Below are 72,089 nucleotides of genomic sequence, written 5' to 3' on the forward strand. Positions count from 1 at the left end.
CACCAAGATGCGTGGGCCTGCAGCCCAAAAGTGACACCACGCAAATGCACAGCGGCACCCAAACCACCATCTTGGAAAATCTCTCTTTGCTTGGGGGATACACCAGAAGAGATGGTATTCCTGATACCTGAGGAGGACCAATGGCAACCGTAGGTACCATAGCAGGGAGCAACCACCCACATGATCAACCTCAATGGGGGCAGAAGCCCCCCATGTTGGAAAGGGGTACCAAAGGAACAGATGGAAAGAAGGAAGGGCAGCGACCCCCCACAATGCCCAGCAGGTATGGTGCCTCCATATGGAGGGTGAAACCCCCCCAAAAGGATTACACCCCACGTGTCCGTCTGGCCACCCACCTGTTGGGGAAGAGTCAGTCAAGAGCAAGGCTCCACCAACTACAGTGTACCCAGACACTTCAAGGAGGTCCATGAGCAATCCACCCAAGGTCTTATGCCCCGTACACACGGTCGGATTTTCCGATGGAAAATGTCCCATCGGAGCGTGTTGTCGGAAATTCCGACCGTGTGTGGGCTCCATCGGACATTTTCCATCGGATTTTCCGACACACAAAGTTGGAGAGCAGGAGATAAAATTTTCCGACAACAAAATCCGTTGTCGGAAATTCCGATCATGTGTACACAAATCCGACGGACAAAGTGCCACGCATGCTCAGAATAAATAAAGAGATGAAAGCTATTGGCCACTGCCCCGTTTATAGTCCCGACGTACATGTTTTACGTCACCGCGTTTAAAACGATCAGATTTTCTGACAACTTTGTGTGACCGTGTGTATGCAAGACAAGTTTGAGCCAACATCTGTCAGAAAAAATCCTAGGATTTTGTTGTCGGAATGTCTGAACAAAGTCCGACCGTGTGTACGGGGCATTAGAGTGTGGGTTCTAGAAAGTATTCCATCGAATTGTACCAATTCAATAGGCTCTGCAAAACACGTGAAACATTCTGTATTTCTACCCTGAATTCTCTGAGCTCCCATGGCCTCAATTAAAAATTAGAACTAAATATAACAATGTAACACTCCACTGGCATTTCACTCCATCCCAATCTCATTTAAATTTTACCATTTCTCTATGGGTTGCTTCTGACAGCCTTACATACCACATACAAGTAAATAAACCGTAAACAATCTCTCCATTACCATTATGTAAAATAGCATCTCCACCTAGCATCTCCATCTCCAGCTTCTCCACCTTATTTTACATGAAAATTCCCATTGTGCTACAATCTGACAAGAAATCGATACCCCCATATGATTTTTTTGTTTCTGTACTGGACTGTTTCGCACACCATATAAGCATTCCCACTATTTCCATTGTAGTTTACATACAGATTACCATTGTTCTGCAATTCAATAAAATTATATAGCCTTATGTGTCCCCTTGTACTTTCCTTTCCATGCATTGTCTAGCAATAGTTTGGTTAAACAAGAGTTAATAGTACTGGCCTCCTACTCCGCCCCTACCTCTCCTTACATTATATAAAGACTTGTCCTTTGGACAATCTCCTTCCTATGGTTTGATAAAGGGGCGCTCTTGTCTGCCCTGAAACATGTAGCCACATCGCCTTCACTTCCTGTCATCACCTACCCGAGAGTGGTGCTGTTTGGAGCTGCAGCCATCTTGCTACTTCTGGAAGCTGCTGTTGCTTATGTTCCAGCCTGAAGTCTGATAGCTGTACTTCAATCAATAACCCTGCTTCAGCCAGCCACATGCCTGCAGAGCTCTGCAGCCTCACAATGATCCTATGGAGGTCTACATGGGTTTATGACAAGCCTTGATCCACTTTTAACTAGTGAGTGCTTCTTATTGTCTTTTATTCTTTTTAATAAATCGCTACACCTAGATGGAGGCGCCTTCTTGAGGTTGTTTTTAATATGTGCATTAGGATCTCAAGACCTAATCTGAGAGGGGCTGCATCCACTTCACTTGGTGTTCTCTACTACTCTCCCTGGCCTCTTATGTACCCCGTTAAAAAAATGACAATGATATTTTCACTCAAAATATTTTTTAACAGTGCTGTAGTTAAAAATAACTATAACAGCTGTGTTCAATAATACAGTACTAAAAAAAAAAGTACAGTAATATACAGTATCTCACAAAAGTGAGTACACCCCTCACATTTTTGTAAATATTTTATTATATCTTTTCATGTGACAACACTGAAGAAATGACACTTTGCTACAATGTAAAGTAGTGAGTGTACAGCTTGTATAACAGTGTAAATTTACTGTCCCCTCAAAATAACTCCCACAGCAATTAATGTTGAAACTGCTGGCAACAAATAGTACACCCCTAAGTGAAAATGTCCAAATTGGGCCCAATTAGCCATTTTTCCTTCCTGGTGTCATGTGACTCCTTAGTGTTACACGGTCTCAGGTGTGAATGAGGTGCAGGTGTGTTAAATTTGGTGTTATCGCTCTCACTCTCTCATACTGGTCACTAGAAGTTCAACATGGCACCTCATGGTAAAGAGCTCTCTGAGGATCTGAAAAAAAGAATTGTTGCTCTACATAAAGATGGCCTAGGCTATAAGAAGATTGCCAAGACCCTGAAACTGAGCTGCTTAAGACAATGTTGTTAGAAACCCAGTTCTCCATCTTGCTTGGGGTAGTTTCTAGCTGTCTCCTCAAGGTCATTCTTATTCATTTCTTTGGTCTGGCTCTAGTTCACCCAAAGGAAGTTTCCATCTTTTGGTTGGATGTGGTCAGGATGGAAAGTGAATCTCTCAACCTTTACTTTCATCATGTTTTTCAAGATGGACCTGGTACTGATGTGTCGATTTATACGTAGCTTCATCATGTCAAGTCGATTCAGCAGACCATCAACCAACTCCATGGTCTAGGGTTCAGGTCCCATCCTATCCTGACAAAATACATTCTACTAAATCTATGAGTGCGTTCTGAGCTTTTGGCTGCCGACTACTGTTTCTCAGATTGGCAAGGCAGCGACCTATCCTCACTTCCCCTGTGTTCTACCAGGGGTTTGAGGTGATTGTAGCCAGATTAGTGCACTTGCTTGGAAGCATTTGGATGCTGTCCATTGTCCTTTTTCCATCTGCGCTAGCATTTTTGGTATGGGCTTATAAGGCAGGCCCCTTAAGGGGGGTTTCCTCTGGGGGCCTGTCCTGAGGATTTGGATGTTGGTGCAGATGGGGAGGGTATTGCGGTTGGTGCTCAATTGTTTTTCTACCGGGTGGACATTCGGCCTGATCTGAAGCCAGCTTATGATATAAGAATTCTTGGAGAGGCTTATTGAGCTGCAGGGAGGTCACAGCTTTGCTGTTATGGCATCAAGGGCCTGTGGGCATTTGTTTGCCTATCCCATAGTGGGATTGGGATTGACCGACTTTAGGTGAAGTACTCCTTCAATAAATCCAGATCAATGATAGCACACTTGCAAACAGTCAATAGCAAGTCATAACAGCTATACCTAGTTCCTTAAAGAATGATTTTAGGGACTTTAGGGATTTTAGGGAGCTAAATTGAGGAAAAGGACCTCCAAGGTAGTATTCTCAGGAATACTACCGGTACATTGAGCCTCACCAGAAAGGCAGACGGAGATTAGGGAAGTAATCAAGTGGCTGGGGAGCTGGTATAGTAAGGAGGGGTTTGGGTTCCTAGAGGACTGGGCCGACTTCTCAGTCGGTCAGCAGTACTATAGAAGGGACGGACTGCACCTAAATGAGGAGGGTGCAGATCTGCTGGTAGTAAAGATGTCCAAAAAGTTAGAGGGGTTTTTAAACTAGGCGACGGGGGGGTCAAGATGTAGAGATAGTCAGCGCAGAACATAGTCCAGAGGGTAGTATTGGGGGCATTAGTGGTATGTTGACTAAAGCACATAAACCCAAGGTAAGTATAGTAACAAGTCCTAGTTGCAATCTCGGAACACCCAATAAGAGAACAGTATGCGACCAATCTAAACTACGTGGCATGTTCACCAATGCCAGGAGCCTGCCAGACAAGATGGGTGAACTAGAGATACTGTTGTACGAGGAGGATTTGAATTTTGTGGGAATTTCAGAGACTTGGTTCAACAGCTCTCATGATTGGCTGGCAACCATTCAAGGGTATACCCTTTATCGCAGGGATAGAGAGGGTAAAAAAGGGGGAGGGGTATACCTATATATCAAGAATAATGTACAAGTGAATGTGAGAGATTACATCACTAAGGGAGCTGGGGAGGAGGTGGAATCCTTATGGGTAGAGCTCCAAAGGGATGAAGCTAAGGGTAAAATAATACTGGGAGTATGCTATAGGCCCCCTAACCTAAGGGAGGAGGGGGAGGCGGACCTCCTATCACAATTTGGATTAGCAGCAAGGATGGGAAGTCTTATCATAATGGGGGATTTTAATTATCCAGACATAGACTGGGCGGAGGGAACCGTGCATTTATCTAAGGCTCGCCAGTTCCTAAATGTCTTGCAGGACAGTTTCATGGGTCAGATGGTAGACGCACCAACTTGAAATAAAGCGCTAGATCTACTGATTACCAACAATACAGACCTGATCACGGATGTGGAAATACGGGCCAATTTAGGAAACAGCGATCACAGGTCAATTGGCTTCAATATAAATCACACAAATAGGAAACATAAGGGAAATACAAAGACACTGAATTTCAAAAGAGCCAACTTCCCTAAACTACGAACCTTGCTAAAAGCTATAAATTGGGATAAAATCTTAAGAACAGAGAACACAGAGGAGAGATGGGTTCGCTTTAAGAGCATATTAAATAAGGGCATTAGCAAGTGCATCCCATTGGGTAAAAAATTTAAAAGAGCGAACAAAAGTCCTGGATGGCTTAACTCCAATGTAAAAATGCATATAAAAGCAAAAGAGAAGGCCTTCAAAAAATACAAGGTTGAGGGATCATCATCAGCATTCAAACTTTATAAAGAATGCAACAAGAATTGTAAGGGTGCGAAGATAGAACATAATAGACACATAACGGAGAAGAGCAAAAATCCCAAGAAATTCTTTACGTATGTAAACAGTAAAAAAGGGAGGACAGACCATATTGGCCCCATAAAGAATGAGGAAGGACATCTGGTTACAAAGGATGGGGAGATGGCGAAGGTATTGAATTTATTCTTTTCCTGAGTCTTTACAAGGGAATCGGGGGGCTTCAGTAACCAAAACTGTAGTGTTTATCCTCGTGACACATCACAGGAACCACCCTCATGGCTAACAGAGGACAGAATTAGATTTGGGAAACTTAACATTAATAAATCACTGGGACCAGATGGCTTGCACCCAAGGGTACTTAGGGAACTCAGTTAAGTGATTGCTCCTAAATTTTACTGACAGTCTACTGACTGGAATGGTACCAGCAGATTGGAGAAAAGCCAATGTAGCACCAATATTTAAAAAGGGTCTAAAATACATCCCTGGGAATTACAGACCAGTTAGATTAACATCAATAGTATGCAAGCTCTTGGAGGGGACAAGGGACTACATACAAGATTTTAGTAATGAAAACTGTATCATTAGCGAAATCAGCATGGATTCATGAAGAATCGTTCTTGCCAAACCAATCTATTAACCTTCTATTAGAAGGTGAGTTGCTATCTAGATAAAGGAAGGCCCGTAGACGTGGTGTATCTGAATTTTGAAAAAGCATTTGACACAGTTCCCATAAACGTTTACTGTACAAAATAAGGTCCGTTGGCATGTATCATAGGGTGAGTACATGGATTGAAAACTGGCTACAAGGGCAAGTTCAGAGGGTGGTGATAAATGGGGAATACTCAGAATGGTCAGGGGTGGGAGGTGGGGTTACACAGGGTTCTGTGCTGGGACCGATCCTCTTTAATTTGTTCATAAATTACCTGGAGGATGGGGTAAACAGTTCAATCTCTGTATTTGCAGACGATACTAAGCTAAGCAGGGCAATAACTTCTTCGCAGGATGTGGAAACCTTGCAAGAAGATCTTAAAAAATTAATGGAGTTGACAACTACATGGCAAATGAGGTTTAATGTAGAAAATTGTAAAATAATGCACTTGGGTGGCAAAAATATGAATGCAATCTCTACACTAGGGGGAGAACCTCTGGGGGATTCTAGGATGGAAAAGAACTTGGGGGTCCTAGTAGATGATAGGCTCAGCAATGGCATGCAATGCAAAGCTGCTGATAACAAAGCAGACATAATATTGGAATGCATTAAAAAAAGGATTAACTCCAGGGATAAAGCAATAATTCTCCCATTCTACAAGACTCTGGTACGGCCGCACCTGGAGTATGCTGTCCAGTTCTGGGCACCAGTCCTCAGGAAGGATGTACTGGAAATGGAGCGAGTACAAAGAAGGGCAACAAAGCTAATAAAGGGTCTGGAGGACATTAGTTATGAAAAAAGGTTGTGAGCACTGAACTTTTTCTCTTTGGAGAAGAGACGCTTGCGAGAGGATATGATTTCAATTTACAAATACCATACTGGTCACCCCACAATAGGGATAAAACTTTTTTGCGGAAGGGAGCTTAGCAAGACATGTTGCCACTCATTAAAATTAGAAGAAAAGAGGTTTAACCTTAAACTACGTAGAGGGTTATTTACTGTAATGCCGCGTACACACGATCGGAATTTCCGACAACAAATGTTCGATGGGAGCTTGTTGTCGGAAATTCCGACCGTGTGTAGGCTCCATAGGACATATTTTGTCGGAATTTCCGACAACAAAAATTTGGGAGCTGGTTCTCAAATTTTCCGACAACAAAATCCCTTGTCGGAAATTCTGATCGTGTGTACACAATTCCGACGCACAAAATTCCACGCATGCTCGGAATCAAGCAGAAGAGCCGCACTGGCTATTGAATTTTATTTTTCTCGGCTCGCCGTACGTGTTGTATGTCACCGCGTTCTTGACGTTCGGAATTTCTGACAACATTTGTGTGACCATGTGTATGCAAGACAAGTTTGAGCCAACATCCGTCGGAAATAAATCCAGGATTTTGTTGTCGGAATGTCGGATCGTGTGTACGCGGCATAAGAGCGGCAAGGATGTGGAATTCCCTTCCACAGGCGGTGGTCTCAGCGGTTGCTTACCAGTGAGCCGGTTGCTTACTCACTTTTTATATGCTAGGATTTGCTGAGGTTTCCCACCTTGGTAGCTAGCCATTGATCTATCACATGTATGCTGCTATGGAGGAACCAGGAAAGCAGAAAATTGTATCATACTTAGCGTAATATTTCTTTCCTGATGCCTATCCATGGCAGCTTAATGAACCCACCCAGTTCGTTCCTAGCGATGTACAGGGAATGGGCTATTGTGTGGGTGTTAACTCTATAGCTATACACTGGTCCTGTGAGTGGAAGTAGGCGGGGCAACTACCACATGTGTGCTGCCATGGATAGGCACCAGGAAAGGAAAGTTACAGTATGATACAATTTTCTATTTTCTGCATTTTGGCTAGAGTAAGGGAGGGTTATAACTCCTGACAGTTTTTATCCCTTTCATGACTAAGCCTATTTTTGAAATTTGGTGTTTACAAGTTAAAATCCGTATTTTTTGCTAGAAAATTACTTAGAGTTCCCAAACATTATATATATTTTTTTAGCAGAGAATCTAGAGAATAAAATGGCGATTGTCGCAATATTTTTTATCACACGGTATTTGTGCAGCGGTGTTTTAAACGCAAATTTTTGGAAAAGTGACACTTTCATGAATTTTAAAAAATCCAAACAGTAAAGTTACTTTTGTATAATGTGAAAGATGATGTTACGCCGAGTAAATAGATACCAAACATGTCACCCTTTATAATTGCACGCACTCATGGAATGGCGACAAACTACGGTACCTATGAATTTCCATAGGCGACGCTTTAAACATTTTTTACGGTTACCAGGTTTGAGTTACAGAGGAGGTCTAGAGCTAGAATTATTGCTCTCGCTCTGACGATCGCGGCGATACCTCACATGTGTGGTTTGAACACCGTTTACATATGCGGGCGCCACTTCCGTATGCGTTTTCTTCGCTGCGCGAGCTCACGGGGACAGGGGCACTTTAAAAAAAATTTTTTTTTTAAATTTATTTTATTTATTTTTTTACTTTATAAATTGTGTTTAAAAATTTTTTATTTTTTTTTTTACTTTTATTGCTGTCACAAGGAATGTAAACATCCCTTGTGACAGTAATAGGTGGTGACAGGTACTCTTTATGGAGGGATGGGGGGTCTAAAAGACCCCCCATCCCTCCTTTACACTTCAAAGTATTCAGATCGCCGAAAACGGCGATTCTGAATACTGTGTACTTTTTTAAATTCGGCGCCATTGGCAGCCGAGTAAACAGGAAGTGACATCTTACAACGAGAAGGCTGGAACGAAGCCGCTCACAGCTTCGTTCCAGCCCGCCCCCAGCCGCTGAAGGCAGTCGAATGGACACTGGGCCTCCCGATCGCACCGGAGGCCCGGTAACATCGGCGGGAGGCGGCGGGAGGGGGGGGATGTACCCTCCCGCTCCTCCGGTATAACAACCGAGCGGCTTTTAGCCGCATCGGTTGTTATACACGGGTAGCCGATCGCCCGCTGTAAACAACGGTACCGGGATGATGCCTGTAGCTGCGGGCATCATCCCGGTATAATCCCGGAAAGCCGAGTACGCATATCTGCGTACGGTCGGCGGGAAGGGGTTAAGCCACCTGTGTCCCATTGGGAATATTCCCTTCACTTCCTGTCCCTTAGCCAAAACAGGAAGTGATAGGAAATCTCTCTAAAGTGAAGAAATCCCTGGTTGTCACCAGGATCACCAGGACTAGCATCCCCATTTGAATATTTCCCCTTGATTACTGTTCTGTGACACTCCACAATGTGGGATTTTCTTTTACTTTGGAAAATAGAGAGTTTGAATCTCCCTAAAGGGGCATAGACAGCAGTTAAAACTGCCAGATATTTTAATCCCTCTCAGTCTCCGCTCTTTTCAAAACTAAAGAAAAAGCAAGTTTTGCTTTTAGTTATACTTTAAGTGTTTTTTTATCATGTGTGAACTATTTAAAAAGTTACCAATAGTCTAAAATACTTTTGCAGGGTAGGATAAAATGTGGTGTTTGGTGCACCACCCACTACAGCATGTTCTGATTGGACTGTGACAAATGTAATGAATGAGGCACTTTTTGACCTAAGTAAGGTGAGTGCTGATCTGTGAATGGTTACCAGTATGTGGGATTCCTACAAAAAGAATGGGACGAATTCCAAGAATTACCTCCAACTAGAAAAGTATTGCTGTGCAGTATCCATAAATACAAAGAGATAATGATAATTAAGCCCAGAATGCAGAGCAAGAGATGTGCTATTGTACAGCATTCTTAAATGCAAAATGAGAAAAGATACTGAGAATTACACTTGGCATACAGAACATGAGAAACATTACTGTGCAGTATCTATATATACAGATCAAGAACAGATACACAATTACACTGACTATAGCATACAGAACATACATATTGTACAGAACTAACTCTTTTTGTATCAAATTGTATTGTGAAGAAGGAGAAAGAGTATCCATATATACAGATAAGCACAGGCACATAGGCACATAAGGGTGCATTTATCAAAACTGCAACATCCACAATCTGGAGCAGCTGTGCATATCAACCAATCAGCTTCTACCTTCAGCTTGTTCAGTTAGGCTTGGTAAATAAAAAGCAAGAAGCAGATTGGTTGCCATGCACAGCTGCTCCAGATTCTGTCTGCTTCAGTTTTGATTAAAGGGGTTGTAAAGGTGCATTAAGGTGAAAAATCTTCTGTAGTGCAGCAGCCCCCCCAGAGCCCCCCTTTTACTTACCTGAACCCGATCGTATCGTCGATGGGGACGAGCACAGCAGCTCCTGCTGCTATCAATCAAATCCAATGAAACAGGAGCCGGGGGCGGGGACGAGTCCGGCTGTCTGTGTCAATGGATGCAGCAGCAGGACTCAGGAGTGTGCCCACACGAGTGCCCCCCATGGAAAGCGCTTCTCTGTGGGGGCACTCGAGAAGAGGAGGAGCCAGGAGCACCGCTGGGAGACCCCAGAAGATGAGGATCGGGGCTGCTTTGTGCAAAATCCTTGCACAGAGGAGGTAAGTTTGACATGTTTGTTATAAAAAAAACAAAAAAAACGAACCTTTACAACCCCTTTAATCCTCCTCACAAAATTACACTATAGCATAAAGACCAAGAGAAGCACTACTGTGCAGCATGCCTATATAAAGAATAAGAATAGGTAACCAGAATTACACGCAGGATACAGAATATGGGAACAGGTACTGTGCAAAGTCCATACATCTAAATCTGGAGCAGCTGTTTGCAATACTCAGTCAGCCTATATCTTCAGCTTGTTCAGGTAAAGTGGAACTACATGCATAGCTTCCAACTGTCCCTGATTTTGAGGGACTGTCCCTGATTCCTCCTCATTTGTCCCTTATTTTGGTCTGATCTATATAGATGTATATAAAATGCACTTTTTATCTATCAAAAAGTGTTTTCCAGCGCTAAACCTTTCATCTGATTTCCAAATTGCTGCATTTGTAAATTCCAAAAGCCAACATAAAGGAATAGTAGTGGCAAAAAAAGCACTTGTGGGTTTACCCAATCTTGTTTTTTTGTATAATTCTCCTTTAACCACTTAAGGACCAGCCTCGTTTTGGATTTTAGGTGTTTACATGTTTAAAACAGGTTTTTCTGCTAGAAAATTACTTAGAACCCCCAAATATTATATATGGTTTTTCTTCTAACACCCTAGAGAATAAAATGGCGGTCATTGCAATACTTTTTTTGCACCGTATTTGCGCAGCGGTCCTAAAAGCGCACTTTTTTTGGAAAAAATTCACTTTTTTGAATAAAAAAATAAGACAACAGTAGCCCAATTTTTTTTTATATTGTGAAATATAATGTTACGCCAAGTAAATTGATACCCAACATGTCACGCTTGAAAATTGCGCCCGCTCGTGGAATGGCGTCAAACTTTTATCCTCAAAAATCTCCATAGGCGATGTTTAAAAAATTCTACAGGTTGCATATTTTGCGGTATAGAGGAGGTCTAGGGCTAGAATTATTGCTCTCGCTCTACCGGTCGCGGCGATACCTCACATGTGTGGTTTGACCACCATTTTCATATGCGGGCGCTACTCGCGTATGCGTTCGCTTCTGCGCGCGAGCTAGTCGGGACAGGGGGGTTTTAAAAAAATTTTTTTTTATTTTTATTATTTATTTTACAATATTTTATTTATTTTTACACTGTTTAAAAAAATAAAATGGTGTCACTTTTATTCCTATTACAAGGAATGTAAACAACATAGAAAAAAGCATGGCAGGACCTCTTAAATATGAGATCTGGGGTCAAAAAGACCTCAGATCTCATATTTACACTAAAATGCAATAAAAAAAGAAAAAGTCATTTAGAAAAATGACATTTGAAAAAATATGCCTTTAAGAGGCGTGGACGGAAGTGACATTTTGACGTTGCTTCTGCCCAGCAGTGTCATGGAGACGAGTGGGCGCCATCTTAGCCTCACTCGTCTCCAGACACACCACGGAGGAGGACGCGAACGCCTCCGCTGCTACCGACGGCTCCGGTAAGCGGCGGAGGGCACCGGATCGCGGCGGGGGGGGGCCCTCTCCCGCCACCGATAAAAGTGATCTCGCGGCGAATCCGCCGCAGGGACCACTTTTATCGGAAAGCCGGCCGCCGCACAAAAACAGGGATACCGGGGTTATGGCAGCTAGCTGCTGCCATAACAACGATATCCCCGTTCAAAGTTTGGACGTACATCGTCGTGCGGCGGTCTTGAAGTGGTTAAAGGGGCTTAACACGGGGTGTGTCCTATGCCTGCATACTTTTGACAATAGGTGTCCCTCATTCCCATCTCAAAAAGTTGGGAGGTATGCTACATGGCATCTGAGCACCACAAACTCTCTAAACTCTACTTTATTCCTTTTTAATAATCAAAACAAACTCACTCATCCATTCAGGTCCCCATGCTTTATTTTGCTGAGAAATCACTTTGAAAAACACCCCTCTAGCTTTTATGGCCATCTTGAGTAAAGGCATATGATTCATGTAGCATTTACTTCCTGGAATCCATCTGTCCTTAGCTCAGGCATGCAGGCAGGAGGGTGTGGTTAGCTAAGAAAAGTGACAGAGTGGGAGAGTGAAATTCCACTTTAAGTGTTAAAAATGAAAGCTAGAAGCTGATTGGTTGCAATGCACAGCTGCTCCAGACTTGGTAAATTCCCCTCAAGGTGAGTCCAAAATAGAATGACAGCTTTGTGAACAAGAGCAGAAGTATTGTGCGGTATCCACACATAAGATAGATAAGAAGTAATACTGAGATCTAAACCCCGCCTGTGAAATGGTAACATGTCATGACTATGTGCAATGCCTATATGTAACTGTCAACAACAACCAACTGCTGAAAATTTGACCACTAGAAAGGATTCATGTTACTCCAGAGTTCCGCAATCCATTCGAGTAGACCATTTCATTATAAACAACATTTTTAGCTTGCCTGGTTCTCTACTCCCTGAGCAGATGATGCTCCTGCACTTTCTCAGTGGACTGTCCCTTGATGTCATTATATCCAAAGCAGGGCTATGAACCTATGAACCCTGCATTAGTGTTGATGACATCAGGACCTTAGACCACCTGAGCTCAGGGGAGAACATGCTGCAGGGACTGATCTAGCAGCACGGAGGAGTAAAGGATCAGGTAAGAGCAGATCTTCTTTTCTATGTCCCCTAGACCTAAATGTGCGAGTAACCCTTGCAGTGGGGGCGCCCACTCCCTCATATACTTACAGACCTCAGATACACTGCGGCTCACTGCGGGGGGGTATGACCCTCCTCCTGTCTCCTCCTCCTGTTATACATGATACATGTCAGAGCCAAGAAGGGGCCTAGGGGAAGCTTCCCTTTGCTCTGACATGTACCATTGAGATAGGCAGCTGGTGGGGAGAGATCCCAGCTGCCAAAGAGTGGGTGATTGCAAATATTGGGACCTTAAGCAACTTAGAGGAGATTCAGGGTAGGTTCCCTGGAAGCCTGCCTGGTGCTAGCGCACCCCTGGAATGATGTAACTAAATAGAACAAAGTGTCAAAATTCGTTACAACAGTGGGTACCCGAATTCACCTAGAGCCACAGAACACCAGAATTTAGTTGAAATCCTGGGACAGTATTACGGAATCTGGGATGGAGATAGGAGGTATGCCCACCCACTGCCTCCTGGGATTGCTATGTCACAGCTATCCCTGGAGGCAGTGTGCTATTAAGCTGCAACATTGTGGTGCATCTGTGCACATACAGCTGATTTTCATACATGGAAACATGCTACCAGATGCTAAAGTGCCCATTTAGTAGAAGCTGGTGGAACTTGTGCACATGAGCAGACACCACCGCAAGTGCACAGATGTGCTGCCAGTCCCAGCCAGCTCCCAAATACCTGAAGGAGACCAGCAGCATGATTAAGTTCTGCTTTAAAGCAGAACTCAATCTCAAACCAGGCCTATACCGCCCAGTCCTGTAGTTACGAGCAGGCTGCAGTACAAGGAGTCTGCTTGATCCACTCATTTGGCCATCCATGGTCCATGGTTCAGCTCTGTTGTTCTAATTATATTGGGAGAACACCGGATCATCGTGGATATCGGTGTCTGTTCCAATCTCCTTGCTGGATACTACAGGATTCCTTTGGATCGCTCCTGTTACACTGAGACGTCCGTTATCCATGCCTGTTTGACCTGGTGCCGCTGACATCCAGGTCCACTGGTTCCGGTAAGAGTACCCATTTACTTTCTTCTGTGGTATTTGCCGATAATGACATACCTGGTGTTCCTGACTCCTTAAAAGAAGAAAATCCCAATTTGTGGTGCCCTTGACTCCCTCCATGAACATTCCTTCACTTGTGGTGTACCCATTACCCTTTGGGATTGACCTATTTTTGATTCAATATTGATCTGTGTTTATTATTGGGACTTATTTACACTTATATAGCATTATATATACAGTCAGGTCCATAAATATTGGGACATCGACACAATTCTAATCTTTTTGGCTCTATAGACCACCACAATGGATTTGAAATGAAACGAACAAGATGTGCTTTAACTGCAGACTTTAAGCTTTAATTTGAGGGTATTTACATCCAAATCAGGTGAACAGTGTAGGAATTACAACAGTTTGTATGTGTGCCTCCCACTTTTTAAGGGGCCAAAAGTAATGGGACAGATTAACAATCATCCATCAAACTTTCACTTTTTAATACTTGGTTGCAAATCCTTTGCAGTCAATTACAGCCTGAAATCTGCTGCATAGACATCACCAGACGCTGTGTTTCATCCCTGGTGATGCTCTGCCAGGCCTCTGCTGCAACTGTCTTCAGTTCCTGCTTTTTCTTGGGGCATTTTCCCTTCAGTTTTGTCTTCAGCAAGTGAAATGCATGCTCAATCGGATTCAGGACAGGTGATTGACTTGGCCATTGCATAACATTCCACTTCTTTCCCTTAAAAAACTCTTTGGTTGCTCTGGCAGTATGCTTCGGGTCATTGTCCATCTGCACTGTGAAGCGCCGTCCAATGAGTTCTGAAGCATTTTGCTGAATATGAGCAGATAATATTTCCTGAAACACTTCAGAATTCATCCTTCTGCTTTTGTCAGCAGTTACATCATTAATAAATACAAGAGAACCAGTTCCATTGGCAGCCATACATGCCCACGCCATGACACTACCACCACCATGCTTCACTGATGAGGTGGTATGCTTTGGATCATAAGCAGTTCCTTTCCTTCTCCATACTCTTCTCTTCCCATCACTCTGGTACAATTTGATCTTAATTTCATCTGTCCATAGGATGTTGTTCCAGAACTGTGAAGAGTTTTTTAGATGTTTGGCAATCTCTAATCTGGCCTTCCTGTTTGAGGCTCACCAATGGTTTACATCTTGTGGTGAACCCTCTGTATTCACTCTGGTGAAGTCTTCTCTTGATTGTTGACTTTGACACACATACACCTACCTCCTGGAGAGTGTTCTTGATCTGGCCAACTGTTGTGAACGGTGTTTTCTTCACCAGGGAAAGAATTCTTCGGTCATCCACCACAGTTGTTTTCCGTGGTCTTCCGGGTCTTTTGATGTCGCTGAGCTCACTGGTGCATTCTTTCTTTTTAAGGATGTTCCAAACAGTTGATTTGGCCACACCTAATGTTTTTGCTATCTCTCTGATGGGTTTATTTTGTTATTTCAGCCTAATGATGGCTTGCTTCACTGATAGTGACAGCTCTTTGGATCTCATATTGAAAGTTGACAGCAACAGATTCCAAATGCAAATAGCACACTTGAAATGAACTCTGGACCTTTTATCTGCTCATTGTAAATGGGATAATGAGGGAATAACACACACCTGGCCATGGAACAGCTGAGCAGCCAATTGTCCCATTACTTTTGGTCCCTTAAAAAGTGAGAGGCATATATACAAACTGTTGTAATTCCTACACCGTTCAGCTGATTTGGATGTAAATACCCTCAAATTAAAGCTGAAAATCTGCAGTTAAAGCTCTTGTTCATTTCATTTCAAATCTATTGTGGTGGTGTATAGAGCCAAAAAGATTAGAATTGTGTCGATGTCCCAATATTTATGGACCTGACTGTATGTACTTCACATGTCTGCACAGCTTTATAACATTATTTGTTCGTCAGCGCTACATTTTTACCCACTTCCATTTATGAATTTTTGTCACATTTGTATGTAGCTGCTTTTTTGTTCTTTGATAGTGCAGTAATTTTTTATTTTATCCATTTAGAACTCAATCTCAGATAACCTAGCTGAGTGCAGGCAGGCTCTTTATTGCAGAAGAGAAATGCAATGTCTTTTTGCAGTAAAATAAGCCTACCCTCCTGCTCACTGTCTTCTCTAGAATGTAAACTGAGCTGTGCATGAATGCCGTTATCCCACGCCATTTAACCACTTCAACCCCAGAAGGATTTACCCCCTTCCTGACCAGAGCACTTTTTGCGATTCAGCACTGTGTCGCTTTAACTGACAATTGTGCGAACTTGCACTTAAACAAAATTGACGTCCTTTTTTCCCCACAAATAGAGCTTTCTTTTGGTGGTATTTGATCACCTCTGCGTTTTTTATTTTTTGCGCTATAAACAAAAAAACAGCGACGATTTTGAAAAAAAGCAATATTTTTTACTTTTTGCTATAATAAATATCCCCCATAAATAAATAAAAAAACTAATTTCTTCCACAGTTTAGGCCGATATGTATTCTTCTACATATTTTTGGTAAAAAAAAAATCGCAATAAGAGTATATTGATTGGTTTGCGCAAAAGTTATAGCGTCTACAAAATAGGGGATAGTTTTATGGCATTTTTATTATTATTATATTTTTTTTATTAGTAATGGCGGTGATCTGTGATTTTTATTCTGACTGCGACATTATAGCGGACACATCGGACACATCGGACACTTTTGACACTATTTTGGGACCATTGTCATTTATACAGCGATCAGTGCTATAAAAATGCACTGATTACTGTGTAACTGACACTGGCAGGGTGCAGTGATGTCTGTTGTATCACTAGGCAGAACGGGGAAATGCCTTGTTTACAAAGGCATCTCCCCGTTCTTCCGCTCCATGACACGATTGCGGGCACCTGGTGGACATCGATTCTGCGGGACCCGCGGTCACGGCCACGGAGCACGCCCATTTGCCCAGGTGTGCCATTGTGCCGACGTATATCGTCGTGCGCTGGTCGGCATGTGGTTAATGAAGATGGCTGCAGCCTGTACCCAGAAGAAGAAAGTAGAAGATGCTGGCAAGAGACTTCAAACTGTTGAAGGAAAGGTAGGCACTGCAGGCTTTAGTTCCGCTTTAATAGTCACAATAGCCCTTTATTAACCACCTGACAACTGGGCACTTAAACCCCCTTCGTGACCAGACCAATTTTCAGCTTTCAGCGCTCTCACACTTTGAATGACAATTACTCAGTCATGTAATACTGTACCCAAATGAATTTTGTGTCCTTTTTTTCATACAAATAGAGCTTTCTTTTGGTGGTATTTGATCACCTCTGGGCTTTTTATTTTTTGCGCTATAAATGAAAAAAGACCAAAAATTTAGAAAAAAAACGCATTTTTCTTCGTTTCTGTGATAAAATTTTGCAAATTATTAATTTTTCTTCATAAATTTTGGCCACAATTTATACTGCTACATATCTTTGGTAAAAATAACCAAAATTAGTGGATATTATTTGGTCTGTGTGAAAGTTATAGAGTCTACAAATTGTGGTGCAAAACATAAAAAATTGATCACACCTGATGTACTGGTGGCCTATCTCATTTCTTGTGACCCGAACAAGTCAGGACAGTACAAATACCCCCCAAATGACCCCTTTTTTGAAAGTAGACATTCCAAGGTATTCAGTAAGATGCATGGTGAGGTTTTTGATGTTGTCATTTTTTCCCACAATTCTTTGCAAAATGAAGATTTTTTTTTTTTTTTTTTTCCTCCCATAAAATTGTCATTGTAATTGGTTATTTCTCTCACATGGCATGTGTATACCACAAATGACGCCCCAAAATACATTCTGCTACTCCTTCTAAGTATGGCAATACCACATGTGTGGGACTTTTTCACAGCCTAGCCACATAGAGAGGCCCAACATGCAGGGAGCACCATCAAGTGTTCTATGAGCATAAATGACACATCTAACTTGTTAACTACCTATTACATTTTTGAAGGCCCTGGAGCACCAGGACAATGGAAACGCCCACAAAATGACCCCATTTTGGAAAGCTAACACCCCAACGTATAATCTATGAGGCATAGTGAGTTTTTTGAACGGTTCATTTTTTTCCAGAAGTTTTTGGAAAATGTGGAAAAAAATGAAAACGCATTTTTTTTTACACAAAGTTGTCCATTTATAAGCTATTTCCAACACATAGCATGTACATAGCAAAAATGACACCTCAAAATACATTCTGCTACTCCTCCTGAGTATAGCGATACCACATGTGTAAGACTTTTACACAGCCTGGCCACATACAGGGGCACAATACTGAAATAGCACCTTCAAGGGTTTTAGGAGCATAAATTACACATCTCATTTCTCACCCACCTATTACACTTTTGAAGGCCCTGGAGCACCAGGACAATGGAAACGCCCACAAAATGACCCCATTTTGGAAAGCTAACACCCCAACGTATAATCTATGAGGCATAATGAGTCTTTTGAACGGTTCATTTTTTTCCAGAAGTTTTTGGAAAATGTGGAAAAAAATGAAAACGCATTTTTTTTTTACACAAAGTTGTCCATTTATAAGCTATTTCCAACACATAGCATGTACATAGCAAAAATAACACCTCAAAATACATTCTGCTACTCCTCCTGAGTATAGCGATACCACATGTGTAAGACTTTTACACAGCCTGGCCACATACAGGGGCACAATACTGAAATAGCACCTTCAAGGGTTTTAGGAGCATAAATTACACATCTCATTTCTCACCCACCTATTACACTTTTGAAGGCCCTGGAGCACCAGGACAATGGAAACGCCCACAAAATGACCCCATTTTGGAAAGCTAACACCCCAACGTATAATCTATGAGGCATAATGAGTCTTTTGAACGGTTCATTTTTTTCCAGAAGTTTTTGGAAAATGTGGAAAAAAATGAAAACGCATTTTTTTTTACACAAAGTTGTCAATTTATAAGCTATTTCCAACACATAGCATGTACATAGCAAAAATGACACCTCAAAATACATTCTGCTACTCCTCCTGAGTATAGCGATACCACATGTGTAAGACTTTTACACAGCCTGGCCACATACAAGGAACACCGTCAGGTGTTCTAGGGACACATAGCATGCACATACCAAGAATTACACCCTAAAAATACATTCTGCTGAGCAAAGAGTAAAAAAAAAAGATTACCTGTGGTTTTAGTAGCACAGTTGTCCACAGGAGGATAGCACTGGTCCAGGCAGCAGGCAGGGACTTGGTCAGCAAAAGCGAACGCAATTGATCCAGGCAACAGACAGGAACACTGTCCATAGTCAGTACAGGCAGCAGGCAGGGATACTGTCCATATACAGTCCAGGGTCAGTGCAGGCAGAGATTGTCAGCAGTGCCAAAATATTGATCCTGGTAGTAGGCAGGAACATGGTCCATCCATGTGGTGTGGTCAGTTCATGCAACAGGCAGAGGCATGATGGCATAGGTCCTACAGGCAGCAGGCAGAAGTAGGGCCTCATTCAGGACAGAATGGGGACAGGGGTAGAGGCTTCTCCCACCCAAATCTCTTTGAAGCCTCCGAGTCTCCAGACCCTAATCTAGGAATGAGAAAACAAAAAAAACGTTTTCTTCATCCAGAAAAACAATTCTGGAGCCCCTCACATATGTGAGACCCCTGTGTTATGAATCCCACTAGTCCAGTAGCAGGGTACAAGATCAGTCCAAGAGGCAGGCAAAAAGGATGGTCAAACAGTCCAGGGTCAGTTCCAGATCAGGCAGAGGTATGAACAGAATCGGTAGGCAGAAGCGTGGTCGAAAAACAAGCCAGGGTCAGTTCCAGATCAGGCAGAGATATAAACAGAATCGGTAGGCAGAAGCGTGGTCGAAAAACAAGCCAGGGTCAGTTCCAGATCAGGCAGAGATATAAACAGAATCGGTAGGCAGAAGCGTGGTCAAAAAACAAGCCAGGGTCAGTTACAGAGCAAGCAGAGGCATAAGGGGTGTGAAGGTAAATGGCAGGAAGTGAGGGTTATGTTTACCATACTTCACTAATAATTTAGTGAAGTATGGTAACGGCGGAAACAGTTAACTATACAGAGGCCTGGTTGGGAAGGACATTCGGGACAATAAAAAGTAGTGTCTCTTCTCACTCCTCCTTTGGAGCACACCCGGCATTTTTTCTGCCGTTTTTGGCCTGTTGGTCTGGGGGGGATTTTTTCGGGAAAGTGGCGTTCGGACAGTCTACTAATCACATCGGATCGAATGGTTTCTGGTGGGCCGTTGGGGTATATAAGGGCAGTGATGATTTCCTCCTGGTATCCAAGGAAGGATTTGGGGCTTGCAGTGGATTTATGATAAATAACATAGCTGTTATATATGGCCAAATTGAACAAATATATTGAAACTTTTTTATACCACTGGTATGTTCTTCTCGTGGCAAGATAGGGTTCGAGCATCTGGTCGTTGAAGTCGACACCCCCCATATACTTGTTGTATTCAAAGATGCATGTGGGCTTTTGGATTACCCCATTCCTCCTGGTTATCTCCACGACGGTGTTATTGTGGATTGATGAAAGCACGTAGACGTCCCTTCTGTCCCTCCACTTCACAGCCAGAATTTCCTCATTCCTCAAGCTCGCCATTTCCCCTCTTCTTAGCTTTTTGTTCACGAGGCTTTGAGGAAAGCCCTTCCGGTTCTTCCTTATGGTGCCACATGCTGGAGTCTTCTGTCTGTGAAGATTTCGGAACAGGGGCAGACTAGAATAAAAATTGTCCACATATAGATGGTAGCCTTTTTCCAGGAGTGGGTTTATGAGTTCCCACACGACTTTCCCACTCGATCCGATATATTCTGGGCAATTAGGGGGATGTAGCTGGGTGTCCTTCCCTTCGTATACCATGAAGGCATAGGTATATCCTGTAGCTCGGTCGCATAATTTATACATTTTCACCCCATAGCGGGCCCTTTTGGTGGGAATAAATTGTTTTATGCCCAATCTGCCACTAAATTTGACCAGGGACTCATCCACACATATGTGCTGGTCTGGGGTAAATAACTGGGGGAAGATATCAGAAAAATATTTTAGTAGTGGGCGAATTTTATATAGCTTGTCAAAATGTGGGTCATTTCGGGGAGGGCACTGGGTATTGTCATTGAAGTGTAGGAATCTCATAATCATGAGATACCTGGTTCTGGGCATTACAGAGGAAAAGATGGGCATGTGGTGGATGGGGAGGGTAGACCAATAGGAACGTAATACATTTTTTTTGGTTAGTCCCATACAGAATGTGAGGCCCAAAAAAATTCTAAACTCCTCCACTGTTAGGGCTCTCCATTCGTAGGGACGGGCATAATAGGACGTTGGGTTACTTGCTATGTATTGTTGGGCATATAGATTGCACTGGGCCACAATCGATGCAAGCATGTCCTCAGTAAATATAAGGTTGAAAAAATCTAATGGTGAAAAATTTTCCGTATCCACCTGGACTCCTGGCTGGGCAGTAAAAGGGGGAATGATAGCTTCTCCTGAATTGGGTGTCAGCCATAAGGAGTTCTCAAGGGAGTAGGGAAGGCTGGCATGGGACCTAACCCTTTGGGCCTGAGGTGACACCCCACTGGTACGTGGACTTTGTCGAGGTACTACGGTGCTGGTGGATGGCACTGCGGTGCTGGTGGATGGCATTGCGGTGATAGTGGATGGCATTGTGGTGATAGTGGATGGCATTGCGGTGCTGGTGGATGGCACTGCATCCTCACCAGTACGTCTTCGTCTGGCGGGCGGACTCTCATCCTCCTCTGAGGCTGTCAGTGTACCACTGCTGAGGATAGGCTCGTAGTCCACGTCAGACTCAGAATCTGAATAGGAATCTGAAGCGGAGAGCTCCCCGTTGCTCTCGTCGGCCGCAAGAATATTATATGCCTCCTCGGCTGAATATACTCTTTGTGACATAGTGATGAAAAATGGCAGATATGTGGCACTGATGACACGTGACACTGGCAGATTGCACTGGTGATAGATGGCACTGATACGTGACACTGATGTGGTAGGTGACACTGATGACACTGATGTGGCAGGTGACAGACAGGTGGCACTGACGACAGATGGCACTGACAGATTGCACTGATACGTGGCAGGTGGCACTGATGTGGCAGGTGGCACTGATGTGGCAGGTGGCACTGATGTGGCAGGTGGCACTAATGTGGCAGGTGACACTGACAGGTGACACTGATGTGGCAGGTGACACTGACAGGTGACACTGATGTGGCAGGTGACACTGACAGGTGGCACTGATGTGGCAGGTGACACTGGTGACACTGATGACACTGATGTGGCAGGTGACAGACAGGTGGCACTGACGACAGATGGCGCTGACAGATTGCACTGATACGTGGCACTGATACGTGGCAGGTGACACTGACAGGTGACACTGATGTGGCAGGTGACACTGATGTGGCAGGTGACACTGACAGGTGACACTGATGTGGCAGGTGACACTGACAGGTGACACTGATGTGGCAGGTGACACTGACAGGTGGCACTGATGTGGCAGGTGACACTGACAGGTGGCACTGATGTGGCAGGTGACACTGACAGGTGGCACTAACGTGGCAGGTGACACTGACAGGTGGCACTAACGACAGATGGCACTGACAGATGGCACTGATGACAGATGGAAGCACTGTGGCACTGATGTGGCACTGTATGGGCACTGTAGGGTGTTTCACTAAATGCTTGGCACTCACAGTTATCACAGATCGCTCTCTCTCCTCACACACGGTCTCTGTGTGAGGAGAGAAAGCCGGCAATGAGAGATGATCTCATATGTTTACATTTGAGATCATCTGTCATTGGAAGCTCGGATCGCGCTGTAAACGGCCGCTGTGATTGGCCGTTTACGGCGATCCGTGACTGGCTGTGTCCAAGGGACACGGCCAGAGCAGAATTTCCCCGATGCGCGCTCCCGGGAGCGCGCATTGCGGAAGTGAACAGGAGGACGTCCAGGGACGCCCTCCCGGCAATTGGAGTCCGCGCTGTAGCCGTCTTTCGGCTATAGCGCGGACGCCTAGTGGTTAAAATATAATTCATTTTAAAAACAAATGGGTGATGGGGGGTGACAATCCCATGGTCCACTTTTCTAGTTTTTCTTTTGTGGCCTTAACACTCATCATTAAAGAAGTCCAGCCTGAGCTTGTTTGGATGGGCTTCTCCTATGGGTCACAGGAGTGCAATTCATTTTGCACTCCTGTGACCCATTTTCAGCAGAGTGTGGACTGAAGTCCGCTCTCTGTTTACGTCAGGAGCTGCTGACTGACAGGCAGCAGCTCTCCATTTGGGGAGCTGTGAGAACCGAGCCATCGGCGGTGTTTGGTGGCTCGGTTCTCAGTGCAGAGACGGCGCGGGACAGATGCAGCATCGGACTGATGCTGCATCGACCTAGGTAAGTATAAACCTGCAGAAAAAAAAAACAACATACTTCTCTTTTAAGGGCTTGTTGACACTTTGTGCATGGTAGCCATTGTCTTACACAGCACACAGAATGAAGTTGTAGTGCTAACCAGGAAAATGAATATTTCTGCACAGCAACTCACCCAAAGAACGTATTCTAGTGTAAACAAAACAACTGCACTGGACTGCACCAAAAACGCACTGGGACGCATCAAAAACGCAACAAAAATCTGCATGCAGAAAAGCATCTGGAACGCATCCAGACTGCATTTCTATGGTGTGAACTGGCCCTTAAAGAGGTTGTAAACCTCCATTTTCAAGTTGTACCTATGAGTACAATAAATATCTCCTAAACGTGTGCCGTTTAGGAGATATTTACTTTATACTGTGCCGTTTCTTCACTAGTGAGTGCCGGAACTGGCGGCTCCCATGCACATGCGCAGAAGTGACGTCACGCAGCTTCGGCCAGTCAGAGTCGGACTCTGCGGCGCCGGAAGAGGGGTGATCATGGATGCGGCCTCCAGCAGGGACAGCGTGGGCTTCGTTTGCAGGTAAGTGTCACACAATGGGCTAGTATGCAATGCATGCTAGGCCCATTATGCTTTTATTTTGCAGGGAACAAAAAAGGAAGTAAAACCCATCAGGGTTTACTTCCTCTTTGAGCCTATTATCAATGCGTTTTTGATGTAGAAAAAAAAACGCACTGGGCTGCACGTGGTGTGAACTGGCCGTAACTATGTAACTATGTATTCAAAGTGCAAAAGCCAATAAAAATTGGCCTGGGCTGGAAGGGGGTGAAAGTGCCCAGTAGGTAAGTGGTTAAAGTAGATTAAAGACAGAGAGTAAATAATTGCACAGTGGTGTTTTGGACTGTTTCACCATTTTATGGAATGTATCCATATAATTCTATAATTGCATTATTCACTAATTTTGGTTTATTTTACTATTATTTTACTATTTTACATTTTACTAAAAGTGTGTCAATAAATAAGAAAATTTGTCTGGCAGTAAGTGGGTTAAATGAGATCAATGTGTCATATAAGCTCATAGTAAGCCATTGGAGGTCCTTTAGTAGTAGTACAGGAATGAACTTGTCTGCAGCCCACTAACATGATGTAAGAATTCAGCGACACAAACAGCCTGTGATCTGTTCGGCTCTGCACAGATTCACACAGACGGAGCATTGCTGGAAAATAACAGGAAGAGCTGGGCTTCAACAAAATGGCTGCCGTAGTGCTGTAACATAATGTCTTCACGCTACAGACCCTAGTGATCAACCGGAAGCCTGGGATCGAACACGACAGGAAGAGATCGCCAAGGGGTTGGTTGTCATGGTGACGGACAAGCTGTTCAGCGCTACAATGGGGGAAAGTGGGGAAAATTCCTATGTTATTCGTCCGAACTTCCAGCACAAGTAAGTGTGGATGGCATGGTAGTGTGGATTGGAGTGATTGTACTGGAGCATGGGTGGGGGGCTGATTGATTACTCACCTCTATCGCATTGTTTGGATATATTGTCCTTTCAGGTGTATATTTCTCATGTACAGGTGTCTATTTCTAAAGGCATTGTTTTTTTTTCTGGCACAAACATATCTGCATAAGTTATCAGTAAAATGCTTGTATTGGCAGTTCACACCAGAATGCAGTGTGGGAATTGCGCGCTCTGTGTGCGTTTCCTGCACCGCGTTCAAAACTTACTGCGGTTGCGATCTGTAGCAAGTGCCAATATTAACTCCAGGCTCCTTTAGAGACAAATAACAGCAGCTACAAATACTGTAGCCCACTGTGTATATACGTCATTACTTTGATCTTATATACCGTTGTTATGCTGCCATAACCCCCGTATTTTTTTACACAGTGGGCGTTTTTCGGGATCCGATAAAGTGGTCCCGGTGGCGGATTCGCACGGGATCACTTTTATAGGGAGAGGTGCCCCACTTACCGGATCCATCTGTAAAGGGGGAAACGATCCGATCCTCGGGAGCGATGGGCAGAAAGTTGAGTGATGGCTATCACTCGACTCTATGCCTATGAAGGACCGAATCGACGTCTGATGTCACTTCTGCCTAACGAACTTAAAGGGACAATTTTTTAATTTTTTTCTAATACAAGGGATGTTTACATTCATTGCAATAGGAATAAAGTGATCAAATTTTTTTTTTTTTAAAGGGACAGTGTAAAAATAAAAAGTAAAATAAATAAGAAAAAAAAATGGAAAGCGCTCTGTCCCTCCGAGCTAGCGCGCAGAAGCGAATACATATACGTAAGTCGCACGCACATATTTAAACGGTATTCAAACCACACGTGAGGTTAGAGCGAGAGCAATAATTCTAGCACTAGACCTCTGTAACTCTAAACAGGTAACCCATAAGAATTTTTAAAGCGTCGCCTATGGAGATTTTTGAGTACCGTAGTTTGTCGACATTTGGCGAGCGTGCGCAATTTTAAAGCATGACATGTTAGGTATCTATTTACTCGGTGTAACATCATCTTTCACGTTATACAAAAAAATATGGCTAACTTTACTGTGTTCTTTTTTTTTTAAAAAAAAAGAGCTGCGCAAATATGGCGTGACATAAAATATTGCAATGATCTCCATTTTATTCTCTAGAGTTTCTGCAAAAAAAAAAAATATATATATATGTATATATATATATATATATATATATATATATATATATATATATATATATATATATATATATATATATATATATGTATGTGTTTGGGGGCTCTAGCAAAAAATACAGATTTTAACTTGTAAACAACAAGGTCCTTAAGTGGTTAGGACACTTACCTGTCCAGGAATCCAGCCATGTCTTCACCCCAGCTGATTTTTCACTTGGTTGTTGGTAAGGATGAGCTCTGGTGTGTTCGCACACTCCACGTGCAGAGCCTGCCAGGAAGTCGGCACTGCGCTTCGCTAATCACTGGCAGTGAGACATTTCCCGATGCACAGCTACAGAGATTGGGAAATGTCTCACTGTCTGTGATTAGCGCAGCGCAGTGCCGACTTCCTTATATTCACCCTATTTTGGATCTCAGGGGGCCTCAACAAGTTTCTGCATGTACAGAAGTTCCAGTCCGTGCAGTCAGTGGTGGCCCCTCTCCATCAGAGATTTTCTGGCATCAGTGGATATCAGAGATGTTTACCTGCACATTCATATTTTTTTCCCCACTAAACGAAGGTTTTTGCGGTTTGCAGTGAAGGATAGCCATTTTCTGTTTGTGGCCCTGCTGTTTGTTTGGCCTGTTCACAGCTCCCAGAGAGTTCTCCAAGGTCCTGGCTTTGGTTCTGGGACTCTTGCAGTCTTGAGGAATCCCTAATATAGAGTACCTAAATAACTGGCTTCGGAGGGAGCAATCTGCTTCTCTGCTGGCGACCAATGCATCTCACACAGTACACACTCAGGAGGGGTTTGGGTGGGTGAATTTACAGAAATCTGCCTTAATCCTGGATTAACTGTTGGAATATATAGACCTGACCCTGGATACTGCTCAGGCATGAGTGATCCTCCCACTGGAGAAATGTCTTGTTTATGGTCTCTAGTTGACTTATTCATGTCTCTGACAAATCCCTAATTTTGCATCTGTATGAGAAAGAAGATTGTGGCTTCCTTCGAGGCGGTACCTTTAACCCAATTTCATTCTGGGCCTCTAGAGTGGAATATGTTGGTGGCTTGGGACAAGAGAACGCAATAGTTTAACTTCCCAATGTCCTTACATCCCAGCATGATCCCGTCTAGACTGGTGGTAATCCTTACAGATGCTAGAAATGGGAAAGTCCTTTCTCCCCTCTCCTGGAAGATTCTGATGACACACCAGCCTGCCAGGTTTTGGTGTGTTCTGGACATTCTCTTGGTCCATGAAACTTGATCACTGCAAGGGAGGTTGTTGTCCATTAACATCCTGGAGCTGAAGATGATTCATCTTGCTCTTCTGTATTGGTCGGAGTAGCTAAATGGCCTTGCTGTAAGGGTCTAATCAGACAACACCATGGCGGTGGCATACATAAATCATTAATAGATTGATCCATTGAAACCATGGACTTTTAAGGTGTTCACAGACAACAGACTTAACTTGGTCAAAGGGTAGCATACATAAATCATTAAGGAGGCACCAGAAGTCGGACCACCCAGGAGAAAGTAGATCTCATGCTGTCTTGGGTGGAACGTCATGTTCCTACATTGTCTGCCTTGCATATTCCAGGGGTTGAAAATTTGCAGGCGGATTTCCTCATGTCAATAACTGTTTCCTGGGGAGTGGGCTCTACACCCCAAGGTGTTCCAAGAACTCTGTCAACAGTGGGGGCACCCTGGATGTGCATCTTCTGGCATCCAGGCTCAATGTGAAGCTGGACAGGTTCGACTCCAGGACATCCAGTGTTTGTGGTGAATGCTCTGAAGACACTGTTGAACCAGTTCTCCTTGATTTATGCCTTTCTACCATTACAGCTTTTACCTTGTTTGCTTCTCAGGATTCGGGTGGAAGGAACTCCAGCGATTCTAGTTGCTCTGGCTTGGCCCAGGAGAACGTGATATTCTGACTTTTTGATCATGGTTGCGGACAGTCCTTGGATCCTTTTGGATTGACACAACCTTCTGTCACAAGTTTGTCTTCCATCCTTGTTTACAGTTGCTGACTCTGACAGCGTGGCGGGCAGTCTGATTCAGTCATTTCTACCTTGCTGAAAGCCAAGATGGTGACTTCAAGGAAGCTTTACCACTGTACATGGAAATCTTACATTGCTTGGTGTGAAGCTAAGGGGTTTCATCCTCACAAGTATGTTATGGGTTGCATCTTGTCCTTTCTACAATCTGGAGTAGACCAGAGATTGGGTTGAAGTATGATCAAGAGTCAGGACTCAACTTGGTACTTTAGTGGGATTTCAACTTGGTACAATCTCCTTTGAACCCATTTGGGATCTCCCTTTAGCCCTTCTAATGGATTCGGTTTTATAGAGTTTCAGAATTGGCTGCCTTTTTTCTGTAAAGAACCATTCATGGTGTTTTACTGTGACTAGGTGGTTCTTTGGCCTAAGCCATTTTTTGCCTGAGGTGGTTTCTTCTTACCACCTAAATCAGGACATTGTGTTGCCATGATTTTGTCCTAAGCCATGAACGTGGGGGGGGGACAAGATTCATATGGAAATGGTTTGTGCAATCATCAGTTATCAGTCTTCGGCAGTTTCATTCACTTTTTGTTTTTCTTAAGGGTCCAAAGAATGGTCACACAGCTTCCAAATCTGTGATTTCTCTATGGACTTATCAGATTATTTCTCAAAGCTTAAGATCCAAGAGGAAAAGTTCCACCGTTTCCAGTGATGGCTCATTCTACCAGGAATCTCTGCCTCCTGGGCTATTCGTCATCAAGCTTCAGTACTTCCAAGTTTTTAAAGCCACTACCTGGTTTTCAGGTCATACTTTTACCAGATGAATGTTAGAGCCACTGAGGACGCTACCTTTGGTTAACGTGTGTTGCAGGCTGTTTAGTGAGTTTCTATCCTGTTCTGGTTTATTTGTAAGGGGCTTGTTGCCATGTTGCACTCTCCTCAGATTCATTGCTTTGGGACATCCCTGTCATAAGGATTCTGAGACACTTTGTGTTCCATGATGTATGATAAACAAATTAGGATTTTTGGTTTACCTGTACAATCCGTTTCTTGGAGTACATCATGGGACATATACATCCTGTCTTCTGGATTATGGCTTACTACAAAAACTGAAGCCTTTCTTAAAGTGGAGGTGTTATGTCTGGTAGGAGACTTCCTGCTTTTTTTGCCATCGTCAAATCACCTGAGGGTGGCAACATAACCTTGCTGTAAGGATTCTGAAGATGTTCTGTGTCCTGGTGATATATTCCAACAAAAGGATTTTACAGGTAAACCAAAAGTCCTAATTTTATTTTCTATGTAATCTATAGACAAATGAAACCATGTTTTATTATAATTTTTTTTAAAGTGTTAATGTTAAAAAAATAGTTTTTTACTGTAAAATAAAAAAGTATACAGTTAATTCTATAATTTTGTCCCATTTATGACGACACTAAAATGTTGTTTCTGGTATGCAAGTTATTTGCAAACGGAAAAGGACTTTTTTAAAATTTTCGTATTTTGTTTTTTAGCAAAGAAAAAAATATATATCTAAATAAAAAATTTAGCAGGAAAATAATAACTAAGGGGAAAAAAGAGCTGATTAAGGTAATAAAGGGTTAAATAGCAATACATTATATTTACAATTGTTTTTATTTTTTACTTGTAAGGTTTCTTTAATTAACATGAATGGATTTTATTGGTATAAATTAGACTACAATTGATTTTCAGATTTAGAACTGCAACAGTAAAGGACTGCATTCGATCTGTTTTGAAGGAGGAACTGAAAAGCAAGCAGTATATTCCAGAGGAGGTTCCACAACTGACTCGATTTTTGTCAGAGACGATAAAGGATAAACTGAAAGGTATTAAAAAGAAGAGGAAATATGTTAAAGGAGTGCTAAAGTCACATTTGTTAAATTTAATATTTTTATAGAGCATTGAGCACTGAATCAAAACTCTGTATTAGTATTGTTCAAATATTTTTTCTTACTTTGAAAATATATGCATATCCTAAAGCTGGCCATAAGTGGTTCAAATATCAGCCAGGTCAGCAGGCACTGACTCAGTTTCAAACCATGTATGGGCAAGCTGATTGTACCCAAGTTGATCCATTTAAGATATAGCCGCTAGCAATAATCGCTGTGTTTTCCTGGCATGGATGTCTCCCCGCGAAAGCTGGACACAAGGTCACAGCGAGGAATGAATAAGAGCAACTTCTTGCAAAGAAAATGCACAAGGAGTGCAAGCTCGCGGTGTTAGGACAGGTTTCTCTTTCCAAAGCAAGAGCCAGTTTACTGTCCTTCAGACTTTAGCGGGGCCAGACTGTGCCCAGTGGGGAGTAATCATTCTTGCTAAAAGGGAAGGAGATGACCACCCCCTGTGATGTGATTGTAAAGTTGCATGGAGCTGTAGGGAAACATTCAGCAAGTAAGAATGGTTAGTGGGAAACAACAGAGAGAGGACAGCGATAGAAACTCTTTGTCTACCTTTCCCAAAGAAAGAGTGAAATAAAAAGGCTGGGATCGTTTCTGTTCTAAGCTGGAGAAAATCTCACTAGTATTCCCCTATCTCCAGGTGTTATGGTGAACCTTTAATGTGAAGAAGGTTTCTGAGCAGGCCCACTGGGCTTAGAGGTAGAAGGTCTGCCAAAAAAGGATGGACTTTGCAGTAGGTGACAATGCCTGGAAGGGGCGAACAGAGCGGATACATCAAAGGGAGTTGGATACACCAACTGTCCTTGATTTTGAGGGACTGCCCCTGATTTGGAACAAAGTTCCTCTGTCCCTCTTTCCTCCTCATTTGTCCCTCATTTTGGTCTGATCTATATAGTTGTATATAAAATGCACTAAAGTGTTTCCCAGTGCTAAACCCTTTATCCAATTTCTAAATTGCTGCATTTGTAAATGTTAAAAGCCAGTATAGAGGCATAGTAGTGGTAAAAAAAAGCACTTGTGGGTTTAACTTACATATTTTTTTTTTTGTTTATCTGTCCTTTAGATGGGCATGCCAGGGAGGTGTCCCCTATGCCTACATACTTTTGCTAATAGGTGTCCCTTGTTCCCATCTCAAAAAGTTGGGATGTATGTGAACTGTCTCCTGAAACAAATAGTTCTTCAGTCTAGTTCGTCATAGTCTGGACAACAGATGAAGTAGCAATAGTTGGCTCTGCAGGGACCACACCTGCAAGAGCAAAGGATGACTTCAGAAGTCTACAAATGCCTATCAACAGAATCCTTAAAAGGAGGAAATGCCCTCAATAGAAATAGTAGATTACCGTATGTACTCGAGTATAAGCCGAGTTTTTCAGCACATTTTTTTTGTGCTAAAAAAGCCCCCTCGGCTTATACTCGAGTCACTGTGCCCATCTGCAGCCTCATGCGCCTGATCGCCCGGCGCTGTGACATGCAGTCTAGTCGGTGGCAGTCCAGTGTAACAAAGCCCCGCCTTCTCTTCATCCTCGTCCATGATAGGCGGAACACTGATTTGCTTCTGGGAAACTGAATCAGTGTTCCGTCATGGACGAGGACAAGGAGGAGGTGTGGTTTTGTTACACTGGGCGGCCGCCGACTAGACTGCATGTCACAGCGCCGGTTTTATGGAGATCAGGTACATGAGGCATGCAGATGGGCATTGTTGACCCTCTTTTTCACTTACAGTAGCTGCTACATTTCTCACCCTAGGCTTATACTCGAGTCAATAAGTTTTCCCCGTATTTTGTGGTAAAATTAGGTGCCTCGGCTTATATTCGGGACGGCCTATACTCGAGTATATACAGTAATTATTTAGTTCAAAAATGGTTGGGTCGACAGTGGGAACAGTCTATTTCTTTTTGAATTTTTCTTCCAAAGAGTACAAGGCAACAAAAATGGCAGAAAAGTGAATAACCTCTCAGAGTTGGACCAGTCATTAGAGCCCAATTGCCTTAAACAAAATAGGGAAAGACTCTCTAGGAATTGCCTTATTTTTTGTGCCTATAGGTGTATGTGGAAGCTCAGCAGGGTTAAGTATATATAGCCAGAGATGGGTCCACTGTAGCCAGCATGTGACGTGAAGAATTAACCAACATTGTTTGTCCCATCCACGCTTCGCCCATCATGGTGGGCATATCCCCAAAGGAGTCTTCAGGGTCTGGGTGCCAATGGAATGGACCATGGACCTGAACCTGTATAGCACCCTGTGGCTAACTCGCTTGTTGCATGGTATACCAAGGTGTTTTACATAGCTATAGCTGCAAAGAGCCTGAAGTGATCTAGCAGGACCTTATTTTTTGACTAAAGTTCCACTTTTTTTTTTTTTTTTTTTGATCAAATAACAAATTTTGTAGGTTTTACAAAAACAAAAAATAAAAATGGTACAATAAAAAGATTGCAGCATACATTGCTGCCTCAATTTATCCATAAGCAGTATACACTGACATATTACATTATGGCTGCTTTCACACTGGGGCGTTGGGGGTAAAGCGCCACTATTTTTAGCGGTGCTTTACCATCGTTTTAGCGGCGCTATTCGGCCGCTAGCGGGGCTCTTTTAACCCCCGCTAGCGGCTGAAAAAGGGTTAAAAACGGCCACAAAGCGCCGCTGCATCGGCGGTTTGCCGGCGGTTTGGCAACGCTGTCCATTGATTTCAATGGGCAGGGGCGCTTTAGGAGCGGTGTGTACACCACTCCTACAGTGCTGCAAAGATGCTGCTTGCAGGACTTTTTTTTATTGTCCTGCAAGCGCACCGCCCCAGTGTGAAAGCACGCAGGCTTTCACACTGGAGTGAGAGGATAGGCTCTTTATAGGCGCTATGCAGGCGCTATTTTTAGCGCTATAGCGCCTGTAAAGCGCCTCAGTGTGAAAGCAGCCTTAAGTACAGTCACTTTAGATGTGTCAGTCACAATCAAGAAAAATGTTCCACATTAAGTAGAAATTTACAATCTATTTTTGTCTTATACAGGGGGACAATGTAAAAAAAATGGAGTCATAGTTTAATTATCATCATATTCTTTTGTTCTTTCCCACAGAAATGGGTTTTGATAGGTATAAGATGGTGGTTCAGGTTGTGATTGGAGAACAGAGAGGCGAAGGAGTAAAGTAAGTTTTTTTTTTTTTTTGTTTTTTTTTTTACTTCTGTTCAGTATAATTGATAGTTTTGCTATACTATCTACGTTATTGCGTTCTCTCCAGTGGACACTAAGCCTAGTTTACTAAAGTTTGGAAGTGCCAGGAAGTGTACTTTAACACCAAAGAAAATTGCCACGTATGCCCTGGTGTGTGCAAAGTGTGTACATTTTTTTTTTTTTGCTCAGTATATCAATGTGGTCAAAGTACTACATGGTTTGAAAATAACTAAAAAAATAATCTGGTTTGTGTTGTATACAGTTCACCGCTTACTAGGCATTCAAACCTTTAGGCTTTGAAAATTAGAGTGCCCCCATTTTTATGTCAAAGTACCCACTAGGGTGCATGTATCATATGCTGAGAACCACAGGCCTAATATTTTAAAAGTGTATTATAAGGTACATCTCTTAGTGCCATGCAGATTGGTATAAACAGTCTAGACCAGTGTTTCTCAACCTTTTTACCTTTTGAGGAACACCTGGCAGTAAGTCTGAGAGCTCAAGGAATCTACAGCTCACAGAACATCGATGTGATCAGCAAGCTGTAAATACAGTGAGGGAAAAAAGTATTTGATCCCCTGCTGATTTTGTACGTTTGCCCACTGACAGAGAAATGAGCAGTCTATAATTTTAATGGTAGGTTTATTTTAACAATGAGAGACAGAATAACTACAAACAAAATAGCTACAAACACATTTCAAAAAAGTTATAAATTGATTTGCATTTTAATGAGTGAAATAAGTATCTGACCCCTTCGCAAAACATGACTTTTTTTTGGTCTCATCTGACCATAACACTTTCACCCAGTTCTCCTCTGAATCATTCAGATGTTCATTACCAAACTTCAGACGGGCCTGTACATGTGCTTTCTTGAGCAGGGAAACCTTGCGGGCGCTGCAGGATTTTAGTTCTTCATGGTGTAATGTCTTACCAGTTGTATTGGAATCTGATTGATTGCTTCTGTTGACAGGTGTCTTTTATACAATTAACAAGCTGAGATTGGGAGCACTCCCTTTAACCACTTGCCGACCGCCTCACGCATATATACGTGAGCAGAGCGGCACGGGCAGGCAAAATCACGTACCTGGTACGTGATTGCCTTCCCGCGGGCGGGGGGTCCGATCGGACCCCCCCCCGGTGCCATCGGCGGTCGGCGTTTGGCTGGGAGAGTTGAGAGACGAGGGGGAGACCATCCGATCGTGGCACCCCCCTCGCGATCGCTCCCAGCCAATGAGAAACATCCCCTGCCTCTGTATAGTACACAGAGGCAGAGGATGTGATGTCATCTCTCCTCGGCTGGCCAGTTTCCGTTCCAGCACCGAGGAGAGAAGACATGTAAGTGCACCAACACACACACAACACAGTAGAACATGCCAGGCACACTAAACACCCCCGATCCCCCCCCGATCCCCCCCCCGATCGCCCCCCGATCCCCCCCCAATCACACCCCCCCCCGTCACAAACTGACAGCAAGCAGGTTTTTTTTGTTTTGTTTTGTTTTTTTCCTGATTACTGCATGGTGTCAGTTTGTGACAGTTAGCAGTGGTAGGACAGTTAGTATTAGCCCCCTGTAGGTCTAGGGTACCCCCCTAACCCCCCCTAATAAAGTTTTAACCCCTTGATCACCCCCTGTCACCAGTGTCGCTAAGCGATCATTTTTCTGATCGCTGTATTAGTGTCGCTGGTGACGCTAGTTAGGAACGTAAATATTTAGGTTCGCTGTCAGCGTTTTATAGCGACAGGGACCCCCATATACTACCTAATAAATGTTTTAACCCCTTGATTGCCCCCTAGTTAACCCTTTCACCACTGATCACCGTATAACTGTTACGGGTGACGCTGGTTAGTTTGTTTATTTTTTTTAGTGTCAGGGCACCCGCCGTTTATTACTGAATAAAGGTTTAGCCCCCTGATCGCCCGGCGGTGATATGCGTCGCCCCAGGCAGCGTCAGATTAGCGCCAGTACCGCGAACACCTACGCACGCACCGTACACGCACCGTACACCTCCCTTAGTGGTATAGTATCTGAACACATCAATATCTGATCCGATCAGATCTATACTAGCGTCCCCAGCAGTTTAGGGTTCCCAAAAACGCAGTGTTAGCGGGATCAGCCCAGATACCTGCTAGCACCTGCGTTTTGCCCCTCCGCCCAGCCCACCCAAGTGCAGTATCGATCGATCACTGTCACTTACAAAACACTAAACGCATAACTGCAGCGTTCGCAGAGTCAGGCCTGATCCCTGCGATCGCTAACAGTTTTTTTGGTAGCATTTTGGTGAACTGGCAAGCACCAGCCCCAAGCAGCGTCAGATTAGCGCCAGTACCACTAACACCCACGCACACACCGTACACCTCCCTTAGTGGTATAGTATCTGATCGGATCAATATCTGATCCGATCAGATCTATACTAGCATCCCCAGCAGTTTAGGGTTCCCAAAAACGCAGTGTTAGTGGGATCAGCCCAGATACCTGCTAGCACCTGCGTTTTGCCCCTCCGCCCGGCCCAGCCCAGCCCACCCAAGTGCAGTATCGATCGATCACTGTCACTTTTTTTTGTAGCGTTTTGGTGAACTGGCAAGCGCCAGCGGCCTAGTACACCCCAGTCGTAGTCATACCAGCACTGCAGTAACACTTGGTGACGTGGCGAGTCCCATAAGTGCAGTTCAAGCTGGTGAGGTGGCAAGCACAAGTAGTGTCCCGCTGCCACCAAAAAGACAAACACAGGCCCGTCGTGCCCATAATGCCCTTCCTGCTGCATTCGCCAATCCTAATTGGGAACCCACCACTTCTGCAGCGCCCGTATTTCCCCCATTCACATCCCCAACCAAATGCAGTCGGCTGCATGAGAGGCATTTATATGTCCTCCCGAGTACCCCTACCCAATGAACCCCCCCAAAAAAGATGTGTCTGCAGCAAGCGCGTATATAGACGTGACACCCGCTATTATTGTCCCTCCTGTCCTGATAATCCTGGTCTTTGCATTGGTGAATGTTTTGAACGCTACAATTCACTAGTTGAGTATTAGCGTAGGGTACAGCATTGCACAGACTAGGACACACTTTCACAGGGTCTCCCAAGATGCCATCACATTTTGAGAGACCCGAACCTGGAACCGGTTACAGTTATAAAAGTTACAGTTACAAAAAAAAAGTGTAAAAAAAAAAAAAAAAACACAAACAAAAATAAAAAAAAATAGTTGTCGTTTTATTGTTCTCTCTCTCTCTATTCTCTCTCTGGTGTTCTGCTCTTTTTTACTGTATTCTATTCTACAATGTTTTATTGTTATTATGTTTTATCATGTTTGCTTTTCAGGTATGCAATTTTTTATACTTTACCGTTTACTGTGCTTTATTGTTAACCATTTTTTTGTCTTCAGGTACGCCATTCACGACTTTGAGTGGTTATACCAGAATGATGCCTGCAGGTTTAGGTATCATCTTGGTATCATTCTTTTCAGCCAGCGGTCGGCTTTCATGTAAAAGCAATCCTCGTGGCTAATTAGCCTCTAGACTGCTTTTACAAGCAGTGGGAGGGAATGCCCCCCCCCCCCACCGTCTTCCGTGTTTTTCTCTGGCTCTCCTGTCTCAACAGGGAACCTGAGAATGCAGCCGGTGATTCAGCCAGCTGACCATAGAGCTGATCAGAGACCAGAGTGGCTCCAAACATCTCTATGGCCTAAGAAACCGGAAGCTACGAGCATTTTAGGACTTAGATTTCGCCGGATGTAAACAGCGCCATTGGGAAATTGGGAAAGCATTTTATCACACCGATCTTGGTGTGGTCAGATGCTTTGAGGGCAGAGGAGAAATCTAGGGTCTAATAGACCCCAATTTTTTCAAAAAAGAGTACCTGTCACTACCTATTGCTATCATAGGGGATATTTACATTCCCTGAGATAACAATAAAAATGATTTAAAAAAAAATATGAAAGGAACAGTTTAAAAATAAGATAAAAAAGCAAAAAAATAATAAAGGAAAAAAAAAAAAAAAAAAAAAAGCACCCCTGTCCCCCCTGCTCTCGCGCTAAGGCGAACGCAAGCGTCGGTCTGGCGTCAAATGTAAACAGCAATTGCACCATGCATGTGAGGTATCACCGCGAAGGTCAGATCGAGGGCAGTAATTTTAGCAGTAGACCTCCTCTGTAAATCTAAAGTGGTAACCTGTAAAGGCTTTTAAAGGCTTTTAAAAATGTATTAATTTTGTTGCCACTGCACGTTTGTGCGCAATTGTAAAGCATGTCATGTTTGGTATCCATGTACTCGGCCTAAGATCATCTTTTTTATTTCATCAAACATTTGGGCAATATAGTGTGTTTTAGTGCATTAAAATTTAAAAAAGTGTGTTTTTTCCACAAAAAATGCGTTTGAAAAATCGCTGCGCAATTACTGTGTGAAAAAAAAAAATGAAACACCCACCATTTTAATCTGTAGGGCATTTGCTTTAAAATAATATATAATGTTTGGGGGTTCAAAGTAATTTTCTTGCAAAAAAAAATAATTTTTTCATGTAATCAAAAAGTGTCAGAAAGGGCTTTGTCTTCAAGTGGTTAGAAGAGTGGGTGATGTGTGACGTAAGCTTCTAAATGTTGTGCATAAAATGCCAGGACAGTTCAAACCCCCCCAAATGACCCCATTTTGGAAAGTAGACACCCCAAGCTATTTGCTGAGAGGCATGTCGAGTCCATGGAATATTTTATATTGTGACACAAGTTGCGGGAAAGAGACAAATTTTTTTTTTTTTTTTTTTTTTTTGCACAAAGTTGTCACTAAATGTTATATTGCTCAAACACGCCATGGGGATTTGTGAAATTACACCCCAAAATAAATTCTGTTGCTTCTCCTGAGTACGGGGATACCACATGTGTGAGACTTTTTGGGAGCCTAGCCGCGTACGGGACCCCGAAAACCAAGCACCGCCTTCAGGCTTTCTAAGGCCGTAAATTTTTGATTTCACTCTTCACTGCCTATCACAGTCTCGGAGGCCATGGAATGCCCAGGTGGCACAAAACCCCCCCAAATGACCCCATTTTGGAAAGTAGACACCCCAAGCTATTTGCTGAGAGGTATAGTGAGTATTTTGCAGACCTCACTTTTTGTCACAAGGTTTTGAAAATTGAAAAAAGAAAAAAAAAAAAATTTTTTTCTGGTCTTTCTTCATTTTCAAAAACAAATGAGAGCTGCAAAATACTCACCATGCCTCTCAGCAAATAGCTTGGGGTGTCTACTTTCCAAAATGGGGTCATTTGGGGGGGGGTTGTGCCATCTTGGCATTTTATGGCCTTCAAAACTGTGATAGGTAGTGAGGAGTGAAATCAAAAATGTATGCCCTTAGAAATCCTGAAGGTGGTGCTGGGTTTTCGGGGCCCCGTACGCGGCTAGGCTCCCAAAAAGTGCCACACATGTGGTATCCCCGTACTCAGGAGAAGCAGCTGAATGTATTTTGGGGTGCAATTCCACATATGCCCATGGCCTATGTGAGCAATATATCATTTAGTGACAACTTTTTGTAAATTTTTTTTTTTTTTTTTGTCATTATTCAATCACTTGGGACAAAAAAAATAAATATTCAATGGGTTCAACATGCCTCTCAGCAATTTCCTTGGGGTGTCTACTTTCCAAAATGGGGTCATTTGGGGGGGGTTTGTACTGCCCTGCCATTTTAGCACCTCAAGAAATGACATAGGCAGTCATAAACTAAAAGCTGTGTAAATTCCAGAAAATGTACCCTAGTTTGTAGACGCTATAACTTTTGCGCAAACCAATAAATATACGCTTATTGACATTTTTTTTACCAAAGACATGTGGCCGAATACATTTTGGCCTAAATGTATGACTAAAATTTAGTTTATTGGATTTTTTTTATAACAAAAAGTAGAAAATATCATTTTTTTTCAAAATTTTCAGTCTTTTTCCGTTTATAGCGCAAAAAATAAAAACGGCAGAGGTGATCAAATACCATCAAAAGAAAGCTCTATTTGTGGGAAGAAAAGGACGCAAATTTCGTTTGGGTAGAGCATTGCATGACCGCGCAATTAGCAGTTAAAGCGACGCAGTGCCGAATTGTAAAAAGTGCTCTGGTCAGGAAGGGGGTAAATCCTTCCGGGGCTGAAGTGGTTAAGAGAGTGCTCTTAATCTCAGCTCGTTACCTGTATAGAAGACACCTGAGAGACAGAAATCTTTCTGATTGATAGGGGATGAAATATTTATTTTACTCATTAAAATGTAAATACATTTATAACTTTTTTGAAATGCTTTTTTCTGGATATTTTTGTTGATATTCTGTCTCACTGGTAAAATAAACTTACCATTAAAATTAGACTGATAATTTCTTTGTCAGTGGGCAAATGTACAAAATCAGCAGGTGATCAAATACTTTTTTCCCTCACTATTTAACAACTAATATGCTTAGAAATAGCATTAAGCAATAGAATACATTTTAAAATGTACCTCCTTAATGTGAAACGTATTCTTGCTTTTTTTTTCAGAGATGCTCAATTCTGGGTCAAACCTAAGATAAGCAGTGTACAGGGGGTCAGCAGGGCAGAGAACAGGGGATTTAGCAGGGAACAGTACGGGGGGGGGTACAGGGGGGCTAGGAAAGAATAGTATGAAGGGGGGAACAGTACAGGGGGGTCCAGGAGGGAACAGTGCGGGGGGGGGCAGGAGGGAACAGTGCAGGGGGGCCAGGAGAGCATAGCATAGGGGGGTCAGGGAACCCCGGTTGAGAAACACTGGTCTAGACAGTTTAAGACCCCTTTCACACTGGAGGCGTTTTTTATTGGTGCCTGTAAAGCACCTGAAAAATGTCTCCCAAGCCTCCCCAGTGTGAGACCCCAAGTGATTTTCACACTGGGGCGCTGCGCTGGCAGGATGTTAAAATAAAGTCCTGCAAGCGGTGTCTTTGGGGCGGTGGAGGAGCGGAGTGTATATACCGCTCCTCCACCCCCCCTGCCCATTGAAATGAATGGGCACCGCTGCTGAAGCGCCTGCAAAGCGCTTCAAAAGCAGCACTTTTCGTGCCCATTTAACCCTTTCTTCAGCCGTGAGTGGGTGTTAAAACGACAGTAAAGCGCTGCTAAAACTATGTATGTACTAAGTATGTACTGTATAGTTCTATGGAGTCTGTCAACCATTATTATTAGCAAAGTGGGCCTGTGAGAGCTGAAAATAACAGTTATATGGCTGAAATTAGAGGTGCACTAAATGGAAATTTTGGTACCGAAAATGCAGGATGCACTTGGCCGAAAACCGGAGCCGCAAATTACAGTTTTTAAAAAATATTACTATTTTTTTATATATATATATATATATATTTGTATTACATTCACCTTTTTACTTAATATCATTATTGGCACCTTTAGCGCAAGAAAAGCTCAAGAAAATTGTATCCCTTTAAATTCTATGTATGTCTTCACACTGGTCTGTTGGGCTTCCATTGTGGTGTTAAAAATCCAGCTTGGTGCATTTTTGGTCAGTTAAAAAAACACACAAAAAAATGCACATCCCAGTTCAAATGCATTGAAAACGTAGCAAGAACGCATCAATAATGTGATGTGGTTTCTGGGTCACATGGCCTATGGAAAATACACTATAAGCACTAAAATTGGCCCAAAATCGCAATGAATTTGCAGTAAAATCGAGGCAAAATCACTGCGACTTCACAGCAAAATCACCGCAAATTAGCAGTAAAATTGTGATGCATTTTCTGTGCCATTATCTCTTATCGGACAAATACCGATAACCCCATTTTCGCCCAAAATGTTTCGGCGGCTGAAATTTGGTGCATCCCTAGCTGAAAGTAACTATTATTGAAGCCAGATAACACTTGCAATATAGTTTAATGAATTGCGCCTTATGAGAGTCTTTCTGTGAAAGTGTTTTGGTGTATTACAGGGAATCATTTTGATGGTCCCTGGACTTCTCTTAGAATCCTAAAATTCTTATAGTTTACAGCAGGAGTATATTTTCCTAAAAATAATACACCTCATTGTTCCACCTTTAAATTCCTGCCATTTCTGTCTATAAATACACATTCTGGCATGAGGGAGATTTACTAAAACTGGTGCAGCTGTGCATGGTAGCCAATCAGCTTCTAACTTCAGTTTGTTCAATTAAGGTTTGTAATAAAAAGTGGAAGCCTAAATAGTCTGACAGAAATGCCCCCTTGAGCATTTGTCCATTTTCAGATGTCGATTTGTGGGGTGGGAGCCTTATTTTAGCTAGAGTTCATCCTGGTATGTCTGTTTTTTTTTTTTTTTTTTTGTATTCCTCTATCTCAAATAATATTTGTCAGTGTCTGATTTCCCTGACAGTCGTGGTTTGTGTCCATGTCTTTTAGTCTGTGTGAGTTTAGTTTTGGTGTAACATTATTATTAATAATATGAGCAGTAGTAGTGATAATATTATTTTGATGCTTTAAAGCGGAGCTCCACCCAAAAAAAGGAAGCTTCACTTATTTGCCTTCTCCCTGCTCCACTGCCACATTTGGCACCTTTCGGGAGGAGGTGGGAACAGGTACCTGGTTTTGACCGATACCCGCTCCCACTTCCAGGTGACTTCGCTGTGGCAAAGTCATCCAGAAGTTCGTCCCCCTCCTCCTTCCCCAGTTGCTGTGCCATGTACAAAGCGCAGTGTGCTTCACGCATGCGCAGTAGGGAACCGGCTGGGAAGCCACAAGGCACCCGAGGGCCAATTGAAAAATTGTCTGGTGAAGACACAGCTGGATTCGTGGACAGGTAAGTGTCCTAATATTAAGTCAGCAACTACAGTATTTGTAGCTGCTGACTTTTATTTTCTTGTGACGGAGCCTGGAGCTCCTCTTTAAGGCTGGATTCACACCTATGCATTTTTAGTGCTTTTTGCATTTTGCAGATTTGCACTACAGTCCATCCACCATGGTTTCCTATGGAACACATTCTGTAGTGCAAATCTGCAAAATGCAAAAAGCACTAAAAATTCATAGGTGTGAATCCAGCTTAAGGCTCTAGGAAGGAACTATAAGGCTCCAGTCACACCTAGGCGATTTGAATCGCGGGCAGAATTGCTGCGATTCTGCTTGCAATTCCAAAATCGCAGCAAGATGTGGGACGCATTTGCGATGTAGTTATTTCTTAATGGCACCCCAAACACTTTTTGCAATTCTACGGCGATCGTCCAGCGATAAAATGCACTACAATCACTGCAAAAATCAAAACGCCAAACGCTCCTGGCTCTGTGCCAAAAATTGCTACATGAGCTTTCATTGGAGCGGAGTAAGGCCCATTCAAATGTGTGGTGCTGCTCCAAAAACTCTCCACTAAAAAGTACAAAAACGCAGAAAAAAAAAAAAAAAAACGTGCTGCAGAAGCTGTAGCTGTGCTACGCTCAGGTGTGAATGGAGCCTTAAAGTGGATGTAAACCCGATTCATGAAATATGACCTATGCACATATATCTGCAGTGTTTTCTTATCTCTTTCTAAAGCTCTAAGTCCTGTGTGTTTCCGCTGTTTTGTTGCTCTGTTATCAGCATGATAACTTTTGACAAGTTCTCCGAGACGGGAGATCAAAGCAGCTGAAAATGTGTGTCGGGGAGGTTGCTATACTCAGATTAGCTTGTCTTGTCACAGCACAGCTCTGAAACTATCTTCATTCTTCTACCTATGTGGAGGGGGGTGTGTGCCTTTCCTCCAATCAGTTGTCTCCCAGCGTAAGCCAAGATTACACTTCCACTGCTGAATGAGGAAGTAAAAATTCTAACACAATGTGCACTTCCTAAATAATATAGCAAGCTGAAGACAGCAGATACACATGTAAAACTTATGTAGGAAGATTTGTTTCATCTCTGTGTATAATCAGAGGCTGTTCACTTCACTGGGTATATGTGTGGGTTGACATCCACTTTAATGTTCAGTTACCATTGCAAAAACACGTTCAGACATTTTTATCTCATCACTAATCTCTTTTGAACCCCACTTTCATCTTGTACTATACCCTTGATGACATTCATAATTTATTGTGTAAAATCTTAATTTTTAAAATAAACAATTAATACGGGGTGTACCCATGACACTAGTGACACACCCCGCATTATGGATTTTTTTTAAACAGAGAACACATTGGGAGCTTTCTGTCTGTCTGCAACTCTGATTGAAATTCCATATACCCATCTAAACAGTCCTTTGTCTCATTCAATTTTATGGGTACATTTTAGTTTGCACAACTGAGCTCAGTAACCACACAGGCTTTTTAAATGGAACAAGAATAGGCATGTAAACCAGTAAAAGAGTCTAGAGCTCCACCTTCAGCCAGTAAATGTAAGTGTCATATTCATATGTGTTATAATTCAAGTTATGCTCATCCTCCTCCTTCCATCTACTGTAACCTTATTGGCAGTTTTTTTTTTTTCTGGGAGTGGGTACCCTCTAAAAGGTACCTGCTCCTACTTTCACAATTCTTGCCTAGTGTTTAGCATTTATTGGATCCCAGTAACAGAGTACACATCATTCAAAGTATATACAAAAAAAAACAATAAGAACCCCTAGAATAGGTTCTTCTGTTTATGAAGTTGGCAGCTATGTATGGACTCCACATCTATGTGTCTTTCATGCATAGGCATGCAATCCATTTATACTCTATACCAGGCGTCAGTAAATGGTGTCACTGTACCATCCAGACTGAGTCACTGTCCCATTCAGACTGCCACAGGCCTGCCAAAAAAGTTTTTAGTTCCAAATATAAAAAAATAAAGAAAGTAGAACAACACTATACATTTCTATAAAAAGTTCAATTTGTTGGGTGGATTCATAGGTGGATGCTTATGTGTCATATTGTTGTCACTGATACTTTCATGGCCTTTTACACTTAGTCATCTAGTCATGGCAGACATGTACCTATTGGGAAGTACTGTTCTCTGGGTTTTCTATGACTGTAAATACAGGCTGCCTGGACAGTAACTTAGTTGCAGGGAAGTTGGACTAGGGTGGAAGATGCATCTTTGTAAATTCATCTTTCAGTAGCCCTTTTCTGCCATTTACAAGAAGCTTTATATTCATTTTCTTTCCTTACAGAATGGCTGCCAGGTGCTTCTGGGATGCAGATACCGATAGTTACGCTGAAGAGGTTTTCATGAATGTAAGATATATCATAATTCTCTACTAACCTTTCAAACTCTACTCTAGAGATTTAAATCGTGTTTTTTTGTAAATACAGTGGTACCTTGGATTACGAGCATAATTCGTTCCAGAAGAATGCTTGTAATCCAAAGCACTCATATATCAAAGTGAGTTTCCCCATAGAAGTCAATGGAAACTTAGAAAATTTGTTCCACAGTGACTTCTATTGTATGCAGTACCGCATGTGGCCAGAGGTGGGGGAGGGGGGCGCCGGAGACACTTGGAAACACTCGGAAACTGCTCAGATGCACTCGGGAACTGAGTATTTCCGAGTGCATCCGAGCGGCTCCGAATGTTACCGGCACCTCTGGCCAAATGCGGTACTGCACACTGCAGAGGCTTAAATCCTGCTCGTTTTGCGAGACAACTCTCGCAAACCAAGTCAGGATTTTTAAAAAATAATAGCTCGTATTGCGAAATGCTTGTTAATCGTGTTACTCGCAATCCAAAGTATTATTGTGAATGAAATAGATATACAGTACAGTGTCAATTGCAAAGCTTGCTGTACTTTCATTAAAAACTAATATTAAAACATCTGGTAGACCTTGGCAGCCGTAGGGTGTCCCTGTCACTACAGGATTACTTGTAAACAAATCCAGCCTGTAAAAGGAGAACGTCTATAGTTACCTTTCTGGCAGCCTGTGTCTATAAAGTCTGCCGCTTTGTTGCTTTCTGAACTCTTCAAGCATTCAGTATGCAACACACCCTGAAGTGGCAAACAACTGCAGTGGCTGCAGAGGGGCAGCAAAGCAACGGACATTGAAAACGGGCTGTCGAAAAGGTAAGCACAGTATAGATACTCTTCTTTTACTTCTGGACTTTGAAAAAACGACTAGTCACCAGTATTGCAGGTGGTCTACCTGCATTACAAACTTACTGGTCTGCACTGTGTCTCTGTGTGAAGGCAGCCATCTTGGTAGAAGCACGATTTTGTTTCCCATTGTTAGAGCCTTCAGCGAGGAGATCAGAGAGCAACACAGTAGTGATACTACAGATGTACAGTTATGAGAAGTGAGAAGTCAAGAGGTAATTTTTTTAAGGGTACTGGCATACGCAGTACGTGCCTATTGTATGGTATCCATCATAATCTTTCTCTCTCCACTATAATAAAAGCGAGGACTGTACTTCTCATCTCCACCAGGGGTGAGTATCGGTATTTAGATCTACAAGGATGCACCACATACAAGAAAAATACTAATAGTGCAGTATTTAAAGCGGACCTTCAGTAATTTTTTCAACTTTCCATCTACTAAATCCTCTGCCCTTGTTGTTTTATCTTTGTATAGTAAAACATTTTTTTTCTGCCAGTAAATACCTTATACAGCCCACTTCCTCCTTCTTGTCTAGTCATTAGCCTAGGCATATGACATCATGCACAGCTCTCTCTCTCTCACTCTCTTGTTAGAGTTTGCAAGGAAGGGAGGGGGGATGAGTCATAAGAAGGCCAATGAAAGCTGCAGAGCTAGAGGTGTGCCTCTGTGTGTCTGTGTAAATCCAGGAAGTGAACAGGCAGCAGCTTCAGCTGTCCACAGTTAAAGTGGCTACAGGCAGACTTGGTGGAGGGAAATTTCTGCCACATATTTGGCAAGTACAGAATCACAGTATATATAAAATAATATGAAAAGTGATTGGAGGGAAGCTTCAGAATGGCAAAGATGTTTTTATTACAAATGATGTGAGCAGACTGCATTTCCTATTTAATGGTGATTCACAATACATAAATAAGTTTAAAAAAAATCCACAGAAAAATGAAATAACAGATGCTTCTAGACTTAGATAGGAAACCACCAGTCCAGCATGGAATGGCAGCAGGACCTCTGCAATGCCACCTACTGCCAACAGTCAATCACTAAGAGAGCAGACCTGATGGCAAACTGGTGTTTCTGAATGTCCACCAGGCTTTGCCCACCCAGCTTCAAAACTTCTTGGTCACTGTGCTGCCTGTGTGACAGCTGCAGCTGGGGGGAGGGAACTCGGCTACACTGAGAATGGAGTGTCCTTATGGACATTCTGGCCTCAGTATGCCCAGTGATTGCCCCAAATTTATGTACACCACTTACACCAACATTTGTTGTGTGGAGGCAGAACAGAATTCTAGAGTATCATAGATATTCTTTACGAATTCCCTGATGATCTCACCTTATCCATTCACAGAACACCTTGTACTGAGTGAAAAGCCAAGGCTTTTGTGGATGGATGAGGAGAGAGGGAGGAGAATGTAGACTATACTATCCTGCATTGTACTAGCTGGAACTCTCCGTCTCCGTGCCGAAAGAAGAGCACTGTGATTAGTATCTGACGTCAATGAAGCTGTCATTTGTATAGTACAGAGCATCTCTGTGGGCATCTCTAAGATTTCTATTGTTATAGTAATTAGGAATGATTCCTTTTAAATTGTTAGGACTTGTTCACAATAATGTGCTGAGAAATACAGATACAAGCTGACCTGTGTAGGTCAAACAAAGACATATTTTGTTCTGTAAATCTTTCACTACGCTGTCTAAGGAGTGTGCCCAACCTGCAGCATGATTCAAGAAGCCACTTTGAAGTATTTCTTTCTCGAACATCACGGGACACAGAGCCACAGTAATTACTGATGGGTTATATAGGTATCACTGGTGATTGGACACTGGCACACCCTATCAGGAAGTTCAACCCCCTATATAATCCCTCCCCCTTGCAGGGATACCTCAGTTTTTACGCCAGTGTCTTAGGTGATGGACGTGTAAAGATGGCCTGTGCTGAGCTCCAAAGGGAATATCCTAAGATCCTATACTGGGGCAAGCCAGGCGAACCGGATCCATTCAAAGTGTCTTTTCATGGCCGAATTGAATGGTACCCGGGCCTCGTGTCCGAAGAAACGAGGTTTTACCCGTAATGCTTCTCTTTTTAGAGAGCTGGACCCCGCAGATCAGAAAATGGCTTTAAACTTCCTAATTTCTGGCGAGGTGCTTTACGGTCTCAGAACTGTTGGATCCCCTTACTGATGGGGGCCCCAGTCTCTGACGGTTTTTTCAAACGGAGCCCACCGTGAGAGGTGAAGATTGGGTCTGTGTAAACAGCACCCTGCGGCTGGATAAGGTAAGAGGAGATTCCACAGAATTTTTGAGTTCTAGTGGCTTTTCTCCTTTAAGGTAAATGCATGCTATGCCTATTGTGACCATCGGGGGCTGCCAAGAGCACAAACCTACACATGCTGACTCTGTCTCAGGTGTTGTAATCGCTGTTTATGTCCCAGCGTCTCAAGCAGGCTGCAAACAGGTAAGGTGGAAAGGGGGATTTCTCATGTTTGAATGTTCCCCCCCAGGCTAGAGAGGGGCCACAAGGGTCTAGAAAGTGGTTATACCACCCGGGCTCTGCGGCCTAATGGCCACCATCTCTCAAGATAGCCGTTCAGGCAGATCTTGTTACCAGCCTCCCTCCCTCCCCCCCCCCCATCCCCAGCCTTTCTCCGGAAGCATGACAGGAGAGTCGGCAGCGCGGGAAGCGCTCGTTTTTTTTCAAAACTCGAGGGGGGGGGGCGGTAAAGGAGGGGGCGGTAAAGGAGGGGGCGGGACGTCAGCACAGAGTGCTTAGACTCCCACTCAGGCCAGCTGCAGGCTATTAAAGGCACTCTGTGCAGGTGCACACAGCCTTCTGAGAGACACAGAGCTGACGGTCGCATGTAAGGTGGGACACAGGCATTCTCCTAGGCAGCATTTACTGAAGTAACACCAGACTGAGCATTGGGTAGCAAGGCTTTTAGCCAGACTACATCGCTCAGCGGGCAGTGTTCATTTGTATACCTCACACCTTATTGCTTTGCACTATGGGTAGAAGAGGTTCAAGCACCCCAGGAACCAGAGACTCTAGGGGATCTCGTTCAGGTTCTGAGGGCCCCCTGTCGGCAGCATCCTCCCCCCCTAAAGATGGGCCAGGGATGGCTAGCCAGGGAGAGCCATCGGGGTCAGGGGCTACACCTGCTTCTGGCACTTCAGCCCCTGTATATATTACACAAGAGGTTTTTTTCCTCAACCATTAATGGTCTAGAGGAAAGATTAATGGCCGTGATTACGTCTTCACTCAGTGGAAGAAAACGCACTAGGCTTTCCTCTGTTCCCCAAGACCCTCAGACAGAGGAGCTCTGGGATAAAGGAGATGAATCCCTTTCAGAGGATCGGGATGGGATGGCTGATTCCTCTTCTGAGGATTCAGGTGGAGAGGGACCCTCTGCGACTTCCCAAGAGGAGAAAGTCTTAGTGCAGATCCTCACTGGATTGGTCCGCTCCACATTTAAGTTGCCCATACCTGAAACTGCTAAAGAATCCTCTTCTGCTTTGGGGTCACTGAAACCTTTCCAAGCAGCACATGCTTTTCCTGTTCATACTTTACTTGAAAAGCTTATTTATTCTGAGTGGGATCACCCAGACAAACGTTTTTTTCCGCCGAGAAAGTTTTCAACACTTTATCCGATGGAAGAAAAGTTTATTAAAATGTGGGGAATACCGGCTATTGATGCCGCCATTTCCTCCGTAAATAATAGCCTGACTTGTCCTGTAGACAATGCTCAGATGCTCAGGGATCCTGTAGATAAAAGGATGGAATCCCTATTGAAGGATGTTTTCTCCTTAGCAGGATCAGTGGCCCAACCTGCAGTAGCAGCGATTGGAGTCTGTCAATACTTAAGAGACCATGTTAAGCAGGTCATCAAAGTATTACCTGAACAGCAGGCCCAGGGGTTTGCTAACCTTCCAGCGGCCTTATGCTTTGTGGTTGACGCCATTAGAGATTCTATCGTGCAAACCTCCCGTCTTTCACTGGGGTTGGTGCATATACGTAGAATCCTATGGTTGAAAAATTGGTCAGCCGAAGCACCATGTAAGAAGCTACTGGCTGGGTTTCCATTTCGTAGTGCAAGGTTGTTTGGAGAGGACTTGGATAACTATATCAAGAGAATCTCTTGTGGGAAAAGCACTCTCTTACCTGTCAAGAAGAAGAGTAAGCGTCCCTCTTTCAAACGGACTCTTTCCCCAGCGCCGGGGGCTTCAGCCTCCAGGCAGTCTCGACGGCCGCCTCCATCGGGGTCCAGAGACAAGAGTCAACCCCAGGGACAAAAGAAGTCCTGGGGAAAGAAGCCTACTAGGCAAAACACTAAGACCTCTGCATGAGGGGGCGCCCCCGCTCACTCGAGTGGGGGGAAGACTGCGACAGTTCTCAGAGCTCTGGCAGGAGGACTTCCAGGACAGATGGGTAATCTCCACGGTAACCTTAGGGTACAAGCTGGAGTTTCAGGAATTCCCCTCTCCTCGGTTCCTCAGATCAAATGTTCCCAGAGACCCAGAGAAGAAGCAGTCGCTCCTTCTAGCGTTAGAGCGACTTTTGTCGCAGGAGGTCATTATGATAGTTCCCGCAAAGGACCAGGGATTGGGCTTCTATTCCAACCTTTTTACGGTCCAAAAACTAAATGGGGCTGTCAGGCCCATTCTGGACTTAAGGGATCTGAACCGATTCCTAAGGATTCAATCCTTCCGCATGGAATCAATTCGAACAGTAGTTCCCACCCTGCAGGGAGGAGAATTTCTGGCATCAATAGACATCAGAGATGCATATCTGCATGTGCCCATTTTTCCTGCTCATCAGAAGTTTCTGCGCTTCGAGGTAGGAGGGCGCCATTTCCAGTTTGTGGCTCTGCCTTTCGGGATAGCCACTGCACCTCAAGTGTTCACAAAGATCTTGGCTCCTCCTCTGGCCAGATTAAGGGCTCAGGGTATAGCTGTCATAGCATACCTAGACGACCTGCTCTTGATAGACCGGTCGGTAGCCTCTTTGAAGGGAAACTTGAGGACCACGGTCAGGTATCTAGAACACCTGGGTTGGATCCTCAACTTAGAAAAGTTTTTCCTAAAACCAGTAAGAAGACTGGAGTATTTAGGTCTGATTATAGATACAAGCCAGGAGAAGATATTTCTATCCCAGGCAAAGATCACTGCTTTGAGAGAGCTGATTCTGACAGTAAGGACCAAGAAGGGTCCCTCAGTCCGCCTTTGTATGAGGCTACTAGGGAAGATGGTGTCTTCATTCGAAGCAGTTCCCTATGCTCAGTTTCACTCAAGAATGGTGCAACACAGTATTCTGTCGACCTGGAACAAGAAGGTTCAGGCATTAGACTTTCCGATGCACCTGTCGCATGCGGTGCGTCAGAGCCTCAATTGGTGGCTCATACCCGAAAACCTGCAGAAGGGGAAATCCTTTCTACCGGTTACCTGGACGGTGGTAACAACAGATGCCAGTCTGTCAGGTTGGGGAGCAGTTCTGGAACAGGCTGCGGTCCAAGGGGTATGGTCCAAGACAGAGAGGACCTTACCCATCAACATTCTGGAGATCCGGGCGATACATCTAGCTCTAAAAGCCTGGACTATCAGGCTACAGGGTTGTCCGGTCAGGATCCAGTCCGACAATGCCACAGCAGTGGCTTATGTCAATCATCAGGGAGGCACCCGGAGCCGAGCTGCTCAAAAAGAGGTGAACCAGATCTTAGTCTGGGCAGAGATGCATGTGCCATGCATATCGGCAGTTTTCATCCCGAGAATAGAAAATTGGCAGGCGGACTATCTAAGTCGCCAGCAGTTACTTCCAGGGGAATGGTCTCTGCATCCCGACGTCTTTTGGGCCATATGCCAAAGATGGGGGGTTCCAGATGTAGATCTCTTTGCATCCCGATTCAACAAAAAGATAGACAGATTTGTGGCAAGGACAAAAGATCCTCTTGCATGCGGGACGGATGCGTTGGTGATTCCGTGGCATCGGTTCTTACTGATTTACGCATTCCCGCCTATTCTGCTACTACCACGACTCCTTCGCAGGATCAGGCAGGAAAGGAAGTCGGTACTTCTGGTGGCCCCCGCTTGGCCCAGAAGGACTTGGTATGCAGAAATAGTAAGGATGACGGTAGGTTCCCCGTGGACCCTACTGGTACGCCCAGACCTGTTATCTCAAGGTCCAGTGTTCCATCCTGCCTTACAAACGCTAAATTTGACGGTTTGGCTATTGAGACCCACGTTCTGAAGAGTCGTGGGCTCTCAGGTCCTGTCATATCTACCTTGATTAATGCAAGGAAGCCAGCTTCCAGGATGATTTATCATAGAGTCTGGAAGGCTTATATAACCTGGTGTGAATCCAGAGGTTGGCATCCCAGGAAATATGTCATAGGTAGAATCCTTGATTTTCTACAGATGGGATTAGAGATGAAGCTGGCCTTGAGTACCATCAAGGGCCAGGTTTCTGCTTTATCAGTATTATTTCAGCGGCCACTTGCTTCGCATTCTTTGGTCCGAAACTTTATGCAGGGGGTGATGCGTCTTAATCCTCCGGTTAAAGCGCCCCTAAACCACTGGGACTTGAATTTGGTCCTGGCTGTGTTACAGAAACAGCCTTTTGAACCAATAATTCAGATTCCTTTGGTCTTGTTGACAAGGAAATTAATTTTTCTGGTGGCCATCTCTTCTGCTAGAAGAGTATCAGAATTAGCAGCTCTTTCCTGTAAGGAGCCTTATTTGATTATACACAAGGATAGAGTGGTACTACGCCCTCATCCTAGTTTTTTACCGAAGGTGGTTTCTGATTTTCATTTAAACCAAGACATTGTTCTACCTTCCTTTTTTCCAGATCCCTGTTCTCCGGAAGAGAGATCTCTACATTCGTTGGATGTAGTAAGAGCAGTTAAGGCCTATCTAGGGGCAACTACTCAGATCCGCAAGACGGATGTTTTGTTTGTGCTGCCAGAGGGTCCCAATAGAGGACAGGCAGCGTCAAAAGCTACCATTTCTAAATGGATTCGACAGTTGATCATTCAAGCTTACGGTTTGAAACAGAAGATTCCTCCGTTTCAGATCAGGGCACATTCCACAAGGGCTATTGGTGCTTCTTGGGCAGTGCATCACCAGGCCTCTATGGCTCAAATCTGCAAGGCCGCAACCTGGTCTTCAGTTCATACATTCACCAGATTCTATCAGGTGGATGTGAGAAGGCATGAGGATATCGCCTTTGGGCGTAGTGTGCTGCAGGCAGCGGTACAGGGTCCTCAGGTCTGATTGCACCCTACTTGGTCCTGGTTCCCCCCCCTCAGGTAGCATTGCTCTGGGACATCCCATCAGTAATTACTGTGGCTCTGTGTCCCGTGATGTTCGAGAAAGAAAATAGGATTTTTAAAAACAGCTTACCTGTAAAATCCCTTTCTTTCGAAGGACATCACGGGACACAGAGGTCCCGCCCCTCTTCTAATACACTATATTGCTTGGCTACAAAACTGAGGTATCCCTGCAAATGGGAGGGATTATATAGGGGGTTGAACTTCCTGATAGGGTGTGCCAGTGTCCAATCACCAGTGATGCCTATATAACCCATCAGTAATTACTGTGGCTCTGTGTCCCGTGATGTCCTTCGAAAGAAAAGGATTTTACAGGTAAGCTGTTTTAAAAAATCCTATTTTTCTTGTATGTACAGTAGCTGTACACAGCTACAGTATGAATTAGGCGGATGTGTGCAAACTTTCCAAGCAGTAATGTTATTGTTTTACCAACATGTTTTTTTTTGTTTTTTGCTTCCAGGAGTACCTGTTTTGTGTTGCAGCTGCATTTGGATGCTTTTACTATTAAGAAGACTCAATTTAATATTCGCATGGATATTTTTTATTTTTTAATTGTGCAACAATGTGTCACATAACGGTAACACCATAGTTACAATACAACAAAAGGGTGAACCGCTCCAGGTGGTGTACTGAAGAAAACGCCCTCCTCAAAGTGGAAGCCAGGTGCAGGCTCAGCACAAACAATATTAAAGAAATGGATTCTGGACAGCCGCACTCTGATAAAAGCCTTTTATGGTAATGAATAGTCAACGTTCATGTGACAACAGAGGCAGGACAACAGAAGCAGGACAAACGGCTGACGCATTTCACAACATCATTGTTGCTTAGTCATAGCTTCACTATTCATTACAATAAAGGCTTTTATCGGAGTTCGGCTGTCCAGAATCCATTTCTTCACCATAGTTACAATGTTGTAAATATGTTTAGTTTTGTATTATATATAAAAATATATAATAAATTATAAAGCACTTTCTTCATGTACTTATTTTAATAACAGAATTATATTGCATAAAATAAAAATTACATATATATATCTCATATATAACCCTGCCAGATTCCTATGTACACACTGAATGCCATTTTAGTATATGCGCACGCCTACACATTATCCTAGTGAAAGTGAAAGCACACAGAGCACATCATCCTAATGCAAGTACACAGACCGCATCATCATAGTGCATGTACACACAGCACATTATCCTAGTTCATGCAAACATAACACAACATCCTAATGCATGTATAAAAACAGCACACCATCCTAGTATATGCACATACTTTGGACACCATATTAGTGTATGCACACTATGCATTATCCTAGTGCAAGTTAAGGATGAGCTCCGGCGTGTTCGCACAGCCCACTGGCAGAGCCCTCCAGGAAGTCGGCGCTGCGCTAATCACAGGCAGTGAGACATTGTCCTGATGCGCGGTTGCAGGGATTGGGAAATGTCTCACTGCCTGTGATTAGCGCTGTGCAGTGCTGACTTCCTGGCGGGCTCTGCGAACACACCAGAGCTCATCCTAAGTGCAAGCTGCACACCATCCTAGTGCTTGAGCACCCAGTACACCACTTTAAAGCATGCAAATACTACACACCATCGTAGAGCATGCGCACACACAGCATACCACCCTAATTAATGCACACCATCATAGTTCATGAGAACACATCACACCATCTTCATGTATGCAAAAGCAGCACACCATCCTAGTACGTGGACACAGTGCACACCATTCTAGTGCCTCCACAAACAATACCTTCTGTGCCACACATTAGTCAGCTAGAAAAAACTGCAAACAATTTTGCATAACAAGACTCAGAAATCACTTCAGAACTAGACATGGTAATATACCTGTATTGAGTTACAAACAATGTAACTAGGGGTCTTGGAGGCACAAGGGTATGGTATATAAATATATACTTGTCAGTCACCAGCATGCTCTTTCAGTTATCATCGTAGCTACAAATTGGCCAGCCTTGCAGTATACCGTCTCATAGCTGATGAACCCTGATACTGGGGAGGGAGCAAATTAAAATGAATATGCTGGTATATTTTAACTCTGATCTGAAGCTGAACCCAGTATAGTTAGTTATATCATTTTCATGCCCTTTTATGTGGTGAAATATATTACCTGTGAATTTCAAGGCTTTGTCATTTAAAATGGTTTGCAATTTTCCCTACTGCCAGCCTATACAAGGTAGTAGTGGAATATCCCTGGCCACTGTGTGCAGAAACTCCTGTAGAATTGAAACAATGGGATTTATTTGAACCCCTTTCATATGGACATCATCCATTCAGTTACATTTTTTCAAAGAAAGAACAAATTCAGTTTACATCAGTTTGCACGTCCATCCTCACCGTGGCAGCCGGTGGTATTTTTTTTTTGGGGGGGGGGGGGCGGCAAACAGTGCACAGCCAGCCACCTGCACCTTACCAACTGGGTGGGCTCTTATGGACGGAACGCCAATGCATCTTCAGTTCAGTCATACAACTGGATGGGCCCTTATGGACGGGCCTCCACTGCATCTTCAGTTCAGTTTAGTCTGCATCCATTTTTGTATCTGTTTTATTTAGTTGTTGCAGAGACCAATCAGAGGTAAGAAAAGTATAAACAAAAAATGTTTCTTGTCTAAAAATGGGCATAAATTGAATGGATATCATCTGTTTACATCCGTTCTGTTTCAATCAGTGGCGTCACTAGGGTTGGTGTCACCTGGTGCGGTAAAACATGGTGTCAGCCACCTCCCTAGTACAGAGTCAACTCCCTTCCAGCCCTCCTTCCCCAGCAAAGAATTGTAATGATCTCCAGAATGAACCTCCCTCAGCTCTGAGGCAACCAGTTGCAGTGTTGCAGTGCACATACAACAGGCACTTGCAGCACCATGCAACACACCCAAAAAAAACATTGTCGCTGAATAATCACCATGCATTTCCTCTGCAGTCTTCAGGCATCTCACCTAATGCAGACTTTCAGCTCCACTGAACATTATAAAAGTCTCCCTCTCTGCTGCCCACTTCCTGAATTCCAGATATTGCTGTCCACTTAGCCTGCTCTATCACACCGTGTCACATGGAAAAAGTAAACTCAGAGGGCCCGGGCCGGTCGGGTGCCTTGAGCTGTATCCCATGATTGCACATCGACACAAAGCATCATGGGGATTGTAGTCCATCCCTCGCCACAGCGCCCCTTCTTGTCTGCAGGAAAAGACTACAACTCCCGGCCAGCCCGGGCCCTCTGAATTACTTTTCCCTAAGGCCACAGTGTGTCAGGAAATAATGCGACAGGTGTCCCTGGAACAGGGGCAGGGTCGCAATTGCGACTCCTGTAGCTACGCCAGTGGGTGTCATCCTTCTGTTGGGTGTCACCCATGGCCGCACCCCCATAGTGACGCCACTGGTTTCAATGGATCTGGACGTTAGCTGTTCCATTTAAAAAAAAATAAACCTGAACGGACATTAATGTAGGCACCCATAGACCTACATTGTGGTTAAGTCTGGATCTGTCTGAAAAACTGACAGACACATCTAGACTGAACGCCCATGTGAAGGGAGCCTTACTAAAACTGGAGAGTACAAAATCTGGTGCAGCTGGGCATGGTAGCCAATGGGATTCTAACTTCAGCTTGTTCAGTTAAGCTTTGACTTAAAAAAAAAAAAAAAAAAAAAAACCTGGAAGCTGTTTGGTTTCCATGCAGAGCTACACCGGGTTTTGTACTCTCAAGTTTTAGTAAATCAACCCCCATGTACCCACCAGCACACTCTTAACACTAGTTATTTTTACAGACTATGAATAAAGAATTACTTGGTGTGCAACCCTGTTTTCTGGAAATCCTTTGTATTGTCACTCTGCAGCCAATCAGCTTGACAGAAGCCAAATCTTTTATTGAAGCCAGTGAAAAGAGTTAACATGGAAATGGCAATTACAAAATTTTCCAGACAAGTGACATGCCATTTTCCAGATGTCTACAGTTCCGCTTTAAATACTGTACATTCTGCTGCTTACTGATAGCGCACTGCCTAATTTAATGGGATACTATAGGTTTTTCTATGCTGTCATCATTTATTATGTTCAGTTCTAAAAATACACATTTTTTTATTTCTGTTTAACTAGGTGCATAGGAAATGTTGCATATGACTTATTTCACATTTACAGAAAAAAACATTTATTACTTAAAAAAGATGCAAACAGCTTATACATGCTAAACACACGTCCACTGAGAATATTTCCATTTTATGATCTGCATCCAGAGGGTGGAGCTTTAATCAAGTCTGGATGTCAGTTGAAGTCTTAAGCCTCGTACACACGGTACGATTGTTGGACAACTGAGCATCTGATTTTTGTCAAAAGGGCATGTGCCAGGATCTTGTCTTGCCTACTAATGTTACACAAATTGTCGTGCCACAAACACGAAACATAGTGACGTACTACGAGGAATTTCAGCTCTTGAGCGCCACCCTTTGGGCCCTTTCTGCTAATGTCATATTTGGTGAGCATAGATTAATCAATCTGTCCCCATCAGTGCTGCCTTATCTGTGCCGCCTTAACTGTGCCTATCAGTGCAGCCTATCAGTGCCCACCAGTGCCGCCTCATCAGCGCATATCAACGAAGGAGAAAAATTACCTGTTTGCAAAATTTTATAACAAACTATGAAACATGTTTGTTTTTTTTTCAAAATTTTCCATCTTTTTTTGTTTGTTTAGCAAAACATAAAAATCCCAGCTGTGATTAAATACCACCAAAAGAAAGCTATTTGTGTGAAAAAAAATGCAAAAAATTTTATTTGGGCACAGTGTTGTATGACCGCCCAATTGTTATTCAAAGTGCGTCAGCGCTGAAAGCTGAAAATTGGTCTGGGCAGGAGGGGGGTTTAAGTGCCCAGTAAGCAAGTGGTAAACCACTTGCCGACCGCCTAACACAGATATACTGCGGCAGAATGGCACGGGCAGGCAAAATCACGTACCTGGTACGTGATCTGCCTCCCCCCCCCCCCCCCCGTGCCCGAGGCGGTCGGCATCAGTGGGGAAGCATTACAGGCTGAGGGGGAGGCCACTCATTCGTGGCCACCCCCTCTCGATCGCTCCCCACGAATGAAATTCTTCCTCTGCTGCTGTAATGTAAACAGTTCCGGCGCCGAGGAGAGAAGACATCAATGTGAGTTGCACCAACACTACACGTACAGTGGAAAACGCAGGCACACTTTTCACCCCCCAGTCACCCTCGATCACCCCCCCTGTACCCCCTGTCACAGTGACACCAATAGCAGTTTATTTTTTTTTTTGCATTGGTGTCAGTTTGTGACAGTTATAAGTGTTAGGGTTAGCCCCCTTTAGGTCTGGGGTACCCCCCTTTAGGTCTAGGGTACCCCCCTAACCCCCCCTAATAAAGGTTAACCCCGTGATCACCCCCCTTCGCCAGTGTCACTAAGCAATCGTTTTTCTGATCGCTGTATTAGTGACACAGGTGACGCTAGTTAGGGAGGTAAGTATATAGGTTCGCCGTCAGCGTTTTATAGCGACAGGGACCCCCATATACTACGTAATAAAGGTTTTAACCCCCTGATTGCCCCTTAGTTAACCCTTTCACCAGTGATCACCGTATAACTGTTACAGGTGACGCTGGTTAGTTAGATTGTTTATTATAGTTTATTATAGTTTTAGGGCACCCGCCGTTTATTACCTAATAAAGGTTTAACCCCCTAATTGCCCGGTGGTGATATAAGTTACGTTTTTAGGGTCAGATAAGGTCTGCATCGCCCCAGGCAGCGTCAGTTTAGCGCCAGTACCGCTAACACCCACGCACGCAGCATACACCTCCCTTAGTGCTATAGTATCTGAACGGATCGATATCTGATCCGATCAGATCTATACTAGCGTCCCCAGCAGTTTAGGGTTCCCAAAAACACAATGTTAGCGGGATCAGCCCAGATACCTGCTAGCACCTGCGTTTTGCCCCTTGGCCTAGCCCTACCCAGCCCACCCAAGTGCAGTATCGATCGATCACTGACACTTACAGAACACTAAGCACACATAACTGCAGCGTTCGCAGTCAGGCCTGATCCCTGCGATCGCTAACAGTTTTTTGGTAGCGTTTTGAATCAGTCGCTAACAGTCAGGAGCTTTTTTGCCTGTGAGTCTCACTAGTGTACCCCTAAATTTAGAGCCCAAAATGGCAAATCGAAGGTACACTAGTGAAGAGGCCTACACGTTTCTGAGCATGACAGATAATGAAGAGGAAGTCACCCATCTGTCAGATTCAGGCTCAGAATACGATCCTGTAGAGGACAGCGGCTCCATGACAGATAGCTCTGACGACGGAGTTGTGGTCCCTGCCAAGGTCAGGCGTACCAGACCCTGAACTTCTTCTTCTGTCCTTGAAGTGCAAGAACCACAGGGCTCTCGTATGGAGCAGAGCAGTACTAGCGCCGCTATTCCTTCTGGTGAACTGGCAAGCACCAGCGGCCTATTACACCCTGGTCGTACATCCAGCACGGCAGTATCACGTGATGATGTAGCGAGTTCCATAAGTGCAGTTCAAGCTGGCGAGGTGGCAAGCACAAGTAATGTCCCGCTGCCACCAAGAAGACAAACACAGGCCCGTCGTGCCCATAGTGCCCTTCCTGCTGCATTCGCCAATCTGAATTGGGTACCCACCACTTCTGCAGCACCCGTACTTCCCCCATTCACTGGCCAACCCGGAATTCAGTTGAAAACAGTTGAATTTACGCCACTTGATTTTTATTCACTGTTTTTCACCGAAGATCTCTATAGATCTATTGTGGACCAAAGCAATTTATACGCTGGTCAACACATCACCACTATTCCCCAGTCCTCCCTTGCCAGAGATTGGAGACCAATTACGGTCTCCGAATATAAGCTCTTTCTGGGCCTTTCCCTCAACATGGGCATAACTAAAAAGAGTGAGTTGCGGTCATATTGGTCCACTGACCCAATTCACCATATGCCCTTGTTCTCTGCCTCCATGACCAGGGCACGATACGAGCAGATTTTGCGGTTCATGCACTTCAACAACAATGAACTCTGTCGTCCTCGTGGAGACCCTGAATACGATCGGCTCTACAAAATTCGGCCCCTCGTAAACCACTTCAGCCAATGTTATGCAGACTTGTTTACTCCCCATCAAGTTGTCTACGTTGATGAGTCCCTGATTAAATTTTCTGGCTGCTTGTCATTCAAACAGTACCTTCCCAGCAAGCGTGCCAGATACGGGGTCAAGATGTATAAGCTCTGTGACAGGGCCATAGGCTATACATGTAGTTTTATGGTTTACGAGGGAAAAGATAGTCACGTAGAGCCGACAAACTGCCCTGACTACATAGGAAGTGCTGGCAAGATAGTGTGGGACTTGGTGTCACCCTTATTCGGAAAGGGGTACCACTTGTACGTGGACAATTATTACACGAGCGTGCCACTTTTTAGTCACCTTTTTGATCAACAGATTGGAGCATGTGGCACCGTGCAACCTAATCGCCGGGGCTTTCCCCAGCGGCTTGTAGATTCTCGTTTTAGGCTGGGGGAGAGAGCCTGCTTGCAGTGTAATAATTTGCTCGCTATGAAGTGGAGGGACAATAAGAATGTTTTCGTTCTTACCTCCCTTCATGCAGACACGACTGTCCAAATTACTACGGCAACTGGTGTTGTGGAGAAACCCCTCTGTGTCCACGAATATAACCAAAATATGGGAGGGGTGGACCTCAACAACCAGTTGTTGGCCCCGTACCTAGTTGCCCGTAAGGCCAGACGCTGGTACAAAAAAGTGTCTATTTATTTCAATTGGCTTTGCTGAACGCTTATGTGCTATACAGAGCTTCAGCACGGACTGGATCCTTCCTTAAATTCCAGGAAGAGATCGTCAGAGCCCTTCTGTTTCCAGACGGTGATCCACCTCACCTTTCCCAACCAAATGCAGTAAGCCGGCTGCATGAGAGGCATTTTCTTAATGTCCTCCCGAGTACCCCTACCCAACGAGCCCCCCAAAAAAGATGTCGTGTCTGCAGCAAGCGCAGATTTAGGCGTGACACCCGCTATTATTGTCCCTCCTGTCCTGACAATCCTGGTCTTTGCATTGGTGAATGTTTTGAACGCTGCCATACACTAGTTGAGTATTAGCGTAGGGTACAGCACTGCACAGACTAGGATACACTTTCACAGGGTCTCCCAAGATGCCATCGCATTTTGAGAGACCCAAACCTGGTACCAGTTACAAAAGTTAAAGTTACAAAAAAAAGTGTAAAAAAAAAAAAACACAAAAAAAATATAAAATAATAAAAACCAAAAATAGTTGTCGTTTTATTGTTCTCTCTCTCTATTCTCTCTCTATTGTTCTTCTATTTTTTACTGTATTCTATTCTGCAATGTTTTACTGTTGTTATGTTTTTATCATGTTTGGTAACCATTTTTTTGTTTTCAGGTACGCCATTCAGCTGCAGAGCGGATTTATTTATCTTGACAGCAACAGCGTTTGCTCGCACGATACATAAAGCTATGACTACAGTGCTGTTGGAGTTGATTTCACCACCACAGTTACATACTTCAGCATATATGCCGAAGCGTGGGGGCAGCAGTGGGTGGAGGAGTGATTTGCTCCTGCCTTTTGCGGGAGTAAGCCCCCATGCTTCAGCACATATATATTTTAGGCACAGGTTGCATTTAAATGTTTTATTTTTTACTATTTTTATTTGTATTTGCTTTGCAGGTATGGTAAGTCTTACTGTTCTACTGTAATGTTACTTTGTTTTATTGTTAACCATCATTTGCTTAGCAGGTACGCCATTCAGCTACTGAGTGGATTTATTTATCTTGACAGCAACAGCGTTTGCTCCCACTATACATAAAGCCGTGACTCCAGCGCTGTCGGAGGTGATTTCACCACCACATTTACATACTTTAGCATATATGACGAAGCGTGGGGGCAGCAGTGGGTGGAGGAGCGATTTGCTCCTACCTTTTGCGGGAGGATGCCCCCATGCTTCGGCATATATAAATGGTGCATGTATGCCCATCATTAGAAGTGGGTGGATGAAGGGAGGTATTCTAATGGTGGGCATACCCACCGATCAATATCTTTTTTTCGTTCAGCCCACAGGCTGCATGAAAAAAAAGTTTACAATATATGCCCAACAAGGACCAGCAACGTACTGGTATGTTGCTGGACTTTGAGTGGTTATACCAGAATGATGCCTGCAGGTTTAGGTATCATCTTGGTATCATTCTTTTCAGCCAGCGGTCGGCTTTCATGTAAAAGCAATCCTAGGGGCTAATTAGCCTCTAGACTGCTTTTACAAGCAGTGGGAGGGAATGCCCCCCCCCCCACCGTCTTCCATGTTTTTCTCTGGCTCTCCTGTCCCAACAGGGAACCCGAGAATGCAGCCGGTGATTCGGCCAGCTGATGATAGAGCTGATCAGAGACCAGAATGGCTCCAATCATCTCTATGGCCTAAGAAACCAGAAGCTACGAGCATTTCATGACTTAGATTTCGCCGGATGTAAACAGCGCCATTGGGAAATTGGGAAAGCATTTTATCACACCAGTCTTGGTGTGGTCAGATGCTTTGAGGGCAGAGGAGAAATCTAGGTTCTAATAGACCCCAATTTTTTCAAAAAAGAGTACCTGTCACTACCTATTGCTATCATAGGGGATATTTACATTCCCTGAGATAACAATAAAAATGATTAAAAAAATAAAAAAATGAATGGAACAGTTGAAAAATAAGATAAAAAAGCAAAAAAATAATAAAGGAAAAAAAAACCCTGCCCCCCCCCCCTGCTCTCACACAAAGGCGAACGCAAGCGTCGGTCTGGCGTCAAATGTAAACAGCAATTGCACCATGCATGTGAGGTATCACCGCGAAGGTCAGATCAAGGGCAGTAAGTTTAGCAGTAGACCTCCTCTGTAAATCTAAAGTGGTAACCTGTAAAGGCTTTTAAAGGCTTTTAAAAATGTATTTAGTTTGTCGCCACTGCACGTTTGTGCGCAATTTTAAAGCATGTCATGTTTGGTATCCATGTACTCGGCCTAAGATCATCTTTTTTATTCTATCAAACATTTGGGCAATATAGTGTGTAGTGCTGTGCATTAAAATTTTAAAAAGTGTGTTTTTTCCCAAAAAAAATGCGTTTGAAAAATCGCTGCGCAAATACTGTGTGAAAAAAAAAATTAAACACCCACCATTTTAATCTGTAGGGCGTTTGCTTTAAAAAAAAATATATAATGTTTGGGGGTTCAAAGTAATTTTCTTGCAAAAAAAAAAAAAAAAAATTTTCATGTAAACAAAAAGTGTCAGAAAGGGCTTTGTCTTCAAGTGGTTAGAAGAGTGGGTGATGTGTGACATAAGCTTCTAAATGTTGTGCATAAAATGCCAGGACAGTTCAAACAGAATGTATTTTGGGGTGTAACCCCACATATGCCCATGGCATGTTTGAGCAATATATCATTTAGTGACAACTTTGTGCAAAAAAAAAAAAATTGGTCACTTTCCCGCAACTTGTGTCAAAATATCAAATATTCCATATATAAGTGGTATCCCCGTACTCAGGAGAAGCAGCAGAATGTATTTTGGGGTGTAATTCCACATATTCCCATGGCATGTTTGAGCAATATATCATTTAGTGACAACTTTGTGCAAAAAAAAGAAAAAAAAAAAGTTTGTAATTTTCCCGCAACTTGTGTCAAAATATAAAATATTCCATGGACTCAACATGCCTCTCAGCAAATAGCTTGGGGTGTCTACTTTCCAAAATGGGGTCATTTGGCGGGGTTTTGTGCCATCTGGGCATTTTATGGCCTTTAAAACTGTGATAGGTAGTGAGGAGTGAAATCAAAAATGCCCCCCTAGGAATCCTGAAGGCGGTGTTTGGTTTTCGGGGCCCCGTACGCAGCTAGGCTCCCAAAAAGTCATTATTCAATCACTTGGGACAAAAAAAAATGAATTTTCGATGGGCTCAACATGCATCTCAGCAATTTCCTTGGGGTGTCTACTTTCCAAAATGGGGTCATTTGGGGGGATTTTGTACTGCCCTGCCATTTTAGCACCTCAAGAAATTATATAGGCAGTCATAAACTAAAAGCTGTGTAAATTCCAGAAAATGTAGCCTAGTTTGTAGACGCTATAACTTTTGCGCAAACCAATAAATATAATCTTATTGACATTTTTTTTACCAAAGACATGTGGCCGAATACATTTTGGCCTAAATGTATGACTAAAATTGAGTTTATTGGATTTTTTTTATAAAAAAAAATAGAAAATATCATTTTTTTTCAAAATTTTCAGTCTTTTTCCGTTTATAGCACAAAAAATAAAAATGGCAGAGGTGATCAAATACCATCAAAAGAAAGCTCTATTTGTGGGAAGAAAAGGACGCAAATTTCGTTTGGGTAAAGCATTGCATGACCGTGCAATTAGCAGTTAAAGCGACGCAGTGCCAAATTGTAAAAAGTGCTCTGGTCAGGAAGGGGCTAAAGAGACAGAATAAAAACAAAAATATCCAGAAAAAAGCATTTCAAAAAAGTTATAAATTGATTTGCATTTTAAGTAAAGAAATAAGTATTTGACCCCTTCGCAAAACATGACTTAGTACTTGGTGGTGTTGTGAATTCATGAAGAAATACATTTTCTATTTACTGTCAGAAATATGAGAGTTGCTTAGGCCTCAAATGGGGATGAACTGTGACTTTGCAGTGATTGAACTGTTCCCCCCTTGGAACCATTTAATGCAAAATAGGTGAACTCACACACTTTACAAAGCTTAATGCGTCAACCATCTCTTAAAGTTTTACAAGCCTGTTTTGAGACAGAAACTCGGTGGAACAATGGTAGTTCCCAGTTACAAAACAAGGAGATATTTACATGGTTTTAGTGGATAAACAAAACTACTCTTACAGCCATAAAAAACCTATTGTGTTCGAGTGAGGAACTGTTTAACAAGCTAACACCTTGGCCAACAAAATCTATTGTGTGATTTTTGTGTGAAAACATCCCTTGAACTAAGCTAAATTCAAAACACGTTGGGAAAGATTTGAAGTTTGTGCAAGTCAAAAATATTTTAAAAGTATCTATAAGGTTATGATAAGTCATTTCAAACTATCTATGACATTGTAGGTCACAGAGACATATTATAATTTTGGCATATGCGGACCCAACAACTTTGGTATGAAGAAAATATATATGAAAGTGTGATTTTATAAGTAGAAGTGTTTTAAGAAACTAATTATTATTAGGAAAACATATAATTATGATTATAACTATATGACTGTAGCCTATGTTTAGATAAACAACTATTCTTCGGAGATACCAGAATTATACAGGTATCCATATAGATAATCATTTTTAGGTAGTATTGATTAGTATATATAACGTGTGTCTTTCATAGATAGACCCGTTTTTATAGATATACATTTATAGAGATACATATATATAAAACCAAGTTATGTAATGGTGACTAATCAAACTTATACTGTGTGTATTTTGTATTAGACCGATTACCAGAATATTTAAAGGTATATACTGTTCTCAACATTATAACATAATATTTGAACTCACTAAATTTCCGGGAAAGGTAAATGATTACGTTTTTCATTAACCAATAGAACAGAAGCCACATCCTTTTGGGCAGAGCCATTATAATGTTTATGGTCTCATTATCTGAAATAGTATTTAGAGGCAAGTAAGATACCATGAGAGGAAGAAGGTCAGGGATCCACCCTGAGGGGGGACACTGGGAGATACACACACTCCCAGACAGACTGACACTTATGCACCATGCATGAATACATATTTTAACATCCATGAAGATTCCTAAACCCTGATCCTTGGAACTCGGAGGTCGCAAGAAGTAAATCCTCTTTAAGAGTATCCATTTTGAAAGCCACGGCAGCCATCTTAACTCTGGTAACCAGCCAATAGGAATAGTAGCCATCTTGGAATGGGTAATTATGTCATGTTGATTTTATCTTGTATGTTCTCTCAAATATAGAATTATTGAATGTTATACAATTGATAATCGTTCTCCCGAATCAATAACCGCCTTGTAGATTTTTCTCTAAAGATTCAAGTTTTCATTATATTTTTCTTTTTGCATAGTTGCCACATTTATTGACAAAACAAACGTCTAATTTATTACATTGTTAACCACTTACTTACCTGCAGTATAGTAACGGTTGGACATGTGAAATACAAACGTTCTGTTTAATTGTCAAGTTCACAAGGTTATTGATTCTACCGAGAAGTTATCATGGTGGTATTATGTCAAAGGGACTGCGCGCCCATTCTTGCAAGTGTTTTTATTGATTTTCAAAACGTTCATGTAACGCAATCTGTATCTTAATTTCATGTGATTATTTGGTTTTTTTTGTCAACCAATAAATGTCACTATTTCGTATGATCACGTCTCCATGAATAAGTTTCATATGCATAGACTGTGTCATATAGATTGATTTTGTATCTTAAAAGTATCCTCGTTAAAAATTACTTGATAATAATTACTGTGCGGGAAACCTGTCCTTAAAAAGGCTTATTTATGACAGTGGCAAAACCCTTGTTGGCAATCACAGAGGTCAGACGTTTCTTGTAGTTGGCCACCAGGTTTGCGCACATCTCAGAAGGGATTATGTCCCCCTCCTCTTTGCATATCCTCTCCAAGTCATTAAGTTTCTGAAGCTGATGTTTGGCAACTCGAACATTCAACTCCCTCCACATATTTTCTATGGGATTAAGGTCTGGATACTGGCTAGGCCACTCCAGGACCTTAATGTGCTTCTTCCTGAGCCACTCCTTTGTTGTCTTGGCCCTGTGTTTTGGGTCATTGTCATGCTGGAATACCCATCCACGACCCATTATCGATGCCCTGGCTGAAGGAAGGAGGTTCTCACCCAAGATTTGACAGTACATGGCCACATCCATCGTTACCTCGATGCAGAGAAGTTGTCCTATCCCCTTAGCAGAAAAAGACCCCCAAAGCATAATGTTTCCATCTCCATTTTTGATGGTGGGGGTGGTCTTGGGGTCATAGGCTACATTACTCCTACTCCAAACACAGAGAGTTGAGTTGATGCCAAAGAGCTTGATTTTGGTCTCATCTGACCACAACACTTTCACCCAGTTCTCCTCTGAATCATTCAGATGTTCCTTAGCAAACTTCAGGCCGGCCTGTGCATGTGCTTTCTTGAGCAGGGGGACCTTGCAGGCGCTGCAGGATTTCAGTCCTTCACGGTGTAGTGCGTTGCCAATTGTTTTCTTGGTGACTATTGTCCCAGCTGTCTTGAGATCATTAACAAGATTCTCCCGTGTAGTTCTGGGCTGATTCCTCACTATTCTTATGATCATTGAAACGCCATGAGGTGAGATCTTGCATGGAGCCACAGACCGAGGGAAATTGACAGTTATTTTGTGTTTCTTCTATTTGCGAATATTTGCACTAACTGTTGTCATCCTCTCACCAAGCTGCTTGGCGATGGTCTTGTAACCCATGCCAGCCTTGTGTATGTCTACAATCTTGTGTCTGACATCCTTGGTCTTTGGCTCTTTGGTCTTGGCCTTGGTGGAGAGATTGGAATCTGATTGATTGCTTCTGTGGACAGGTGTCTTTTTTATACAGGTAAGAAGCTGAGATTAGGAGCACTCCCTTTAGGAAGTGCTCCTAATCTCAGCTTCTTACCTGTAAAAAAGACACCTGGGAGCCAGAAATCGTGCTGATTGATAGGGGACCAAATACTTATTTCACTCATTAAAATGCAAATCAATTTATAACTTTTTTGAAATGCGTTTTCTAGATTGTTTTGTTGTTATTCTGTCTCTTAAGCCTCGTACACACATATTTTCTTGTTAATTTTACATTGTATTTTTTAAAATGTAACTGCCTACTCCCAAAATGTCATTTGAAGTAAAACACATAGCCAAGTATTATTCTCCACAATTTTTTTTATTGTGCATTAAAAAAAGAAAACAAATAAAATTAGACATGCTATCTGCCAATAGAACTTAACCAAAAAGTGCATTCTGTGCATCCAAAAGTATAGAAAATATACCAAATCAAATCATTATTATTCAACCAAAAAATAAAATAAAAGCCTCATGCATGTGTCCTGCTTCTTAATATAGGGGGGTCACCAATGCCAAGAGTTGGTGAAAGCAGGGGTCCGTCATCCGGAGATAATTCCGGAAATCATCTGGATTATTCTCCTGGAGCTCCCGCAGCAAAGGTATATGACATAATTGGTCACGATTAATAAAGCAACCAATTTTTCATCCAAGAAATCCTCCTCCTCCTGTTCCTGGACTGGACTTGGGTCAAAGCAATAACTCCAAGGCCAATAATAAATAACACGTTATCTCCTCCGATTACGCAACATGTCTGGTTGACGAACGGCCGTTCAGAAACTAAAATAAAAGTGCAAAATGAATCAACACTCACCAAACTTCTACTAACACAAAATTAGCAGAAGGAGCCCAAAGGGTGGCGCTAAAGAGCTTAAAAACCACGTAGTACGTCACTACATTTGTGTTTATTGGCCAACAATTGCTTGCCGTTTGTATGCAAGACAAGTTCCTGGCCAATGCCCTTCAGACAGAAGTCCAAGGTTTTGTCTGTGGAAAATCCGAACGTCTGTACGAGGCTTTACTGTTAAAATAAACCTACCATTTAAATTATAGACTGATCATTTTTTTGTCAGTGGACAAATGTACAATATCAGCAGAGGAGCAAATACTTTTTTCCCCTCATTGTACCTATGTAAAACATTAAAAATAAGTGCCTATACTGTTTAACCACTTGCTTACTGGGCACTTAAACCCCCTTCCTGCCCAGACCAATTTTCATCTTTCAGTGCTGTCACACTTTGAATGACAATTGCACGATCATAAACACTGTACCCAAATGAAATTTTTATAATTTTTTTCCCACAAATAGAGCTTTCTTTTGGTGGTATTTAATCACAGCTGGGATTTTTATTTTTTGCTACACAAACAAAAAAAGATGGAAAATTTTGAAAAAAAAAAAAAAATCATGTTTAATAGTTTGTTATAAAACTTTGCAAACAGGTAATTTTTCTCCTTCATTGATATGCGCTGATGATGCGGCACTGGTGGGCACTGATAGGCACAGATAAGGTGGCACTGATGGGGACAGATAAGGTGGTACTGATGGGCACAGATAAGGCGGCACTGATGGCCACTGATAAGATGGCACTGATGGGCCCTGATGGGTGGCACGGAAGGGTGGCACTGATGGGTGGCACTAATGGGCACTGGTAGGTGACACTGATGGGCACTGATAGGTGGCACTGATGTGCAGCACTGTTGTTCTGGTACTGATAGGTGGCACTGTGGGCACTGGTAGGCAGCACTGTTGTCTATTGCTAGGTGGCACTGGCAGGGGGCACAGGTGATCTGGCGGCAGATAGGTGGCACTGATGTGCAGCACTGTTGATGAGGCACTGATTGTGGGCACTGATAGGTGGCACTGTGGGCACTGATGGGTGGTGCTGGTGGGCACTGGTAGGCAGCTGCTAGGTGGCACTGGCAGGTGGCACAGGTGGGCACTGAGGAGCTGGCAGCAGCTCTCCGTGATCGTGTCTGATGTCCCTCTCACGGCTTTTTTTTGTCAGCGCGAGGAGAAAAAATAGCCGATTACCGGCTCTGTTGACATCACATGATCAGCTGTCATTGGCTGACAGCTGATCACGTGGTAAGGGGTCGGGATCATCAATAGACGTCATCCCGGCAAAGCAGGTCTGCGCTGTAGCCGTCATTCGGCTATAGCGCGGATCTCAAGTGGTTAACCACTTGCCGACCGCCCGCCGTGATTGTATGGTGGCTGTTTGAATGGGAATACTGGGGTTATGGCAGCAACTAGCTGCCATAACCCCGGTATCCTCTTCAACAGCGGGCAGTCGGCTTTCAGATAAAAGTGGTCTCAGCTCTCCGCTGCTGACCGGAGCCGTTGGTAGCGGCGAAGACGGTCAGGTCCTCTTCCCTCACAGACTGGATGCCAAGTGAGGGAGAGATGGCCACCACTTGGCTCCACACCATTGGATGGCGGAGGCGACGTCAAACGTCACTTCCGCCCAATAGTCTTAAAGGGGAAATTTTTTTTTTGTTAAAAAAAAAAATTACATTTATTTATTTTTTAATTGCATTTTGTGTAAATGTGAGATCTGCTGTCTTTTTGACCCCAAATCTCACATTAAAGAGGTCCTGTCATGCTTTTTTTTTTTATTACAAGGGATGTTTACATCCCTTGTAATATAAATAAAAGTGACACATTTTTTTTTTTTTTTAAAAAGGCAGTGTAAAAAAAAAAAAAAAAAAAGTAAAATAAATGAAAAAAAAAAAAGTTAAGCGTCCCGTCCTGCCGAGCTCGCGCGCAGAAGCCAAAGCATACGTAAGTCTCTCCCACATATGAAAACGGTGTTCAAACCACACATGTGAGGTAGCAATAATTCTAGCACTGGACCTCCTCTGTAACTCACAATGGTTAAGCTGTAGAAATTTTTAAACGTTCGCTATGGAGATTTGTAAGGGTCAAAAATTCTCACCATTACACGAGCGGGCACAATTTTGAAGCGTGACATTTTGCGTATCAATTTACTCAGCTTAACATTATCTTTCACAATATTAAAAAAAAAATTGGGCTAACTTTACTGTTGTCTTATGTTTTTAATTCAAAAAGTTTATTTTTTCCCAAAAAATTGAGCTTGTGAGACTGCTGCGTAAATACGTTGTTCCATAAAGTATTGCAACGACCGCTATTTAATTCTCTAGGGTGTCTGGGAAAAAAAATAAAATAACATTTGGGGGTTGTACGTAATTTTCTAGCAAAAAAAATGATTTTAACTTGTAAACACCAAATCTCAAAAAGAGGCTTGGTTAAAATACAGTAATACACTGCGGGAGATTCGCTACAATTGGAGAGTGCAAAATCCGGATCAGCTGTGCATAGAAACCAACCAGCTTCCTGTTTTTTTGTCAAAGCACATGCATAGTTGCTCTTTATTTTAGGAATTGTGCTGAATTTGTAGAGGCCGAGCTGCTGACAGGCTAAAGATTTACTGCTGCCCAGGGGCTCGGGGCTTCAGCAAAATGGCAGCCTCCAGCAATAACAAGCAGGAGCAACGCTGGAGGCAATTTACAGCACACATTCATTTTGGTAGCATAATTATTAATGTGGAATGTATGTTCCTTGCTAAAGAATATTATTTTTACCAAGTTGTTATGGGCAAAAAAAAACCCTGGCTTGCAAGCCCACCATTTCCTCCGGGCAATACATTTACCTTTATGAAAAGTTGGTACCCCCAACCCTTACCAAACAATTTTTAAAGTCTTTTCAGGAATGCAAAGACCTTACGGCTCTAACCCAGAATACATATGATAGAGAAATAAATCACAAATTCGATGCTTGGTAAACCGCCCCCCAGATTGCTGCCAATACACCAGTTCACTCCATTGGAGACACCATTAGGGCTTTTCACTCCAAAACCAGACAAAGGGCCAACCCTACTTCATCAGGTGTCTATTCTACTCCTTTTCTGGTGACTCCAGGGATATTTTACATTTCCCACAAGAGGAGCACAGATAGACACAGCCTGTAACTCTTCCTATTGTATCAAGAACAAGAACAATACTCAGGTTGAAGTGCAGGTCCTGCTGGTAATACTCGTTATATTGCATTAGCAGCTACAGGCGCTACTCGCTGAAGACAGTGAACATTAAAGCGGCTTCCAGGACTGGACGCGGAACCCTGCAGCGTGCTTTGAGTTCCCGGCGGACTGCTATTCCGGCGTCCAGCTTTAGTGCTGACTTGGAGCTGTACTTCCGGGCGGTGCTGTCACAATCTAGTAGCCCCGCCCGGAAAGTGGACACGGAGACACCGGGAGGTGAGCTGGGAGTAGGGTTTGTGTTGTGTTTTATGTGTGGGATGCTGACTGTTCCTTGGCTGATGTCGCCGTATTGTAGTGCCATATCAGGTATGTGAGATATTAGTACATAACATTTATATGGTGGTAGGGATGTAAGGGAGGGGTGTTGAAGTTTCCATAATCATGGGATATCTTCCTGAGATTGGGGAAGTTATTGCTGTGTTGTTGATAACTAATCAGGTTTTCTCTTCCATTCTATTACCTGCATTGGAAACTTTTCCTCCATATTTCAGTAATGTGTTATGTTCTGTTCCCAGTCAGGGCAGAGATCAGTGTGTACAATGTACAGGGCAGAGATCAATGTGTACAATGTACAGGGCAGAGATCAGTGTGTACAGTGTACGGGGCAGAGATCAATGTGTACAATGTACAGGGCAGAGATCAGTGTGTACAATGTACAGGGCAGAGATCAGTGTGTACAATGTACAGGGCAGAGATCAGTGTGTACAATGTACAGGGCAGAGATCAGTGTGTACAATGTACAGGGCAGAGATCAGTGTGTACAATGTACAGGGCAGAGTTCAATGTGTGTGTACAGTGTACGGGGCAGAGATCAGTGTGTACAGTGTACGGGGCAGAGATCAGTGTGTACAGTGTACGGGGCAGAGATCAGTGTGTACAGTGTACGGGGCAGAGATCAGTGTGTTCAATGCACAGGACAGAGATCAATGTGTGTGTACAATGCACAGCTCAGAGATCGGTGTGTGTTCAATGTACGGGGCAGAGATCAATGTGTGTGTACAATGCACAGCTCAGAGATCTTTGTGTGTTCAATGTACAGGGCAGAGATCAATGTGTGTGTACAATGCACAGCTCAGAGATCTTTGTGTGTTCAATGTACGGGGCAGAGATCAATGTGTGTGTACAATGCACAGCTCAGAGATCGGTGTGTGTTCAATGTACAGGGCAGAGATTGGTGTGTGTATAATGTACAGGGCAGAGATCGGTGTGTACAATGTACAGCTCAGAGATCGGTGTGTGTTCAATGTACGGGGCAGAGATCAATGTGTGTGTACAATGCACAG

General features: G+C 43.2%; 2 protein-coding genes across 3 annotated transcripts in view; both read left to right on the forward strand.

The window, feature by feature from the left end:
* The first annotated feature begins 24,401 nt into the window (after positions 1-24,401).
* LOC141139886 (dynein light chain Tctex-type protein 2B-like) lies at positions 24,402-53,036 on the forward strand. The gene is made up of 5 exons (XM_073626435.1): positions 24,402-24,579; positions 29,488-29,621; positions 32,766-32,835; positions 43,910-43,973; positions 52,600-53,036. The coding sequence occupies exons 1-5, from the start codon at positions 24,497-24,499 to the stop codon at positions 52,645-52,647; spliced, it is 399 nt and encodes a 132-aa protein (XP_073482536.1). The 5' UTR covers positions 24,402-24,496; the 3' UTR covers positions 52,648-53,036.
* Positions 53,037-70,870: 17,834 nt separating this feature from the next.
* The window catches only part of PCYT1A (phosphate cytidylyltransferase 1A, choline), a 70,716-nt gene continuing 69,497 nt past the window's right edge, over positions 70,871-72,089 (forward strand). Inside the window, exon 1 of one of the 2 annotated variants that reach the window (XM_073626436.1) lies at positions 70,871-71,022. The gene's annotated coding sequence lies outside the window, so the exon portion shown is untranslated. Of the gene's footprint in view, positions 71,113-72,089 lie in introns of both variants that reach the window. The other variant, XM_073626437.1, reaches the window with a different exon arrangement.

The sequence above is a fragment of the Aquarana catesbeiana genome, linkage group LG04 (assembly GCF_042186555.1).
Source record: "Aquarana catesbeiana isolate 2022-GZ linkage group LG04, ASM4218655v1, whole genome shotgun sequence".
Classification (NCBI taxonomy): domain Eukaryota; kingdom Metazoa; phylum Chordata; class Amphibia; order Anura; family Ranidae; genus Aquarana; species Aquarana catesbeiana.

Bases quoted from the DNA above. Each gene is read 5' to 3' on its own strand.
- LOC141139886 (XM_073626435.1), top strand. From the start codon at position 24,497: ATGGTGACGGACAAGCTGTTCAGCGCTACAATGGGGGAAAGTGGGGAA. The intron at 24,580-29,487 runs GTAAGTGTGGAT...ATTGATTTTCAG, and splicing joins CGTCCGAACTTCCAGCACAA to ATTTAGAACTGCAACAGTAA. The intron at 29,622-32,765 runs GTATTAAAAAGA...TCTTTCCCACAG, and splicing joins GATAAAGGATAAACTGAAAG to AAATGGGTTTTGATAGGTAT.